This window comes from Delphinapterus leucas, chromosome 13 (assembly GCF_059928025.1).
Source record: "Delphinapterus leucas isolate spDelLeu-1000000601 "Yukka" chromosome 13, BTC_Dleu_Yukka2, whole genome shotgun sequence".
Lineage (NCBI taxonomy): Eukaryota > Metazoa > Chordata > Mammalia > Artiodactyla > Monodontidae > Delphinapterus > Delphinapterus leucas.
Genome location: NC_143141.1, coordinates 21,628,339 through 21,700,427, shown reverse-complemented (window position 1 = coordinate 21,700,427; position 72,089 = coordinate 21,628,339).

The window sequence follows — 72,089 nt, the reverse complement described above, 5'->3', positions numbered from 1 at the left end:
TCTGTTCCAGGGCACAATCCACTTTGAGAAGGTAGATTCTCTTGAATGGACATGACCTAATCAGGAGATCCCTTAAAGGGACCAGGATCTTCCTGAAGAAAGATATTCAAATCACGTGAGATACTTGGCATAAGAGATTATCCACTGCTGGCTTTGAAGATGGAAGAGTCCATACGCATTGCCTAGAATGTGGGCTGAGAGAGGCCCCAGTTTACAGCCAGCAAAAAAAAAACACAAAAAAATCCATGATCCCCTTTTTCCTCCAGCTGTAAGGCATTGAATCAACCATATGAGTCTGGAAAAGAATCCTAACTCGGATGAGAATGCAGCCTACTGCTGCCTTGATTTAGTCTTATGAGACCCTGGGCAGAGAACCTAGTCCTGTCACGTCTGGATTTCTGACTTACCAAATGGTGACCTAATAAGTGGTTGTTGTTCTAAGCTACTGAATTTTTGGTAATTATGCAGCAATACAGAACTAATATGCTCCCATAGGGTCCTGTACTTACCTTTCAGAAACTTATCTAAGCTCTGTGAAGGCAGGGACCCTATCTTTTATTCACTCTTCTGTCCCTAGCACCCAGCCTAGTGCCCAGAATATACTAAATGCTCAATGAATACTTGTTAATGAATAATTGCATACATTAACCCATCCTTTTAAATCACAGTATTTTCAATTAAATAAATCAAAGTATTTCTATCATGAAGTTTGAGAGGGATGCTGTTTTAATTTACATTAAATTATATTATTTCCATCGCTTTTTGTGATCTAATGTGTTTTATTGATTACTTTCATTCATTTAAACAAGACAACAAGACTGAGAACATTCACATGCAGAGTCAAGAGGCATAGCCATCATCTGTGGAATTCATCCTGCCCACTCCTTGTTTACCAGCCCCTGAGTTCTGCCCTCAAGTTTTGAACAGCATACTGCATGCATGAAAAATGAGTTTCCATGGGTGCTCCAGGGCACTTGAAGCAAAATGATATATGATGTTTCCCTTAAGAAGCCTTTTATTTTCTCTCCCTTTCCCTCCCTAACATTCCTTTCTCATCTGCCCTGTGATTGTTAACTCAACCACACCAATGTATATCTACCTTCATACCCTCAGCCCTGCCACTGCCCAAACCTACTCTACATTGTCTCTGATGGTGGGATTGTCCTCTGTGTGACCTATGACATGTTCGCTGCATGAAAAAATGTCATTTCATCCAAGATCCACGTTAAATGCTGACTCTACTTTAAAACTCTCCTAGGACTTCCTTCATCTTTATTTTATATATGGTACTTCTGTTTCAGTGATGCCTATTCTATAAGAGAGCTAACTGTTTACACACATATGAAATCCCCTCTGGACCATGAGTCCTTCAGGGTTGGGAACAAGCCCCCATACCCAGCCGAGTGCCAGTTCCAATTGTTTCTATATTCACCTATCTTTTTACCTTTGAAAATGATTTAAGGCTAGACCTTCAAAGAGCATTGATGTGTTAAATAGGGAACCTTGAAAACAGTAAGACTTACTCTCTGTTTTAAGGGGAAAACTGTTTTGTGACACTGAGACCTTTACCCACTTTTGAAGGAGGCAAAAGAATGGACATTGGTGAGTCTTGTCTGATTTCATTCATGAGACTTGGGTCCCGTCAAAACTTCCAACAAAAGCTTATTAGCCTCAGGAATATATTTTAAACGTCAAAAAATATAGTGAGGGCTTCCCTGGTGGCGCAGAGGTTGAGAGTCCGCCTGCCGATGCAGGGGACGCGGGTTCGTGCCCCGGTCTGGGAAGATCCCACATGCCGCGGAGCGGCTAGGCCCGTGAGCCATGGCCGCTGAGCCTGCGCGTCCGGAGCCTGTGCTCCGCAACGGGAGAGGCCACAACAGTGAGAGGCCCACATATCGCAAAAAAAAAAAAAAAAAAAAAGTATATATATATATATATATATATATATATATATATATATATAGTGACATTGCAATATTGCTATGTTATATACCTGATGGGGATCAGGCAGTGAAATATAGAGACCAGGGAGATAATCATGACTTGATACAGATGGACATCAATGTATTTGGGCATGCAACGTGGAACAAAGGTTTAATTTTATGTTTTTCTAAATAGAAAAAGCAATTTTATTGAAAAAAAACTATATAATTTTAACAGGAACTTACCATGTGTCAAGTGCATTTCAGGCTTTATTTAATTTAAACTTCATGGCACATCTGAGGTAGGTAAATGATATTACTTCCATTTTATAGGTTAAGCCAGTGAGGCTTGGAAAGTTATAATTAGTCCAAGGTCACATGGCTAGTCAATGTCAGAGCTGGCACTCAAACCCCAGGCTGACTATGCTATCTACCCATGGGAGGTGAAAAAGATATAACTCTACACTGATGCAGTGGGGTTCCCTGGATTCCTAAGTCACCTGGTAAAAGACAAAGGACAAGGGAATCCCAGCTGGAGTGCTGCTTTATGGAATCAGATGCTTAATAAATTGTACCCCTCACCCAGTAAAGAGAACTTGGATTAGCCTCTCTGGGCTAAAAATTGTCAGAGAATAAATACTCCATTCTCCTTCCACTGTTCCAGTACAGGGTTTCTCAACTTAGCTTTATTTACATTTTGTTGTGGGAAACTGTCCTGCACACTGTACTCAACTGAAATTTAGCAGCATCCAGTGCCTCTACACACTAGAAGCCAGTAGCACAAGTAATGACAGTAATGACAACGAAATTGTCTCCAGATATTGCCATATATCCCTGACTAGGGTGGGATCAGGGTGGCAAAATCACCTTAGGTTGAGAGCCACAGTCCAAGTAGAACAAGCACTGAAACAGGAATCAAAAGATTTGGGTTCAAGTTCTCCTGCAAATCCTATCTTTCTGAACCTTGGTCTCCACATCCAAAAAATATTGTATGTGTTCTCTCTAGATCCTAGGACTCCTGTAACAGCAAAATACAAAATTAAAATAAGATAATGTCTGTTAAAAGAGCAGCAGTATGAATAGTATTATTTTAGCTCGCTCCAAGAATTATATAGAGTTTAGAAAGAGCTGTAATACGGGAAATGCACTGGACTGGATGTTGGAAAAACTGGCTTCTGTTCCTTGCTCTGCCTCTAGCTGTGTTTCTTGGAAAGGTCACTTCACGTCACCTTCCTGAGACTATAGTTAAAATGTGTATTATTATTGTCATTATTGATATTATTATTAATTTGCCTTGAAACTTTCCTTCTTCACGCAGCAGTGCCACGTTTCTTTCGGAAAATTATTTTTCCCTCACTAGATGTAGTCACAGTGGGATGGTAAACCCAGGTGCTGCCCCCTATCACAGAAACCCAACAGGCAGATCCTTCCTCTCATCACCTCTGCATGGTCATGGGGCCAACATGTGACCCAGGCTCAACCTATGTGCTGCTCCTGTCCAGAGCTTTGTTTCCTGATCAGGGGAGACATGGATGGAAGTCTTGCTTGAATCCCACTGCACCCTTCCTAGGAGGCTGTTCCTATGGTTTTGCCTTCTTGCCTTCCGCAGTTGCCTTCTTCCATGCCTGCTTCTCCAGTTTTCCTCTCAATTCCATGAACTCCTCATATCTTTCTGGATCAGAGCATGCTGATTGACCCTGATTATGTGTTCTCCCCTTCTTCCATAGGAATAGTACCCCAATTTTTAGTTTGGCACATTGCCAGCAAGAATAAAACTTTTATATCTCAGGTTCTTTAGGCAGGTAGGTTGAGCTGTATGATTCAGTTTTGGTTAATGGAGTGTAAGCAGAAGTGATGTGTGCAAATTCTGAAAAGTGTCCTCAAGAGGAAAGGCCATGCTATCTTTTTTCCTTCTTTTTTCCCACTGACTGGAAGGTAGCCATAATGACGGGAGCTCCAACAATCATCTTGGACCACAAGGTAATCTTGGGAATGTGGAAAATTTTCATGGTAGAAGGATCTTGATTCCCTGACCAGAGCACTATGCCAGACCTGGATTGATTATTTCTAAAATTTTTGAACTTGAAGGAAAGAAACCTTTGTCTTGGTTACTAGGGTTAGTACCTCTGTTCCTTGCACTGATCCTAATGAACTCACACTTTTGCTTCAGTTAACCCTGGTTATTGTCTATTGCTTATGCCTCTTTCAGGTGACAGTGATCGAAAATTCAATTCAAGCTGGCTTAAACAATAAGAAAAAAAAAAAACATCTGCTTACAAAACTGCAAAGTTGTGAGGTAGCCCAGGCTTCAGGCAAAATTCAATCAACATTTCATACAGTGTCACTGGAGATCAAGTTTCTCTCCCATGCTCCTCCCCAGGATTTCAACTTCACTTTCAATTCCCATATGTTGCTTCCTTTGCAGCTTCAGCAACTCTTCGTGAACTGGTGAGAAAGGTTGAAGCAGTTTAATACCTTACATTTTCACTCCTCCTCATTGGGGAATAACAAAGAGTCTCCTGCACAATAGTCCCTCCAAAAAATGAAAGAGGCTTGCCTTCAAAAAAAAAAAAAAAAAAAGGAAGAAACCTCAGGAATATATCTTCTCATTTGAATGGCTCTCACTAGCTTAGGAGCCCATCCCTGAGCCAGTCACTGTCGACAGGGGATTAGAGATATTGATTGGCTTCTATTAATCAGGCCCCAGTCCCAAGACTGGAAAGTGGGTCATTCCTGTAGAAACCGTACAGCTTAGAAGAGGTGAGGTGGTTCCCAAAGCAAAAGATACACTTACTTATCTATAAAACAGGAATAGCAATATATATCCTGCCTACCTGAAAAGTTTAAGATGATTAAATCCAATAATTCAGGTGAATTTTTGAAAATTATGAATTACTACATAAATAGGAGTTATTATTATTGGTATTAGACTGCATTGGTCTCTCTTATATGTTTTTTTCCATTAAATTTTCTCAGAGTTTATGGCACTACAGTTGACCCTTGAACAATGCAGGAGTTAGGGGCACAGGCCCTCCATGCAGCTGAAAATCCACGTATAACTTAGAGTCAGCCCTCTGTATCCATTGTTCCTCCATATACAGGATTCTACATCTGCAGATTCAGCCATCTGCGGGTCGCATAGGACTGTAATATTTACTATTGAAAATAATCCATGTATAAGTGGACCCACACAGTTCAAACTCGTGTCGTTCAAGGGTCAACTGTACTTTTAGAGTAACAGCAATCTACAGTTTTATAGACTTCCTCACTTTTTGAGGGAAAACATTTATAATATTATAATTTAATCCTTTCAACTACAAATTGAAAACATCTCCTCCATTTCCTCCTATTGTAGCCTTATAGCTACAGCAGTGGCATGGTCTTTATTTCCTTTAAAACTTTAGATGTGAGTCACTAACTCAAAGTTTTTGAGATAAGAATATAACCAGAAAATAAGGATGAGAAGGTGCTACTGCCCTCTACTCTTTTCCCCTTTTTTAAGCCCAGACTGTTCATTTAAGATACAATTACAACCACATTACACATGGAAATAAAAGTCTTCAATGACTTCCCACAGCTTTGGGGTAAATGCTAGCGTGGCTCGTGTGACCCTGCATCAAGTGACCCTGGCTACCCCTCCACAACATCTCACTCTCTCCCCTTACCCTGTCCTCTGTGGTCAGTCATATTGAGCCCCTCTAGGCTCCTCACTTGTGCCTCAGTCTCCCTTGACCCAGAACTCAATGTTCCCCATGCCTGTGACACCCTTGCCAATCACAGAGCACCTACCAGCACCACCAACAGGCCCACTAATTTGTTACTCCTACTTCCAGACTTAGCTTAGATATCATTTTCTCAGGGCAGCCCCCACTTTGGAGCCATGCGACCTAAGAGGGTCTGCCATTACTTGGCTCATTATCATATTATGCTTCTACTTTAAAAATCCTGGTCATTAATTTTTTAATGCCTGTGTTTCCTAATATTTCCCCAAAACCTCTGAGTTCAGGGGTTATTTATTTTTCAACACTGTATCCTCAAAGTTTGCATAGTATTCAAAACATAATGGTACTAAGAAAATATGTATTGAATCGGTTAATCAACGAATCCACAAAGGCTCATAGAGTTTGTTTCTAGAACTCAGAACTGTAGTAAACTACATAAGAAAATGATATATCACAAATGGCCACCTACTAACAGTTGGAAAAATGAATAGGCACTTTGAGAAAGCCTTCAGAGGATGAAGAATAGTTGAGCATTAAGTTATATTTATGACAACTTCAGTTTGATGTGCTGTGTGTACATCTGTGACCCTTACCTTTTAGAATTTGAACCTGTTACAATTTGTTTGATTTCACAATGATCTCATCTTTAAAAGTGATTTTTTTTTCTTATACAAGGGATTAAGGATTATTTCTTCTTTTGTTAACATTTATCAGCATTTCCTGAGATAACTTGATAACTGCCTGGGCTCAAAGTCTCAGTGCCTACACTCACTCAGTGAAATCTTAAAATACCTACAATTCAGCAAACCAAATCTAGCCCTGGGAGGTGAGGATCCATGTCTTGGTTCTTCTCTCTCAGGCCTCTATGGAATGGGGGGTGGGCGGGTTGGAGAAACACAGCAATGAGACAAAGGTGGGAGGTAGGAACAAGCAGCCCAGAACAGATCATAAAGCAACTCTGGGATGTTAAAAGATATTGAAGTTGCCATCAATTTCAGTTCAATATAAGATAGTTTTTCTTTGTCAAAGCTCTGCCTCTAAAATGGGACATAAGAGTTTCCTAACACTAGGACAGGAATTTAACAATGATGGATGGATGTTCCTAAAAAACAATAAAGAGACAATCTGAATAATAAGGTTGACTCTCAGACTGATTCTTCAGAAGTCTCTTGTGAGCCTTTAAATCTACTTTAAAAGAGTAGCATTTTAAGTTGATTTAGTGAGACGGCTAAAACTTAGTTATCAAATAATTACCTAATGGACCTTTTTTGAGGTATAAGGTTGAGCTACATCTCTAGCTGCAATGCAATTAATTTAAAATGTTATAAGCCATGAAAGGTAATCACATCCTTATGAATCAACTAAGGTAGGAAGATAATATTTAGATGCTGCACTGACACCAAGACACCTAAAGCAGGTTAATTGGGTGGCAATTAGTAAGAAGAGTGCTAATCACCATATTAGTCTTCTATTATGCAAATGAAATTACATTTCAATTAACAGTTAAGAAACCAAACAATTCAAAATGTATGGGCAATAACAGCAATTGGCATGTTTCATAGAAGCCAAAGAAAAACTCTCCGGAATGAGATAGTTTAATCTTGCTCTCAATTCAACAAGATTGGTATCATTTTCCCACTTTTTGCATGAATTTAGAAGTACAGCCCAATATTTTAGAATTGACACCTGCCATACCAAAGGTAATTTATAATAGTATATTCCAGAATTATATGTGAAAGAAGAAACTCATTTAGTTGTGTTCTCTCCTTTATTAAGAGGAAACTAGGACTAAGAAAGCATGAATGACTTGACTAAGTTCAAATGGTTAGTGACAAATCCAGATCGAGATTTCAGAGTACTGTTACATGAACACTATATGACTGCCAAGAGTAAAACATTAATTATCATCAATAATAGAGTACAAATTTTAAGAGTCTGGCATTTGGAGACATACCTATCTGGGTCTTTCACTTACTAGCTGTGTGACTTTGTGCAAGTTACTTAACCTCTCTAAGCTTAAATTTCCTAACCTGTAAAGTGAGGATAAGAGTACCCACTTCATTCTATTGGAGGTGTTTATTGAAATAAATCAAGCAGAGTTTGGCTCAATGACTAGCATATAGTAAGCACCCTCAAAATATTACCTATTATTATTAGCCCTGGTTTTATAAGAGAATGCACTGATATAATTTGAGGGCCTTAGAAAAGTAATCCTTTCCCTCCTAGGAAGTCATATTGCTTAAAATCTTCTCATTAAAGATTTTTTTTGATTATTAATTAAGTGAAAATGTCTTTGGAAGCAATAACGCTGCACTCTATTTTCAGCTCACACCTTAGCAGAAATCAAGGTGCTAATGGTAACTAAAGACAAGGGTCCAGTGACTTCAGACTTCTGGGATAGAATGCATGAGTGACTCAACAGGCAAGTAAAATGGGGTACAGAGATGTTGAAAAGGGAAATAGAAGCATACAAAGTAAATGTTACTGTCTTTCTCATTTTGCCAAGGATGTCTCACTGGGAAAATCTAGATCAAAAACTTGCCTCTAGGAGTACAACCACTGACATGGGAAATATCAGGTTTGGTGGTTTTGTTTTCAAGCTGTGTAAATATAAGTAAAGATAAAGAGTGATTTTAGTTATTTTGACCAATATAAATTACTTGGCTAAAATCACACACATTTGAGGCAAAGGAAATCGGGTTGGTCATGCTTCTGTTTTTGCCTGAATTATCAGTATAAATACAATTTCCATTGTTGGCAGGGATCTGATGTATTATAAAGAACTCTGCCCATGAGTGAAAGTGACAGAGGAGAAATAAGCAGCTGAGGCTTTGCAGTATTTTCTCTGCACGTGTAGGAAAGCAGCCATTTGAAAATCTTGTAAAAACCATGGCTTACATGATTGTAACAATGGATCAGATTCAAGAAGGGAAGAGGGAAGTTGGCTCAAAAACTCCTTAAAGAAAGTAGCACATTTTGAATAATGCATCTATAACTACATTTTCACTCAACATTTACATTGCTCAAGGCCAAATAAAACTGGAAGTTTTAAATGTAGTGTCAGTAGGATTCACTGGTGTTTACTTCCCTGACTTTATTCTACTTTTTCAGCTTTCTTCAGATCCCACCTCTCACCCTCAGTTATTCTTCAGATTCATTCAGTTTGCCTTATGCCAACTTCATCTCTAGAAATACACCATATCAGATACTCTGCACAACTTGATTTAGTTGATTGAAACAACTAAAAAGACCCTAGGGTGGCCCCCATGATTTCTGCTTCCTGATACTTATACCCTTGTGTAATCTCCTCACCTTTAGTGTGGACAGGATCAGTGATTTGCTTCTCACCAAAAATCACTTCTGTGATTATGCTACATAAGATTGTAACATTCATGTTGCTAGGAAACAATTTCCCTTGCTGACTTTGATTAAGTAAATAGCCATGTCGAGGAGATCCATGAGGTAAGGAACTGAGGACTGTCTGTAGGCAATGACCAGCTAGGAAGTTAGGGCAGCCTGTGCTTGAAAACCAGCAGGAAACTGAAGCCCTCAGTTCAGTATCACTCAAGGACCTGAGTCCTGCTAATGACCACAGGAGCTTAGAAGTGGGCCCTGCTCCAGTTGAGTCTTCAGATGAGAACTTTGTTGACAACTTGATTGCAACCTTGTAGAGAATTCATCTAAGCTAAGTTTCTCATGACCTACAGAAACTGTGAGATAATAAATGTGTGTTGTTTTAATCCACAGATAACTGATATAGTCTATTGAATAAATTATTATAAAAATTATTTTTTAATGTGTTGCTGAGTGTTAAAAAGTAAGGAAGCCACAGACCTGAAAAACAAAGTAAAAATAAAAACCTTAGGAGATAAACTAGCCTTAAAGCCAGATTTCACTGTGAGGATTTCATACCCTCAAAATGTTGAGTTTTGCTTTGACTATTGCATGGGGCACTGAGGGAAAAAACAAAAAACGAAAAAACTCTACGGATTTGTCAAATAGGGAAATATAATTTTCCTTAACAAAAGCTAGCTATGTCTGCATGTAAGGAAAAATAATAAATAAGCAGCCAAAAAACAAAGAAAGAATACAATAAGGAAAACTGTTTTTCTCAAATTTGACACTTAGTGGAATAAATAAAACAAATAATCACTCCTGGCAATTCATAACTTCAAGCCAGTATTACGTGGGTTTGGGGCCTAAATTTATCTTACTTGTGTAGTCCAAAAAATCTCAATTTGGTTTAAGGTAATCAGGATAGGTTAGTCAACCAGAAGATAGAACTGAATGTTAATCCTATTAAGTGAAACTGAACTTGAACCTAGGCACTAAGGAATTGCAGTAGATAAAATTCTGAGGAAAATAAGCAGTACACAATAAAAAATTTTACAATAATACATAAGGAAATAAAGTACAATGAGGGAGAACCAGCAGAAACAATATCAGTGCAAATAGAAACACAAAAACTGCAGACATAAGTATTTTCAGTTATAGAAATTAGATAATAATGTTTAATAAATTTTAAAAGACTATAAAAACTTGAAAATATAAACAGAGAACAAAAAAGTATACAAGCTATTGGAGAAATAAGAAAATAGATTTTATAGAAATGAATCACATTAAACATATTAGATGAAGAGAGAATTAGTGAACTAAAAAATAACTCTGAATAAATATGCACATTGCAACCCAGTGAAGAGAAGACAATGGAATTAGTGACATAGAAAATAGAGTGAGTCAATCTAACCTATTATCATGTTATAAAGAAATTAGTGGGATGCAATTAAAGCAGAACTTTAGAAAAATGTATGGCCTTAAACTCTTAAATTACAGAATAAAAATGTTTCAAAATTTATGAACCTAGCATCTAGTATGCGAAGTTATAAAAATTACTTCAAGGTAAACCCAAAGAAAGTAGAAAGAAAGATCAAACACAAATTCAGTGAAATTAAAAAAATAAACATATACTAAAAGGATCATTAAATCCAAAATAAGTTCTTTTTAAGAGATAATAAGCTTGATAAAAATCCTGGAAGTTGATCAAGGAAAAAGAACAATACTAGGAATAAGAAAGGGCACATAACTATAGATGTTGCCAGTGCTACACATGTAAAGAATATGTAACTCTCACATTTTTCCAGGTGATAGAAATGGAAGAAATGCTTCTCTGTTCACTGTTATGAGACTAAAATAATTTTTATACCAAAACCAAATAAGAGCACAACAAAGAAAATTATAGGCCAGTCTAACTCATGAAGTTGCAAAATTCCTTTGAAAAATATTGAAGCATTGAAGATAATACATCATTAACAAGTTAGATTAATTTTAGGAATCCAGGAATGATTTAATATCAAAAAACTGAAGAAGCTAGTTCAACATATTAATATATTAAATGAGAATAAATATGTAAAAACCTCAGATTTTGTGAAATAAACTATATAAAATTCAAAATCCACACATGACAAAAATCCCTGAAAACTGGATGGAAGAGCATTTTCTTAATCAGATGAAAAGCATTTCCAAAAGCAAGCACATAGAGTTACAGAAAACACTGTGGTTACTAGCATGGGGGGAGGGGCAGGATAGGAGTAGAAGATTAAGAGGTATAAACTACTGTGTATAAAATAAATATGCTACAGTGATATATTGTACAGCCCACGACATATATCCAATATTTTATATTAACTTTAAATAGAGTATAATCTATAAAAATTTTGAATCTCTATGTTGCACACCTAAAACTAATATAATATTGTAAATCAACTATATATTCTTCAATAAAAAATAGTCATTCATAGCAAACACACCACAATGAGATACATTTTACACCCACCAGACTAACAAAAAATTACAAAATCAACAATCCAAGTGTTGGCAAAGATGTGGAGAAATGAGAAAACACACAATACTGATAAATGTACAAATTATAATTATTCCAGAAAACATTTTGACATTACCCACTGAAGCTGAGTATGTTCATACTATAAAAGCCAGTAATTCCACTCAGATATATTCCTTAGGAAAAAAAAAAATACTGCATCTAATAAGTATATATCTTAGGAGAAAATTTTGCATGCATGTATCAAGTGATATACACAAGAATGTCCATAGCAGCAATGTTCATAAAAACAAAAACTTGAAATGATTAAAATGACCACCAATATTAGAATCAATAATTATCTTGAATATTTATTCAATGGAAAAAGTGAATCAACTGCTAGTACATGCATCAACTTGGCTTAACCTTAAAAAGATGTTCAGACATAATTTTTTTTTTTTTTTTTTTTTTCCGGTACGCGGGCCTCTCACTGTGGTGGCCTCTCCCATTGCGGAGCACAGGCTCCGGACGCGCAGGCTCAGCGGCCATGGCTCACGGGCCCAGCTGCTCCGTGGCATGCGGGATCCTCCCGGACTGGGGCACGAACCCGTGTCCCCTGCATCGGCAGGCGGACTCTCAATCACTGTGCCACCAGGGAGGCCCTAGCCATAAATTTTAGACACTGTTGAACAAAACAAGCCTATAATACATACAGTAATAGATTTTAAAACAAGCAAAACCAAACAATTATTGTTTAAAGAGCCTACATAAGTGTTAAAACTTGTAAAAAGGAGTGTGAAAATGGTTAACACAAAATCCATAATTGTGGTCAAAACTCCAGGAGATGGGGTGAGAGAGTTACACAGGAAGCTGTAGATACAAATAATGTTCTGGCTCTTAATCTGAATAATCAATACTAGACAGTCAATTTGGAATTAGTTTTAAAATAATAAAGACATATTTAAACCTCTTTTATAAGTTCAATATATTTTAAAATTTTAGAAAGTTGTTCTAAAGTTGAATCCACCACCCTTTGGGACAAGTTGCACTCTTCCTTCCCTGACCTTCCTCTTGGGTTATGTTTGTTTCTAGGTGCTCAGCTCTCTGAGAATGTAACTGGAGAGAAGACTTGACATGATTCCAGATGTTCCAATAACCTGCCTGTCTGTGGGCATCATGGCCATTTCCCAGGCACTGTTGAGGTGGATGAACACCAAAGCTGCCCTCTGGACTCTGGTGACTTCCTCACTCATGGCAATGGTGTGCCCTGAACAAAATTCAAAGAATGTCTTTGTCCCCTGTGTACCTATACTCTGCCCCTTGGGATATCAACAGTGTTGCTTTGCCCAGTGAGTTTTAGTGCAAATAACACCTGCATTTTGTGCTAACATCCCTTCCTTAGAGTTCTACTCAGAATCCATGGGGTGCCTCAGGGGAACTATCTGAATCCAAAGAACTGAATATACTGATTCCCTTGACATTTATCAGATTAACTCCCTTTTTCCCTGGGATACATTTTCTTCTCTGACAACACTCTCTTCTTCCATCAAAAATGCCCAGAGCTTTCTAAATATTGGAACAGAATAAGTCTTTTATTAAAAATAGAAACTTGAAATATATGCAAAATACCCTGATCCATTATTTTCACTAATAGAACATCAAAAATGTTCCAAACTTCAAAGAATATGGAATTATTGAACTTAATTATGGTATATCCATATAATAGAATTTTTCCACATCAGTATTAGGTAGGAGAGTTTAAATAAATTAAAAGTTGTCAATCATACAGTTTTAAGTATAAGTGCAGTTTATACAGTATGAAATCCTGTTTGTATGGCTGTGTGTGTGTGTGTGTATGTGTGTACATGCAAGTGTGTGCATGTTTGGAAGAATGCACACAAAGATATTAACAGTAGTTATTTCTGGGTAGTGAGATTATGGGTGATATTTACTTTCTATATAAAATATATAATTAGTTATTTGATTTTTAAGTTCTCTTATGACTGTAACATTTCTTAAAGCTATGCAAGTCGAGCTGCAATTCATACAATCTGATTTATATATTTGGCCTTAATAAACACATAAAAATTAATGTTGGACATGCAGGCTCAGCGGCCATGGCTCACGGGCCTAGCCGCTCCACGGCATGTGGGATCTTCCCAGACTGGGGCATGAACCCGTGTCCCCTGCATCGGCAGGCGGACTCTCAACCACTGCGCCACCAGGGAAGCCCTATCTGACCATTTTTATTAAATAGATGAAAATAGTTGAAAGAAAAACTGATAACATAAAATTCTAAATTGTCAATCATATTCACCTAAAGGCTTACAAAAACCTAATTTTACTGTTGCTGTATAAAAAACCTGATATTGTTCACTATTTACTTAAAAGACAAGAGACAATCAGTGAAAACACTGAGATTAGAATGAAAGCATTGTTTCTACTTTTTCTTATTTAAAAAGAACAGTTATTCATAGCACAAAAAATATTTTATTGATTGTGTTAACATTGATAATCAGGTGTTTTGCCATTATCAAACATACAGAAAAAAAGAAGAAGAATGGTAAAGTGGAATTAAGCATATCTCCTGTATAACAGTCTTGCCTAGCCAAGACAATTTATGTCATTAATATTGCTTTTTATAATTTTTCTTTATTCTTCCTATTTTTTTGTTTCATTCTAGCAAGATCTTAATCAAGTCAAATATAGAACTCAAAAGATTCTAAAGAAAAAACATAATTGCAAACATTCAAATACATCGTTCTCAGGTCAGGTAGTTCCAAGGATAAACTGAAAAACTTGCAGCTACACATGGACATGTTTGAAATTGTATAAGAATAAAAGGTGCTGATGAACCTAGTGGCAGGGCAGGAATAAAGACGCAGACAGACGGTAGAGAATGGACTTGAGACACAGAGGGGGAAGGGGAAGCTGCGACGAAGTGAGAGAGTAGCATTGACATATATACGCTACCAAATGTAAAATGGATGGTTAAGTGGGAAGCTGCTGCCTAGCATAGGGAGATCAGCTCAATGCTTTGTGACGACCTAGAGGAGTAGGATAGGGAGGATGGGAGGGAATCTCAAGAGGAAGGAGATATGGGGATGTATGTATACATGTAGCTGATTCACTTTGTTGTACAGCAGAAACTAACACAATATTGTAAAGCAATTATCCTCCAATAAAGATATTAGAAAAAAAGAATAAAAGGTGCCAAGTTAAAGTAGAAAGAGAGAAAAATGAAATAAACTAAACCAAAATAAAATAAAGGAATTGTGGATCTTTGCCCATTGATGTGTGTTTAAGTAAATACATACATTTTGTACTAGTATATTAGATGTTTGAGCCAAGCAGGTGACAATCGTCCATGATCCACTGAAAGCCCTGCCAGAATTTCCCATTAAACTCTCAGTCACCATACACCAAGTATCAAAAAGGATGAAGCTGTACATTTTGTTTCCTAACTTGTTATTCCCCCAAAACACAGCACACAATGTGCACCAAACATGAATGTCTAGTAATCGTAATAAAAAATGACCTAATTTGTCAACATATGGGTAAACTTATCAGAGAAATATGTATAATTAGGGAAATAAAACTTTTGCTCCACTGATTATAAACATATAAGCATTAAAGTATAAATTAATAAAAATAAATAATACTGTTCTCAGTGTCTCCTGACAGCTACAAAACATAAACTGAAACTAATTTAGATATAGGATATGTACTCCTATAGTTTTAATTTCCAGTTTTAAGGAAACATGTTTTTAAAAAATAAAACAAGCTATAAGATGTTCAGCTTGGATCATAGTCAATACTTATACAGAAAAATCATTCCATATTTACTAAACCACTCAACAAAGTCTTATTGTCATACAGAGGGTTTTTTTCCTCTAGTACAGTGAGGAAGGCAGATTGTTGCAAATATACAGATTGAAGTCTGTGACATGTATAGCAGGATGAATTTTTTCTTGCTAACTTGACTCCTTTTTTTTCACTTTTCCACCTCCATTGCTCTCCCACTCAGTCATTTTTGTCTGTTTGTGAGAAACTATATTTGATAAGATAGAAAAAGAACATAGAAAGTTATGGTATAAATAGTGGCTAATATTAGGGAGAGAAGCATTGTTTCTCTTGCAAATAATTCTGCTGCTCTCTTATCTCCCTGGTGACTGGAGCACGGAGAAGGGCAGGGGTTTATAAAAGATTATATTTTGACAAGATGGAAGCAAAGGAAGAGAGATCTTAGAATGGAACTCAGAGGTACCTAGCTAAGATGTAGGCATGAAATAATGCAATATTTTTCCTAGTTTTGGATCAAATATTGCAGACATGATTGAAGACATCAAAAGCCTAATCAGAAATAAATAGCCAAGACAAAAATTAATGGGGAATAGGCAGAGAAGTCAGGGAGGGTCCCTTGAGGAAGGAGTGTTTCAGCTAAGACCTGAAAGATGAGAAGATCTCATTAGATAAATAAGACAAAATGCTCTTTTGCAAAAGTTAGACATGATTTAGTGAAAGACAAATTCTGAAACTAAAAAAATGCTGGGAGTTAGGGAGACAGGCAAAAGATGAGGTCACTGAGTAGGCAGGGGTAAGCCCATACAGTGCCCTGAGGACTACATGAAAGACTTTATTCTTCACCTTGAGAGCAATGGGAAGATTTTGAAGATGGTAAGAAGGGATGTGACAAGATCATTTAGATAATGGTTCAATATGATCATGCCACCAGAGATGAAGAGTACTACAGATGGATCTATGAGTAGAGGCAGGTAGGCAAAGTGGAAGGCTATCGTGTTGTCCAAGAAAGGTAATGGCCACTTAACACTAAACGTGTTAGCAATAGAGATGAAAAAATATAGACTCAACAAGTATTTGGAGGTTAATTTGATCAGAACAGGTAGTGAATTGGGGATATGTTGTAAGAGAAAAGGGAGACAAGAATTTAGATGAATGCTGATGCCAGTGGATAAGATGGGGAAAACTAGGCCAGAGTAGGTTTGTCAAGGAAATTTTCAGGACAAACTTGAATACACTGAGTTAAGATGCCTTTGACATAAGATATCCAAGTAGAAATGCAAGAGAAATCTAAATAGAAATTCTGGGGAAGAATATGCTGGTCAAGATTTGGTGGTACAAGTCAAGAGTGGAAGCAGTTAAACTGGGAAATGTTTGAGATCTGGGACATGGACACTGTCCAGGTGGCACCTGCAGAGCCTGATGTTCAGACACCAAGTAAGAGGTCAATGGGAGAAGAATACAAGAGTCTCAACACAGGTTCTACCTTCTCTCCTTATCCCTCCTTCCTCCCTACAATGTCCAGAAGATCCTGCCTGATCACTATGTCTGAGACTTCCAAGGCATTATTGAAAAACTAAGTCATCATTTAATTCACCTAAAGTTAGAGGTAGGACTCATTTACTAAATCAAAAATTTGAACCAAAACTGTACAAGAAATTCAGTTAAGGACTGTGGGTGATAAAAAGATGTAATAAAAGCAAACATTTGATGAATTGGGCGATTGGGATTGACATGTATACACTGATGTGTATAAAATTAATGACTAATAAGAACTCTGCTGTATAAAAAAATAAATAAAATAAAATTCAAAAATTAAAAAAAAATGCAAACATTTGGTGAGTTCCTCTATGAGACCCACTATTCTGAGTAGTTCATGTATTAACTCATTTAATCATCCAAACAACCCCATGAGGTAAGTAAAATTGTTCTGTCCATTTTACAGATGAGAAAATGGAGGAATAGGGTGACTCCATATCTTGCCCAGCTAGTGAGTAACAGATCTATGATGTGAAACCACACAGATTGGCTTTGGACCCATACTTTTTAATTACTACACTATCATGTAAAATAAGACCTAATAGGTCTTATAATCTAGCTAAGAATATAATAAATAAAAAATGTAAAGTGTAAAATAAAATTGCAAAGCACCTAGTTACTCAGATCTAGGAAGCTCTAGAGATTTGTTACAGGTACTGAAATTTAATTTCTCAAATGACTACAGATATGTCAGTCAGGTTAGGCTAGGAAAAGCCACAATAACAATCAACTCCAAAATATCAGTCATTTAACAAAGCAAATGTTCATTTATTATTAACACTACATCTCCAACATGAGTCTGAAGGGGAGCTGTCCTCATGATTATCACTCAGAGACCCAGGCAGTCAGAGGCTACATCTTGAATTGGACTTCCACACTCTCTCAGAAGGATAATAAAAAGTGGAAACACATACACAGACTTTTAAAATATCCACCTAGAACAGACAAACAGATCACTATAAATCTTGATCATTTCATTGGCCAAAGCCAGTTATTTACATGGCCATACCTAAATTTAAGGGGATGGAGAAGTGGAAGTGAAGTATTTTTCAATATCCCTACAGACTACCTTACTGGACTCACCCTAAACCCTCATGGTAGTGCCTCCCATTGCTAGACCACCCACCACTGAAGAAGAAGATGATGATTCCCATGCAGAGTATTCTATTTCACTTCCAGCCACAACTCGAACAGAAGATGTCAGAGAACCATCATCTGGTTAGGTGTCACTGGAGGTCAGGGAAGTTCATCACAAAAGAAAAAAAGAACTCAAGGCTTAATACTGAATATCAATTCAAAGACAAGAAGAGAAAGACAGGGACAGAAATGAAAACGAATTATTAAGATGCCAAAAGCAATAATAAATGCATCTAAAAGGTGTTTTTCAGTGACAATGATAAAACATATTTTACTGTTGCCAGGGTCCTGAGGAAGTACTGAAGTAGATTTAAAGGAAAGAGGAACCCAGACTGCCTGATACTAAACTTTATGAGGGAGAAATTGCATTCTAACATACCATTTCTCAAACTTTAAAAATCAGAGATATTTGAAGAAAAGAGTCCTTTCAACTTCTTATTATCTTGGGACACATTGTCCACAAGTACACAAGGATCAGAGCTTTACTGAACATTACGGCCTGTGGTTCCTTCTACCATCTAGTACCAGGAGGTCAGCAAATAATCATGATGTAACATAAATGCTAATTTGTGACTAGGAGAAAAGTTGAATTAGACTGAGCAAGTGCAGGCTATAATTTAAAAATTTAAAGTTTTGTCTTATAATAAACTTCAAAAAAGCAATGTTAGAGCTCAAAACCATTGTGACAGAAATAAAGAATATATTTTATGGACTTATTTGTAGGCTGGGTATGGCTGAGTTAAGAACCTCTGAGCTTGAGTACATCTCAATAGAACCCTCCAAATCTGAAAATCAAAGAGAATAAAAGGCTGAAAAAAAAAAAGAAGAGAATATATAAATCTTGCAGAACATCTACAAAAGGTATAACACACATACAATGAAAGTACCAGAAGGAGAAGAAAGGAACAGAAGAAATATTTTTAATATAATATAATAGTTATATTTATTATATATAATTGATATCTATGGACTACTTCATGCAATGACAGCAGAATATGTATTCTTCTCAAGCTCACAATATAGACCAAATATTGGGCCATAAAATACACCTTAACAAGTTTAAAAAGTAGAAAACATACAATGCCTATGCTCAGACCACAATGGAATTAAACTAGAAACAGAAAGATTAACTGGAAATTCCAAAATACATGGAGATTAAGCAATACCTGTATTAGAAAAGAAGAAGAATCTAAAATCAGTCATCTAGTATTCCATCTTAGGAGACATGATTAAGAAGAGCAAATTAAATTCAAAGTAGGTAAAAGAAAAGAAATAATAAAAATCAAAGCAGAAATCAATGCAATTGAAAACAGGAAATTAACAGAGAAAGTCAATGAAACCAAAAGCTGGTTAAATGAAAAGATAAGTAAAATTGACTAGCCTCTAGCCAGGCTAACCTAAGAGAAAAAAAGAGAGAGGACACAAATTACTAATATCAGAAGTAAAAGAAGGGATATCATTACAGATCCCACGGAAATTAAAAGGATAATAAAGGAATGTGAGTACTCTATGCTCACAAATTTGATGAAATAAACCAATTTCTCTGTTAAATTTAACAAAATATGTACAAAATCTATTGGAAGAAAACTAAAAACTCTCATGAAAGAAATCAGAGAACTAAGTAAATGAAGAAGTATTCCAAGTCCATGGATTAAAAACTCTCAAAATTTTCAAGATGTCAGTTCTTTCCAAATTGATCTATAGATTGAATACAAGCCCAATCAAACTCCCAGAAAGTTATTTTGTGGGTATTGACAAGCTGATTCTAAAGTGTATCTGGAGTGGCAAAAGACCCAGAATACCTAACACAACATTGACTGGGAAGAACAAAATTGGAGAATGGACACTACCCATCAAAACCTACTATTAAGTACAGTAATAAAAAGTACACTCCTGAAAGATAATGTGATAGAAAGCCAAATGACCTTGGCTATGACAGTAACTTTTCAGATACAATACCAAAGGCAGTATCCGTGAAAGAAAGAATTGCTGAGCTGGGCTTCATCAAAATTAAAAATTGCTCTGTGAAATACAATGCCAAGAGAATGAGAAGATAAATTAAATACTAGGAAAATTATTTGCAAAACACATATCTCATAAAAGACTTATCCTAAATATAATGAGAATTCTTAAAACTCAACAATAAGAAAATGAACAACCAAATTAAAAAATGAGGAAAAGACAGACACTTCAGTAAAGAAGAAATAAAGATAAAATGAACTAGTGAATATAACAAAAAAGAAACAGACTCACAGATATAGAAAACAAACTAGTGGCTACCAGTGGGGAGAAGGAAGGGGGGAGAGGCAAGATAGGTGTAGGGGATTAAGAGGTACAAACTATTATGCACAAAATAAATAGGCTACAAAAATATATTGTACAACACAGGGAATATAGCCAATGTTTTATCATAATTATAAATGGAGTATAAACTTTAAAAATTGTGAATCATTATGTTGTATACCTGTAATTTATATACTATTGTACAGCAACTATACTTCAATTAAAAAATCAAAGAGAAGATATATGATATAAGGATGAAAAATAGACATATGAGGACAGACTCTACATTATATGACATTAGGAAAATGGAAATTAAAATAACAATAAGGTACAACTACACATATATTAAATGGCCAAAATCCAGAACACTGACTACTCAAAATGCTGGCAAGATGTGGACAAATAGGAAGTCTCATTCATTGCTGGTGGGAAGGCAAAATGGTACAAGGATGTTCACTGTCATCACTTTTATTCAACATAGTACTAGAGGTCTCAGACAGAAAAACTAGACAAGAAAATTAAATAAATAAAATGCATCCAAACTGAAAAAATAATCTTTATTCACAGATGACATGATCTTAAAAGTGAAAAGTCCTAAAGATTATGCACACACACACACGTTACAACTAATAAACGATTAAAGCAAATTTGCAGCAGCAAAATTAATGCACCAAAATCAGTTCTGCTTCTGTACACTAAAATGACCAAATTGAAAAAGGAATTAAGAAAATACCATTTATTATAACATGAAAAAAATAAAACACTTAGGAATAAATTTATCCAAGAAGGAGAAAGAGCTATACCTTGAAAATTATAAAACATTGCTAAATCAAAGACAATACAAATAAATAGAAAGAAATCCCATGTTTGTGGATAAGAAGACATAATATTGTTTAAATGTCCATATTATCCAAAGTGATGTGTAGATACAATGTAATCCCTATGAAAATCTCAATGGCATTTTTTGTAAAAATAGAAAAAAAAATTCTAAAATTTGCATGGACTGTCAAAGGAGTCAAAATAGACAAAATGATCTTAAAAGAATAAAAACAAAGAAGTTGGAGGCATCATATTTCCCGACTTCAAAACAGACTACAATGCAACAGTAATTAAGATGGTGTTGTACTGTCATAAAGGCATATATATATATATATATATATATATATATATATATATATATATGAAACAGAATAGAGAGCCCAGAAATAAACTCTCATAATTATGGTAAAATGATCTTCAACAAAGGTGCCAGGAATACGCAATGTGGAAAGGACAATCTCTTCAACAAATGGCTTTGGGAAAACTGGAAAAGAAATAAGTCAGACCCTTTTGTGACATCATATACAAAAATTAATTCAAAATAGATTAAAGACATAAAGTAAGACCTAAAACTATAAAACTCCCAGATGAAAACATAGCAGGAAACCTTCAAAATATTGAATTTGGCAATGATTTCTAGCATATGACACCAAAAGCAAAGCCAATAAAATGAAGAACTAGAAAAACGTGACCACATCAAATTTTAAAACTTATGCACTTCAAAGGAATTAATCAACAGAGTGACAGGCAGCATACAGAATGCGAGAAAATAATTGCAAATCTTATATATGATAAGGGGTTAATATCCAGAATATATAAGTAACTCCACAATGACAACAAAAATAATCTGATTAAAACTTACCAGAGGACTTGAATAGATTTTTCCAAAGAAGATATTAAAATGGCCAATAACCACATGAAAAGATACTCAACTTCACTAATTACTAAGGGAATGCAATTCAAAATCACAACAAGATGTTGCCTCTCATCCATCAGTAGGGCCACTATCAAAAGAACTGAAAATAACATGAGTTGTCAAGGATATGGAAAAGTTGGAATCTGTGCGCACTGTAGTTGGAGGTGTATAATGGTGCATGGAGGTGTAAAATGATATGGAAAACAAAATGGAGGTTCCTCAAAAAATTTTTCTAAATAATTCAAAGCAGTTTCTCAAAGAGAAATTTACACATCCACAATAGCCAAGAGGCAGAAGCAATCCAAGCATACACTGGCAGATAAATGGATATAGAAAAGGTGGTATATATATATAATGGAATATTACATAGCTTTAAAAATGAAGAAAATTCTGATGCATACTACAACATGGATGAGCCATGAGGGCATTATGCTAAGTGAAATAAGCCAGTTACAAAAGGACAAATACTGTATGGTTCCACTCATAGTAACTATTTAAAGTAGTCAAAATCATAGTTACAGAAAGTAGAAAGGTGGTTTTTAAGGGCTAAAGGGGAAGGAAAATTAGTGTTCAGTAGGTATAGAGCTTCTGCGTTGAAAGATCAAAAAGTTGTAGCGACCTGTTGTACAATAATGTGAATATACTTAACACTACTGAACTACACAATTAAAAATGGCTAAAGTGGCAAACTTAGTATTATGTATTAAGATGACAGATGAGAAATGAAAACATAATAAAGACATACTATTTGCAATTCAAGAAAAATAAGTTTGAAAAAGATGAAAAAATTACATTTCCATCTATGTATGTCTATATAGAAAAAATAAGTATATATGCTATATATACATATATATTTATATAGATATACATAAAGTATTAAAACAGACTCAAAAGAGGTAAATGTTCTGAATTAACCAGCTATCTGGAAAGATATTGAAACGTTATCATTTTAAAAATATGTAAGAAAATCTACTCCTATAAAGGGCTGAAGGCACACATAATTTAATGAGCAATTGCTTTTAAATAGTTATAGACCAACAAATTCCCATCATATATAAATTTATCCAAAGCACAAAAAGAAATAGAGCTTTTCCATTCATTTACTCAAGCTAGCTTAGTAAACCGGTTACAAAGCACAGTAAAAGAAAACTGTATACCAATCTCACATCCCAATGTAGAAGTTTTATTTGATATACCAGTAAATCAAATCTAGAAGAATACTAATGGAAAATATACATTATGAAGTGCAACTTATTTTTTAAAAAGAATATTTTAGCAAGAGAATATATATTGATATAATTCAGAGTCATTGTGATCCAGATCACATTGGATGATAGAAGATGAAACTTCCAACACTAGCTCCACCAATTACTGATTTTGTGATCTTGAGCAAATTACCTAATCATTCTGGGTCTCTGTTTTCTCACAGACAAAATGGAGATAAAATACCATCTGCCTCACAGGTCTGTTGTGAGGATTAAGTAAGATAATGTGTATAATGTACTTAACACAATGCCTGGAAAGTCCTCGGTAATTAGATATTAGTTTTGGACAGGTAGAAAATAATAAAAGGCATTTGATAAAATTTAACATCCATTCCTGATTTTTTTAAAGAAACTAGGAATAAAAGAATGATATCAGAACATGAGTAAAACTATGTTTATCTCAAACTACTACAATTACACTTAGCAACAAAACAAAAAATAAATTCCTGATACACTCAATAATAAAACAAAAGTGACACTTTTGATCCAGAGCTAGCCAAACTGCAAGGTTTAAGGCATAGAACTTCAGACTGCTAAGTCTGCCCAAGACTTATAACACCAACTACAAATAATTTGGGTCCAATACCAAAGTTTGTGGAAAGATTCCACACATGATCATTCTCAATTTTGACTACCCCAAGTTCAGCAGGCTCCTAAAACCACCCTTAGTTTCTATAATTTGCTAGATGGATTTACAGAACTCACCAAAAAGTACTACACACATAGCTATGGTTAATTACGGAGAGAGTAAGAAAATTAAAATCAGCCAAGGACACTCATAGGTCAGAATCTGGGAGGGTTCTAAATGGGAAGCTTCTGTTATCCTTAGGATGTGTACCCTCTCTTCATGATGTGTGATAATATACATAGATTATTGCCAACCTGGGAAGTTCATCTAAGCTTTGTGTCCAGGGATTTTATTGGGGTTTCATTATCTAAGCATGACTTATTGATTGACCATATTATTGAGCTCAGTATTTACTCTCCCCACACCCCAAAGGTCAGGCTGTTATTGTATGGACCAAAGGGCCCACCATGAGTCACCTCATTAGCATAAACCAGCAGTTGTGTCTAAGGTGCTCACCATAAACAACAGATACTATTTTCACTCAGGAAATTCCAAGGATTTGGAAGTTACCCCCCAGGAATCATAGACATAAGCCAGACCTCTCTTTAGGAAAAGCCTTATTCTTCACTACGCATTTGTTTTTGCTCTTAACTTTGTTCTGTACATTCCATCAATAAAATTATCAAGGTATAGTCTAAAATGTGCATTATTAGAAGAAAAGAGATAAATGTATTACTCATATATGAAATTATTTTCTACCTCAAAGCCCTAATAGATTCAACTGTAAAATTGAATCCATTTTTCAGATTCAGTTCCAAGAAGAAGTTGTAATAAGTAAACTGGGTTAAAGCAAACAAACAAAAACTCCTTAGGGTTATTATATCATTCTCATTAAACATATATATTAAGTAGAGAACTGACATCTTCAAATCCACATTCTATATCACCTTACTATGTAAGTTATCATGAATTTGGTAATTTTTATCATGCTCAGGGACTGTTTCTCTCTTAATTTACAAAGCAATTTATGAAGACAAATGTTGTTTTTTTAATAATATATATTTTGGTGACTATTGAAAAGATATGATTATTTTCATTTGTTGTGATGAATTTTATTAATAAATCTTCTAAATATAGTTTATCATTAGCTTCCTTGGGAGGAGAGAAACTAACATAGACATAATGTGCACTCAATATTTTCCTCTGTCTGCTTTTAAGATTTTTTCTTTAACCCTTGTTTTAAGCAGTTTGATTATCATGTGACTTGCTGTAGCTTTGTTCATGTTTCTTTTACTTGGGATTTATTAAGTTTCTTGGGTTTGTAGGTTTCCAGTTATTTTCTGTCAAATTTGAAATTTTTTCAAGCATGTCTTCTGTTCCCTCTTCTTTCCTTCAGGGACTTCAATTACACATAGTCTGTCTGAAGTTGTCTGGCAGTTAGCTAATGTTCTGTTCATTTTTTTAGTGTTTTTCTCAATGTATTTCATTTGGATAGTTTTTTATTCCATGTCTTCAAGTTCACTTATCAATACTGCTGAAGTATATAATCTGCTGTTAATCACAGACATTATAATTTCCATCTATAAAAGTTCAGTTTGGGCCTCTTTTATATCCTCTGTGTCTCTACTAAATGTGCTCAATCTGTCCTCTACCTTTCTGAATACGTTTTTCATACATTTTGTCCACTGTTTTACTTGTATCAGACAAGAGGGAAAATGAAGCCCTTGTTATTCTAAATCCTGAAGCAGAAGTTCTATATAATCAATTTTCATTTTTTTCTATAAAAAATCTTAGATCTCCATTTAGAAGTATAATTGGGTTGTAACTTCTTGCTACTTATGTTCATGTTAATATCATGAAATCAACTTGAAAACTTTACATTTTTAATATTCTAGAACAGTGAGGGTCAATGTTAGAGGAACATAATTTCTCCATAGATCAAAATGCCACTAAGTTATAGGGTGGTGCTGGAGGAAGATTTATCAAAATTATCCTAAAATATATTTGAAAAAAATGATATACAAAGAAATATTGAAAAGGAAAAGAGAAATAAGAGAGTTTACCCCTTAAACATTAAAGTCTGAAATAAGACGATAAAGATCAATCAAATAGGACAGAAAACCCAGAAACAGCCCCTAGTTAGGCAATAATTTAATGCAGGACAAAGATAATGTTATAAATAGGTGAACTTAAATGGCACTTAAGTGAAGAGTTAACAATAATAAAACTACTAGTGCCCTACCTCATACCACTAACCAAAATAAATACCGGAATGAATTATGTAGTTAAAATTTAATTGGGATGAATATGCACACTATTATATATAAGATAGATAACCAACAAGGACCTACTGTATAGTACAGGGAAATCTACCCAATATTCTGTGATAAGCTTTATGAGAAAATAATCCAAAAAAGAATGATTTTATGTATATGTATAACTGAGTCCCTTTGCTGTACACCTGAAACTAACACAACATTGTAAATCAATGCTACTCCAATAAAATTAAAATATTTAAAAAAATACAAAGTAAAATATAAGGAAACCAGTAAAAAATTCAGATGAATATCAGTTATTATAATGGGGAATAAATCTCTAACTATAAACTCAAAACATGCAAATAATAGAGGAAAAACTTAATAGGCTCTTGCACTGCTGGTGGGAATGTGAACTGGTACAGCCACTATGGAGAACAGTATGGAGGTTCCTTAGAAAACTACAAATAGAACTACAATATGACCCAGCAATCCCACTACTGGGCATGTACCCTGAGAAAATCATAATTCAGAAAGAGTCATGTACCACAATGTTCATTGCAGCTCTATTTACAATAGCCCGGAGATGGAAACAACCTAAGTGTCCATCATCAGATGAATGGATAAAGAAGATGTGGCACGTATATACAATGGAATATTACTCAGCCATAAAAAGAAATGAAATTGAGCTATTTGTAATAAGGTGGATATACCTAGAGTCTGTCATACAGAGCAAAGTAAGTCAGAAAGAGAAAGACAAATACTGTATGCTAACACATATATATGGAATTTAAGAAAAAAAAATGTCCTGAAGAACCTAGGGGTAAGACAGGAATAAAGACACAGACCTACTAGAGAATGGACTTGAGGATATGGGGAGGGGGAAGGGTAAGTTGTGACAAAGCAAGAGAGAGGCATGGACATATACACACTACCAAACATAAGGTAGATAGCTAGTGGGAAGCAGCCGCATAGCGCAGGGAGATCAGCTCGGTGCTTTATGATTGACTGGAGGGATGGGATAGGGAGGGTGGAAGGGAGGGAGAGGCAAGAGGGAAGAAATATGGGAACATATGTATATGTATAACTGATTCACTTTGTTATAAAGCAGAAACTAACACACCATTGTAAAGCAATTATACTCCAGTAAAGATGTAAAAAAATAAAAAATAGATTTGAAAACAAATAATGTTTCTTCGACTTGGAAGAACACATAAATAAAATTAAAAGATAGACTGGAAAATATTACAATATATGAAAGGAAAAAATAATTTCTATAATAAAAGCTCTTATAAATCAGTAATAAAATTACCAGAAACTCAGTATAAAAAAAGCAGGCAATGTGTGTTTTCAAAAATGCATAGAAGGATCAAAAATAATTAATAAACATATGAAGAATATTTCTTGTACTAGTAATAAAAATATCAAAATTATAAATAAATAAGTACATTACCACCTCAAAATCTGTAAAGCTTAAAAAAAATTTCCCCGAGTAGTGAAAGCTGTGGAAAAAGGCTATGCTGCTGATAGGGATAATTTAAAATTTGCGGGTAGTAACTTGGCAATATGTATATTAACAATGTTGTATCATTCAGCAGATTAAAATCATGTTCTCAAAGCCCAGTTAAGGAACTAGAACATTCATAATATAGTTTAAATAAAAAAGAATAAAAAATTCATGTATTATCTAATATACCAATTATTAAAGAAAATTTATCATAGTGTAGACAGAGGCTCTCTCCAGATTATGGAAGTACAGCTGATTTTTATGAAATGATATTACTTATATCATCATAAAATGATTCAACACTTGTTACTCTTTAATCTGTTATTTATTCACACTATAATGCAAGCAATTTACTGAAGTGGTAATGCAGGATTTTTTCTGTAAGAAAGTGAAATAAAGTATCCACTCCCCGGAATGCTGGCACCCATTTTAGAATGGCACAAACTCTCCAAGGAGCTCTAAGACCCAAAGAATTACTCTTTCTCTCTCTGTCTCTGTAAGTCTGTCACTGTGAAGTTTAATCCTTTTGCTGATAGTCAAGCAATTTCCTTACTGACTTCTTAAAGCTGGACAGAGGCAGGGGATAGAATACTTTTCTCTGGACCTACATTCTTCATTCTGTCAGTCTCTTAATAGCTACTACTTCAGGGTGACCTTGAAAGGAAACACCCTGCAGAGGCAGAATTTGGGTAGTGTTCACTAGAGAACGGTATTGCAGGGCTCAGTGTGTAAGGAGAAGTTACTTTATTTCTCAGAGGTGATTCAGCACCATCTCTGTGCCTATGAAATGAGTAGAGATGCTCATCTGTACGTACACCTTCAAAAGAAGTCCCACCACTGCAGAAAAGTGTACCAACTTCATGTGGTTCTCAAAAATAAATAGGTTAAATACTCAATAAATAGATGTATGAATAAATGGAGAATGAATGAGGTACTGCAGTTTCCTTTGCCTGGTGTCTATTTCAAAGCTTTTTATCATCCGTTCCTTCAGCATCACTTGGGGAGTTTTTTTTAACTACAGCTTCCCAGAAGACACCCCCAGAGATATAACTGTATCTGGTCTGGACAGGGCCTCCACAGAGAGTTGTATAGGTTGTTCACTGGACAAGCATGCCCAGGAATGGATACAAATGGAGTCTAAAGTCCAGCCTGGGCTTTTGGAATAGGCTAAGTTTGCCCAGAAGAAGGAATTCTTTTTTTCTAATTCACCCAAACGTGTGACTGATGGCCAAGTTATAAGGGCCCAGGGATGCATCTTCTCAGAAGTCACACCTTTTTCTAATCATGCAAAGATGCAGAGTAATACCTATAGCCCTGGGCCCAGGCATCAGAATTTTATTTAAAGTTCCCCCAGGAAAAATGAACAAACCATTACAGTTGATAACCACAGGGCAACATCAACTATTGCCAGAAATGATCTCAAATTCTTCCCTGCAGAATCTGGTTCCTATGTTTTCCCTGTTTATAACTGTCCCTGTCTAATATCTGAGCTTCCCTTCCACCTGCACTCCTGTCCCCATTCTCACATACATCCCATTCCCACTCTCTGCCCACATTGTTTTTATGAACTATAGGTTCTATATAATAACCAAGTTCAGAGTTTGGAATCACATGCTACAACTTGCAGGAGACTGGACCACCAAGCTGCAGGAAACATGTCAGTTGAGGTCTGGAGGGCCGTGGCTTCCCTCCAGCCCCACACTTGTCACGATGGCAATGCTGGTGAGTCTGGGGAAGGTGATGGGTGAAGAATCAGCTATACATGACTTTCAAAAGATATTTCATTGTCCATAAAATTTAGATAATGATATTTGTTTCAATACAACCAAATATAACATATTTTATAGCCTTCCATGTATTAGGAAATCTGGGTAATAAAAATAGGAATAAGACATAGCCCTTACCACCAAGATCCATACAATTTAGAGGTGCTCAAAAGGAAGTAAAGGGCAATGGGATACCTCTATTTAGGAGCTCCTCTCAGTTCCTCATCACCGTGCCAGGGAAGGCTCAGAAAAAAAAGACAGTATCAAAAACTGGGAGAAATATGAATATATATCAAATGTAAGATAGAAGGAAGAGCAAATCCTCATAGAAAACATCCAGAAGGAGGGTGGAAAGATAGTACAGAAAATTGTCATCTGAGTAATGTCAACTGGAGGAAAGAACAGAAACAGGAAGCATTGTGGTGGTTGTACACACTGGGTTCTGTAGATTTCCAAAACTCATTTTAATAAAAGTGAGGGAAAGAGAAAAGCAAAGAAAGTATCCTTCCATCAGACATGAGCATGCCAAATATGTTTCTTCACAACCACGGAACTTGAGCTAAAGGCTGTGCACATCTACCTCTGAGCTATATCTCTAAAGAGGATACTACATGCATACATGCATATTCTTGGAGATATCAGGTGTTTACCTGTATAACTCAGCAACTTGGCTTTCTGTCCAAGGAAAAGGAAGTGATCTAGAGGGACTTGTTTATAAATACATGCTCACTTTCTGAGATTTTGTCTGAAGCCATTTGAAGAAAGCCTCCCACATTGAAAATGAGCAAAATTAAGAACTGAAAAAGTCACTTCTAAATTCAAGATGAGCATGTGAAAAGTTTAAAAATAAATGAAAATGTGACAATAAACCCACAGGTAAATAATTTTAAAACAGTGTGAATCAGAGGAATGAAACCTTATCTTACAGCCAAAAAAGAAAATACTACCTCTGAATAAGTTTGATACAGGAAAGAGAAGAAAAACACTGCAGTGAGATACACTACCTACTAAAATTAAAAAGACTGACAATACCAACTGTTGATAAGAATGCGGCACAATTAGAACTCTCATCCATTATTAAGGAAGTGTAAAATGGTACAGCCACTTTGACAAAGATCTGGCAGGTTCTTGTCATTTTAAACATAAAAGTGCCATATGACTCAGCAATTCCACTCCTACATCTTTAATCCAGAGAAACGAGAACATGTTTCTTCAAAAAGACTTGCACTGGATTGTTTGTGGCAGTTTTGCTCATAGTGGCCAAAAACTGGAAACAACCCAAACATCTATCAATACGTTAATAGACTAATTGCAGTCATAGTGTGGGAAACTACTCAGCAACAAAAAGGAACAAACTGCTAATGAAAATAAATGGTGAATGAATATCACAAACAGTACACTGAATGAAAGAAGCCTTACAAAAACAGTACATGCTGTATGGTTCAATTTGTACCAATTTTTCTAACAGACAAAACTAATCTGGGATCAGAATAAAGGTTGTCTCTGGGCTGAGGTAGAAACTGACTAAACAGTGTTATGAGGAAACTTTTTAGGATGATGATAGATAGGGATTTGGGTTACTTGATATATGTATTAGACAAAACTCAATGAATGGCTTACTTAAGATTTTCACATTTCATTAGATGTAAGGTTAGCCTCACACGAAAAAGGAAAGAAATGTTAAATTCTATTTAATTTTCTAATTAGTTCTATGCATGTTGAAGTGTTTAAGGATAAAGTACTGAATTAGATATCTATTCCTCTGTAAAAATTATTGTAAAATGTGGTGCCTTAAAACAACAAATATTTATTTATTTTTAATTTTTTTTTACATCGTTATTGGAGTATAATTGCTTTACAATGGTGTGTTAGTTTCTGCTTTATAACAAAGTGAATCAGTTATACATATACATATGTTCTCATATCTCTTCCCTCTTGCATCCCCCTCCCTCCCACCAACCCTATCCCACCCCTCTAGGTGGTCACAAAGCACTGAGCTGATCTTCCTGTGCTATGTGGCTGCTTCCCACTAGCTATCTATTTTACATTTGGTAGTGTATATATGTCCATGCCACTCTCTCACTTTGCCACAGCTTACCCTTCCCCCTCCCCATAACCTCAAGTCCATTCTCTAGTAGGTCTGTGTCTTTATTCCCGTCTTACCCCTAGGTTCTTCATGACATTTTTTTTTCTTAAATTCCATATATATGTGTTAGCATATGGTATTTGTCTTTCTCTTTCTGACTTACTTCACTCTGTATGACAGACTCTAAGTCCATCCACCTCACTACAAATAACTCAATTTTGTTTTTTTTTATGGCTGAGTAATATTCCATTGTATATATATGCCACATCTTCTTTATCCATTCATCCAGTGATGGACACTTAGGTTGCTTCCATCTCTGGGCTATTTTAAATAGAGCTGCAATGAACATTTTGGTACATGACTCTTTTTGAATTATGATTTTCTCAGGGTATATGCCCAGTAGTGGGATTGCTGGGTCATATGGTAGTTCTATTTGTAGTTTTTTAAGGAACCTCCATACTGTTCTCCATAGTGGCTGTACCAGTTCACATTCCCACCAGCAGTGCAAGGGTGTTCCCTTTTCTCCACACCCTCTCCAGCATTTATTGTTTCTATATTTTTTGATGATGGCCATTCTGACTGGTGTGAGATGATATCTCACTGTAGTTTTGACTTGCATTTCTCTAATGATTAAAGATGTTGAGCATTCTTTCATGTGTTTGTTGGCAATATGTATATCTTCTTTGGAGAAATGTCTATTTAGGTCTTCTGCGCATTTTTGGGTTGGGTTGTTTGTTTTTTTTGATATTGAGCTGCATGTGCTGCTTGTAAATTTTGGAGATTAACCCTTTGTGAGTTGCTTCATTTGCAAATATCTTTTCCCATTCTGAGGGTTGTCTTTTGGTCTTGTTTATGGTTTCCTTTGCAGTGCAAAAGCTTTTAAGTTTCATTAGGTGCCATTTGTTTATTTCTGTTTTTATTTCCATTTCTCTAGCAGGTGGGTCAAAAAGGATCTTGCTCTCATGGAGAGATATACCATGTTCTTGGATTGGAAGAATCAACATTGTGAAAATGACTCTAGTCCCCAAAGCAATCTACAGATTCAATGCAATCCCTGTCAAACTACCACTGGCATTTTTTACAGAACTAGAAAAAAAAAAATCACAATTTGTATGGAAACATAAAAGACCCCGAATAGTCAAAGCAATCTTGAGAACAAAAAACGGAGCTGGAGAAATCGGGCTCTGTGACTTCAGACTATACTACAAAGCTACAGTAATCAAGACAGTATGGTACTGGCACAAAAGCAGAAATATAGATCAATGGAACAGGATAGAAAGCCCAAAGATAAAGCCATGCACATATGGTCACCTTATGTTTGATAAGGGAGGCAGGAATGTACAGTGGAGAAAGGACAGCCTCTTCAATAAGTGGTGCTGGGAAAACTGGACAGGTACATGTAAAAGTATGAGATTAGAACACTCCCTAACACCATACACAAAAATAAGCTCAAAATGGAGTAAAGACCTAAATGTAAGTCCAGAAAATATCAAACTCTTTGAGGAAAACATAGGCAGAACAAATACTTATTATATTACAACTTTTATAGGTGAATAATTTGAGAGTTACTTAGTCAGGTTGTTCTGGCTCCAGATCTCTTAGGAAGCTGCAATCAAAATAGTAGAAGAAGCTGTAGTCACCTGAAAGCTAGACAGATATTGGAGAATTCTATTATGAGCTCACTCACATGGCTGTTGGCAGGAGGCCTCAGATCCTCATCATGCAGGTCTCTCTATAGGGCCACTCATAACATGATAGCTGGCTTACCCTAGAGTGAACAGTCCAAAAAAGATTGCAAAGAGGAAGACTTGGTGCCTTTTGTGATCTAGCCTTAGAAGTCACACACCATTACTTCTGGTATATTCAATTCAACCAGTCACACAGACTACCCTGATACAGTGTAGGCAGGACTACACAAGGGTGAAAATATCAAGATGTGAGGATCATCTCAGAGGCTGGCTACCACAAGGGTAGTGATGTCTGCAACCCATGTTAAATGCATTCAGAGAAAGACAAATTGATAGATGGGTAGATGAATAAATAGATTGATAGACATGAGATAAAACATGTATAGCAAAATACTAACAATTGTGGAATCTATGTGTTAGTTGTATGTGCATTTGCTGTACACTTTCAATTTTCCATATGTTTGAATTTTTTATAATTAAGTAAAATTAGGAGAAAATCCCTTCATCCTAAGGAGATATGAGAAGACATGGACTCCTCTAAATAAAAAAGGTAATGTTTAAGAAGAGATAAGTCTTATTTGAAGGCAAAGATGTTGAAGAGTGATAGTTAAAATAAGACATAGATGCTGTTCTAAGGGATTGGATTGGAAGAAATGTTTACATTGGGTGACCAGCAGACAAGCCTGAGAAAGCCTCAGAGTGAACACCTCCATCTGCCCCCAAAATATCATGGTGGACAGCTAGTTACTTCCCATGTCTGTAGGTGACACAGATTGTGGCAAAATGGAAGCTGCTTTAGGATTGGGATTCAAGAGAAGACAGCAATGGCCTGTGTGTCACTGAAAACACATCTGAAGACAAGATGGGAATAAGAAGATTTCAGTGGATGCTGGTGCAGATTAATGACAAACACCTAAATTACATACAAACTCAAACTCACTTCTGGATCCAAGCACAATCCCAAGGAGAAAAGGGTTGGGAGTGATATCAAGGAAGGAACTGAGGAAGAATGGCTAAAAATATAGGAACTCATAATTAGTGGTTAGTGGTTTTCTCAGAACATTGGTGTCTTAAATACCTTTATGTGGCTTTCAAACTTTCAAAAGGAATAAGAAATATTTTTGGCATTGAAAATAATTAATGTAAGGGACATGATAGAAAAACTTGTACACAGAGGGAGTGCTCCTCACTTGGAAATTACTATCTGTGTTATTACAACCATAGATCTTTTTTTAAAAACTAATATGACTTTTCCTCAAAGAATATATTTCAAATGATTTTCTTAGGAATAAAACAGTTCATACATAAAATAAAACAATGAAGTGCAACTCCAAGGTCTATATTTGACTCTGAGTGTCTATTATTAAAAAAAAAGTAAAGTGAATCATTCCATATGATTAAACCATGTATTAATAGAGACAAACAGAAGCTCAAAAGCACATACACCCGCACACAGAGTCAGAGATTGAAATGGAAAGAAAACCAAGCCCAGAACTGCTGAGAAATGGGGAGGGAGCTACAGAGACACAAGCTAAAGATAGCACTTGGGCTTTCATTCTGGTTGTGTGTGCCCTGATCCCATGGCCTCTCCACAGAGTCTACACAAGAAATCTTGGGGACAGACAGCAGGAAAAAAACATATGCAGACAGAGCAATTCAGAACAATAGGTACAGGACACTGTGGAGACTTGGACAGCCCCTCCCCTCTAACTGTTAGGAACTTACATGAAACATCATGAGTCTGGGGTGATGGTAATTAGGGGAGGGAGGGGATGTCTCAGGATACCTCTAAGTGGCCAACCCAACCCTCAGAGGCCTGTCTGTCACTCCTCAAGGGATTCAGGAGGATTTGGTTACCTCAGTCCAATGCACTTTCGGGAAAGTATAAACATCAAAGGAAACACAACAATCATTGAGTCTGTGCTACTTTTTGGATAGCTATTTACTTTTTAAATTTTGTTTATAAAATACTTTACTTCTCTTTCTGCTTTCACTTCTTTCTTGTAAAGAGACCTGCATTGTCTCTTTCTGAGCAAGTAGTGGAACCTCAGAGGCTATCCTTTCCCTACTGTACCTTTGATAAAGTGCAGAGCAAGATGAGTTGGGGGGGAGAAGGTCAGCCTGGTACTGACCAGAGGGCAGTGTGCCCACGCAGCTGTGAGAAAATTCAATCTCCAACTGGATCTTTTGTTCTTCTCATAAGCCATAGTCCCGAGAGGATGGCATTACCCAGGTGTGGCAGGATTTATCAGAGCCCAGTGAGCATGTCCCTGGAATAACTGAGAGAAAAACAAGTCCTTACCAATTAAGTTAGTCTGTGGAAACAGAAAGACATGAACTAGTTTAGAATCTCTTTTTTTGTCGTTAAAAAGTAGATTCTTGTTGTAACACAACATTCTGGCTTTCATGTGATGGGATTTCTTAAAGCAGGGCCTGCCTGTAGTTAATGATGCCAGTTGCTACAGGCAAATCCCACTTTCTCAAACCAAGACAAAAACAAGATCTCCCAAGGAGCATCCCAGCTATGAACTCCAGTGTCTGAGGACACATTAAGGCAGCTGTCTGTTCAGAAGACAAGCAACAAAATATTCTATAAAGACACCCAGTTAAATTTCCAATTAAAATGATTTAGTGCCTTCAGTTTTTAAGTTTTCCCAATGTTTCCTGATGACTAAAATTATGTAATGAAGCTTCCAAGGTTTTAAATCTGCTAATTAATCTCTGCACCTTTACAATAACCCAAAGTAATAAAAGGCACAATGAAAAGGAGCAGATTCATGTCTGAGTGGATTAACCCTTAGGAGGCTGGTCTTTTTCAGGCTTGCCAGCTGAAGGGTTGAAGCGGGTCAGACTATTGTTTGGCTCTGCCGGGAGGGAGCAGAGTCATGAGCAGTCTCTCCTATGGCAGAGGTGTCAGAACTGATTCTGCTTCTACCAAAATCCCTACCATTACGCCTGCTGTGATTCAGGTGGGAGAGAAGGCAAAAGCACTGTGGAGTCCTGAAAGGTAGAACTTTCAGAAACAGAGTTCAGTAAAGGATTGAAATAATTCTGAAAAAGTCCACGGGATGAAACTCTCTAAGGGGGAATTCAGGAAACCCTAGTCTGTGTGAAGAACTAATGCAGATGTAAAGTGGAAAGCCACTGTTAACTAGCCAAACAGGTCTTCGGAGTAGAGAAAGATACTTCAGGCAAAAGAACATTCAATGTTTGTGACATGAAGCTGAGTTATACCCCAAGGGAATGTTTATTATCCTGGATTAGAGTTAACAAAGGACTCAGGTATATTTGCTCAACCGTGTTACTGTGGTTCACAATGGGTATTTACATTGAGTATGTTATTTACCTATTTACCTACTTGCCCGTTATTTACCTATTGACTCTCAGCTTTGAGACCAGCTTCTATGTTGCTCTGGGATGCTGAGGCTGGAGCCTGCAATCTGTATTTCTCAAATTATCTTGCTAGAAACTACTGGCTTCTGCTTAGGGTCTGCTAATGGAAGCTACTGAAGGGAGACTGAAAAGGGGAAGTAATGTAGGAAGAGCTCCTTTGCATTTTCCAGTTTCCATCCACACCACGCAAGCAGCAGACACAAGGTACTTATGAATTAGTCTTGATAAGAGCCAGAGCTAGGACTGAGACGTGGTTCTGTTTGACTACAAATGTTGTATGCTTCCTTTGATCCTACTTTGGCTCTCTGGTAGGAAAACTGAGAGAGAGCAATATCAGAAAACCCTAAGAAGGATCAAAAGAGTGGTTAGCAGTGCTTTGTGCCACAGAGAGTGTGAGAACTCAGAAAAGGCTGCTGGACTTGGCAATTAGGAGGGCGACAATGGCCCCAGATCTTTGTCCCATGGTGTTACAATCTTGGTTGCTTGTTAGAACCTGTAATTTGCTTCTGACCAATACAACATGGCAAAGGTGGAGAGACTTTGAAGATGTAATTAAGGCCTTAGTTGGATTTGAGTTAATCAAGGAGGTTATTCTGAATGGCCTGACCAAGTTAGGTGAGGCCTTTAAAAGAGAACAAAGCATCAGAGATGCTGATGCCTGCTGGCCTGGAGGAAGAAGCAAAACTGCCATGTTGTGAACTGCCTTTGAAGAGGCATGGCCTCTAGGAACTGAATGTCTCAGTCCTACAATAGAAGGAACTGAATTTTGCCAACAAACATGTGAGTTTGAAATAGCTAAAAACCTCAAATGCGATGACAGCTCTGGACGACAGCTTGATTTCAGCCTGATGAAATGCTGGGCAAAACACCCAGCTAACTTGTGCCCAAAACTCCTGACCCATAGAAACTAAGATTTAATAAATTTACATTTAAAGTCCCTAAATTTGTGGTAATTTGTTATGCAGTGATAGAACACTAACACAGGGACAGAAGCCAGACTTCAGGCAAACACCCACATACCCACACTGTTCCTCCAGTCACTGGCAGAACAGAACCTTGATACCAAACAGATCCATTATTTGGAATTGTGCTGACATTGCCCACCTGCCTAAAACAGCCTACCACTAAAACCCAGCCAGCAGACTGGGTCCCATTAGATAGCAATCTTATCCCAGGTCATGCCTAGGTTTATATGCCCTTTTGGAAGTTTGTGTTGAATTTCTGGCTCAACCCTCTGTGTTCCAGGCCCATGTTCTTATTACAGTATCTTAAAAAAAAAAAGGCAGTGTGGTCTGGTTATTTTATTGCTGTTGTTATTTTACTATAAACAAAAGAAAGACTAAGGGAGTTTTTAAATTCAGTCATGGTATAAAGACTCTCACTGAACAATAACAAAATAAAGCCTGTGAAAAGAGAGGCAGCAATAGCAATATGGAAATAAAAGGTCACCATTATGATTCTGAAGTCTCAGCAATTGAAATGGAAATGAATGTTATTCATGAAGCTTTCCTAGGTGACTGGTTATTTTGCTTTCCCCACCAGGCAGTACTTCCCCATGCTAGACATGATGACAAAAGCATCTATGACAAATTCACAAAGGGATACATAGCTACCTCTATAATAAACAAGCTGAAATAGAAACTGGTAGCATCATTATGTACAGCTGAGCTGAAACACCTTTAAGAAAGCAAACTGAATAACCTTGTCACATCCATTCTCCACACTTTTCCTTTGTCAAGTGCTCAATGTCCCTGTGAAGCCTCATTTCCCAATCTATTGCCAAAGGCTACCATTTCATATCACACATCAAAGTGTGAGAAATGTCAAGGTAATGAAAACTGACACCGTGGCAAGGAGAAGGTGAGCCACAGCCATTGTGGGGAGAGCTGGGTCAAGGTCCTTATCAGAGAGCACTGCATTATCCAGGCTCTCCTGCAGCTGTGCTCGCCCAAGAGCTGGACTCTGCAACAGGAATACGTCTGTTGAATAACAGCCACAAAATGTAAGCTTGGGATTCACAATTAATTCAATGGCAAGATAGCCAAAATGACTTTTATGTTCAAAACCAAAATCACTCTTGACCTTGAAAGGTTTGTTATGCCTCTGAAATATCCCCGGCTTATCTTAATAAACTGACTACTGAGTTTTTTATCCACGCACCTGGCCAAACATATTTAAATCTTTCTCAAAGAAAATTATATGTTAAATCATGAATTTGGCTTACAAGCCACCTCTTGCAGAAGCAGATCCATATAAGTAAAGACTTTGGGAGTCTGAAGGATTTGGTTCTTGTACAGATCAAACACTGATGTACCCTGGATCGTTGGCCAAGTCACAGAATTTCTTTCTTCAGTTTTCAACTTCAGAGAGTGAACTCTATTTCAGACCTTGAACTTATTACTAGCCCGACTGCCAGGGATCCTCTTTTGCAAAGAGAAATGTTGTCACTGAGTCCCAAAATGACACCAGGACTAGTGATGTAGTCGAGGTAATATAGTCATTTGGAATTTATTTCAACAGTGAATTCACACACAGCTACAAAGCCTTCCAAGGCTGCACAAGCTCTCAAAACCACTGGTTAGATACTTTTGTTTGCTTAGAGTCAAAAATAACACTGAAAGAAAGATAATTTTAAGACTAAGAAGGTTAGTATTTTTATCTGGAGTGAGAAATGCCTCCTGACGGAATATGTAGAGGTTATATCTGGATAAAATAGCATGCAGTAGCAGTAGTATAGATAGAAAACTAACCTGCCAAGGAGTATGTGGTTTTTAAGAGAGGGTCCGCTGCCATCCTTTTCATTAGTCTTTTCTTGCAATATGTTATTGGTACTCTATTTGGATTGTAAATAGTACCAAACTCCCTGTCTTGATGCATCCCCTTGTTCTGACCTGGGTTAAGTTGAGACCCACAGTCCTATATCCTTAGTACTGGATGTAGAACAAGGCACTGGAGAATGCTCCATCCCTTATCATCTATACCAGTTCACCGTTTCTCTGCATGGTCTATGACTTCAACACTGCCATGCAGACACGTTCATCACATCCCTTCCAATTCTGAATTAGTCCCTTTCACCAAACACTAAGTTCTTTTTATTAAATTAAGAGTTTATTTTTAGAGCATTTTTACATTTACAGCAAACTTGAAGGGAAAGTATAGAGGTCTCCCATATACTCTCTGCCCCCACACATGCACAGTCACATTATCAACATCCTCCACCAGATAAGTATATTTGTTACAATCAACAAACCTACATTGGCACATCAGAAACACCCGAAGTCCACAGTTTACATTACAGTTTACTTTTGGGATTGTGCATTCTATGAGTTAGGACAAATGCATGACATGTATCCATCGTTAAGATCTCATAACAGAGTATTTTCACTGTTCGAAAAATCCTCTGTCCTCTGACAATTCATCTCCTCTCTGATAACCTCTAGCAACCACTTATCTTTTACTGTTTGCATAGTTTTGCCTTTTTCAGAATATCATATAGAGGTACTCATACAGTGTGTGGTCTTTTCTGATTGGCTTCTTTCACTTAGTAATATGCATTTAAGCTTCTTCCATGTCTTTTTAGGACTAGATAGATCATTTCTTTTCACTGTAGAATAATTTTCCATTGTCTAGATGTACCATGGCGAACTCATCCATTCACCTACTAAAGAATATCTTAGTTGCTTCCAAATTTTGACAATTATAAATAAGGTTTCTATAAACACCTATGTATAGACTTTTGTGTGGATTTAAGTTTTCTAGTCCTTTGGGTAAATAACAAGGAGCACAATTGCTGGATCATATGGTAAGGTTTTGTTTCATTTTATAAGTAATCATCAAATTGTCCTCCAAAGCGGTTGCTCTATTTCTCATTCTTACCAGCAATGAATGAGAGTTCCTGTTGCCCCCTTCCTTACCATCATTTAGAGTAGTCAGTATTATGGATTTTGGCCACTCTAATAGATGTATAGTGATATCTTATTGTTGTTTTAATTTTTATTTCCCTGATGTCATATAATGTCAAGCATCTCTTCACATGCTTATTTGCCACATATGTATATCTCCTTTGGTGAGGTGTATGTTAAGGTCTTTGGCTCATTTTTTTAATTGGGTTTTTCTGCTTTTTATTGTTGAATTTTAAGTGTTGCTTGTAGATTTTGGATAACAGTTCTATATCAGATGTGTTTTTTGCAAATATTTCTCCCAGACTGTGGCTTGTCTTTTCATTCTCATGACATTGTTATTCACAGAGAGTAGATGGTTGTAAGTTAATGAAGCCCAGCTTATCAATTATTTCTCTCATGGATCATGTCTTTGGTGTCATATCTAAAAAGTCATCACAAACCCAAGGTTATATAAATTTTCTTCAGTGTTATCTTCTAGGAGTTTTATAGTTTTGTGTTTTACATTTAGGTCTGTGATCCATTTTGAGTTAATCTTTGAATTTTTATGAAGGATGTAAAGTCTGTGTTTAGATTATTATTTTTTTTTTTGGCATGTGGATGTCGAATTGTTTGAGCATGATATTTTGAAAAGACTGTCTTTGCTTCATTGCATTGCCTTTGTTCCTTTGTCAAAAATCAGGTGACATATATATGGGTCTATTTCTGGGTTCTCTATTCTATTCCATTGATCTCTTTGTCTATTCTTTGACTAATACCACACTTTCTTGAATACTGTAGCTTTATAGTGAGTCTTAAAGTTGGATGGGTCAGTCCTCCAACTTTGTTCTTCTCCTTCAATACTGTGTGTGCTATTCTGGGTCTTTTGTCTCTCCATCTAAACTTCGTAATCAATTTGTCAATAGCCATAAAATGAATTGCTGGGATTTTGCTTGGGATTACAATTAATTTACATATCGAGTTTTGAAAAACTGATATCTCAACAATATTGAGTATTCCTACCCATGAATATGGAATAGCTCTCCATTAATTTAGTTCTTATTTGAGTTCATTCATCAGAGTTTTATAATTTTCCTCAAATAATATTTATATCTTGTTAGGTTTATGCTTAAATATTTCATTTTGGGGATGCTAATGTAAATGGTATCATGTGTTCAATTTCAAATTCCATTTGTTCATTGCTGTTATTTGGAAAGTGATTTTTTTTTTGTATATTTACCTTGTATCTTATACTTTACTATAATTACTCATTAGTTCCAAGAGTTTTTTGGTTGGTTCTTTTGAATTTTCTAAAGATGACCATCATGTCATCTGAGAGCAAAGAGTTTCATTTCTTGCTTCCCAATCAGTATACCATTTATTTTCTCTTCTTTTATTATTAAATTAGCTAATACTTCCAGTACAAAGGTTGGAAAGAGGTGGCAAGAGAGGGCACTATGAATTCTTGATCAAATGATCAGGTGTTCCACCATAACTTACAGAAATTACTACTCTGATCCATCTGGCCTATGAGTGTGCTTGCTTCTTGGGTTCTCAAGTATTCCTTCTGCACTTGCTAGTGTTGTTCTTTCTCCATGGCCATAATATCACATGGCTGCTGAATGGCCCTCTCCCCCTACCATCCACAGCAATTCTCTTGCTGCCAAAACGACTATATCTTTTACTACATCAGTTCACTATTTGCTCTTTTATCTCTTGGCTCACTGAACTTCCTATGTCTCACCCACATGATCATATGGGGTTTCTGGTACTCTTTATTCAGCATTGGACAGAAAAAATACTCATCCTAAACATTTTTTCTTTAAATGAGACCAAATAGGTAGTCTCAGATGCTCACATAAATGGCAGAGGAGTAAGTTGAAGATAACAGAGATAATGGAGAACAGAAGAATGATACTAAGGATAAGTGTTTTCATAAGGTGCATATAGGAATGACCACTACCCAAGTAAACTTTGTAAAGAGTGGAGGCCACGCAATTGAAGGAAAGAAAAGTGAAGCCTGGGGGCCAAAGCAAGACAGAGGTTACATAAGCTGTTAATGACTACCTTGGCTAAAATTCTCTACTAGAGATTGTTTTATTAATTTTTCCAATCAATGAACACAGAATCTCTTTTCATTTATTGGTGTCTTCTTTAGTTGCTTTCAGCAAGGCTTTTAGTTTTTAGTGTACAAGTCTTTTTTCCTTTTTAGTTAGGTTTATCCCTGAGTATTTTTTTCTTTTTAAAAATTTATTCTTTTTGGTGCTATTATAAGTAGAATTGTTTTCTTAATTTCCTTAATTGTTTTCTTACTTTGGATTGTTCATTGTTAATGTATAGTAACAACTGTTTTTTTGTGTGTTGATTTTGCATCATGTAACATTGCTGAATTCATTAATTTCTTTATTATTTCTAACAGTTTTTATGTGAAATATTTAGGCTTTATACATGCAAGATCATGTCATCTGTGAACAGAGATAATTTTACTTCTTCTTTTCCAGTTTTCTTTTCTGATTGCTCCAGCTAGGACTTTTATTACCATATTGAATGGAGGTATCAAAAGCTGGCATTATTGTGCTGTTTCTAATATTAGAAGAAAAGCTTTCAGTCTTTTACTGTTGAGTATGATGTTAGCTATTAGGTTTTTTTTTATGTGGTTTTATTTTATTATGTTGAGATACTTTTATTCTATTCCTAGTTTATTGAGAGTTTTTTTCATGAAAGGGTAGTGAATTTTACCAAATGCCTTTTCTAAATCATTTGAAATAGTCATATAGTTCCCCCCTCTTTTTTTGTTAGTGTAATATATTACACTGATTTTTGTATGTTGATCCATCTTTGCATTTCAGAATAGATCCAGCTTGGCCATGATGTGTAATCCTCTTAATATGCTATTGAACTCAGCTTGCTAGTATTTTGTTGGATATTTCTGCATCAGTATTCATGAGACATAGTGGTGTGTAGTTTCCTTTACTTGTAGTGTCTTAGTCTAGCTTTGGTATCATAGTACTAATAGCCTAATAGAATAAGTTAGAAAGTGTTCCCTCATCTTCAATTCTTGGGAAAAGTTTGAGAAGGACTTATGTTAATTCTTCTTTAAATATCTGGTAGAATTCACCAGTGAAGCCATTTGGCCCTGGGCTTTTCTTTGTTGGGAGGTTTCTGATTACTGATTTCATCTACTTACTACTCATAGTTGTAATCAGATCGTTTGTGTCTTCATATTCAGTCTGAGTCGGTTGTATTTTTCTCGAAATTTGTCCATTTCATCTAGCTTATCTAATTTGTTGGTGTTCATAGTACTCTCGTGTAATGACTTTTATTTCTATAAAATTGGTAGTACTGCCTTTCTTTCATTTTTTAATTTTAGTTGCTTGAGTCTTCCCTCTATTTTCTAGTCGTTCTAGCTAAATACTTGTCAATTTTGTTGATCTTTTCAAAGAACCAAGTCTTGATTTCTTTGATTTTCACTATTATTTTTCTATTCTTTATTTATCTTGGCTCTAATCTTTATTATTTCCAGATAGGTTTATTTTATTGTATGAAATTATATCTTGGTAAAGTTTATTTTAGAATAGAAAAAAAATCACCATATCACTATTCACTAGCTGTATCTAGCTCAGGTCCAGTATACTATTTTCTGTGATTGAGTAAGTGAATGAGCAATCAAGTGAGCAAGTAGCTTGTATTAGTTAACAAGTCTTTGTCCTTCTCTGTTCTCAATGGCAAAAGCATTTTCAAGTGTCCCTTGCCCCGCTGGTTGATAAAACTGGCATTGTTTTATATTAAGCAGCTGTTAAATGGTATGTATTGTTCTAGACGCTTTACGCACATTATCTCATTCAATCCCCTCTGAAGCAAATGTTACTGTTCTCACTTTGCTCACAGGCAGATAAAATAGGTCTGAGATGATACGTGATCGCAAAAAACTTACGTATGACAGAGGCAGGAATCAAATTTATTTTTATCTGTTCTTCTCCATTCTACCTTTTCTGATTTTGTTGTTTCAGGAAATAAAATATCTAGCTATGTGACTCGGTCTCAGAATTTTGAGAGAGAAAGAGAAAGATTACCATTAGTGATGCAGATTTATAACAGGATACCCAGAAATGTGGTTATAGCATACAAGTGCGATCTCACCAACAGCAAGGTCACCTTGGTTCTACTATCAACCCAGGTTGGGAACTAAAAAACCTTTCAGTGTCACTCAGCATAATAAATTGAGCCCAAATAGCCTATTTTTCTTTGTTTACCTAGCAAACACACTTCCTCAAAACAATGCTCCAACGGGGCAGGATGATGACTGCTATTCAACATGGAATTCCTTTTCGGGAGGAGTTATCTGTAAGGCACACCACAAGTGACTGAACTCTCTAATCTCAGACCACATATGGCCCCCTCCACAATCTAAATTACTCTGGCTTTGATATCCCAGAATTCACCTTATGCACAAAATACATTGCTTAAATTACAGCAACTAGAGCCTTGGAAAACTGCTTGTTGCTTCATTTCTAAGGGGCTGTATGCCCTCAGTAGTCAAGGCTACCCAAACCAGTACACTAGTTGCTAGTTCAATGCTTCCAGAGACCTGGCGGCAGTGATCCCTGTTTTAAGAAATTCCAAACTCACAGAACTAAAAAAAAAAAAAAAAAAAAAAGAATCTAAGAGAGTAGTATTAATGTTCCCTTAAGGGATGTGTCCTATTTTTGTAAAGTCCAATAACTACTTAAAGATTTAATTCATTAGTCCGTCAAAACATTTAGTAAACACCTATCGTCAAGCTGGAAGAAAATACTTTTTATTCATGAAGAGATAACTAGCTCTTAAAAGCAATAAATGATATGTGCTTGGTGAGGGAAACCAACCATAAATAATACATTTGTTCAGAAGATTAAGCACTTTGAGTTGGAGTGTTCAGAGAGTGGGAGGATTCGAGTATAAAAAGAGGACTGGGGAAAGCACTCCATGAAAAGCAGAGTGGTATTTGCAAAGACAAAGGATGAGTCAATTTGGCCATGGATCCTCTACTAATCTTTCTCATGCTTTCCTCCCTGCTTAGCATTTAACAGCTTCTAAAAACAAATCCTTGCTTCTGTTTGTAGGTAGGAGAAACAAATCAACCACCACTTACTAGCTTCGTGACCTTGGGCAAGTCATTTAATCCCTCTGAGCTTCGGGTGATGAATTTATAAATTGAGGGTAACATCAGCTAGCAGTTTGTTCTGGGGGTTAAAGGACTGCATGTGTACAAAAGAAACAAGTACAGTCAAAAAAACATGATGTCATTTGCTTTTGCCTTTTCACCTATTGCCAAGGCATTGTAAATGTAAGGGAAAAAGAGTACCTGAGTGGGAGGAAGACCGCATAACCCGCGGTGTGGTCCAGGGTGAATAATGGTGGTTTGTTTCAGTTGCTTTCTCTGTGAAACAAGGGCACTGGCCATGAACTCTACGGTTCCTTTCCAGCTCAGTGATTCACGACTTCACATTGCTGAGCAAAAGCCAGGGGATGTCTTATCTAAAGAAAGAAGAAAGATGGGCGGCACTGTGGGAAGCCTTGTGTTCCCCAATCAAACTTTTCATTACCCGTAGAGAGCTTGGAAGATACTGCTTCTCTGGAGAGTACACACTTCAGACTGGAATGGCTCTGACTCAGGCGTCAGACTAGTAGTCTCAGGCAGGGCTTCCCCAAATTGGCCCCGTAAGACTGCAAGGACACCAGCCTTCCCACCCCGCCCCAAAACAAAGGACTCTGGTTGTAGGTGCTTCGCCAGTCCTCTGCAGCTGTGTGGAGAAAAGAACATGGTTGATGCATTTCCACCCTTCACAGAGCAAAGAAACATTTTCCTGTTACTTGTTTGTAGCCTGCATCGGGGTTTTTCTTGAAGAGGAAGGCTCCCCTCACAGGTGGGGACACACTGCCACCTACTGGCTCTCTGCCTCTTTTACACCAAGGAACGCTTTCCAAGGCCAAAGCAATGGAGACTTTCCAGACAGCCTCTTCAGACAAATCCGAAAATACCAATAGTCTCTAACCTATTAATCCTATGAATGTATGATCAAATCTTGAGAGCTTTATGGAGAAAAAGTTCAAAATAATTCCTCTGTGGATATTCAAGGTCACACACCTGTGACGAAAATTAGTAGCCAAGGATATGTGAGAATTCCTTCAACAATTTCAATTTATTTATGTGTACTAACCATTATTTAACGTGGAGGAGTATTGTCAGTACTTTATGCCATGTGATATTGCTGAAAGAACTTTCTCTTTTATATTTACAAATTCAACAAGATACAATTAAACTACATTCTTTTTAAATACTTCTGGCATTAGTACTATCAGTCATTCAGATTTGCCCTCATTAATTTACACTATTAGGCTCTGTGATTCATCTTCTACTATTGGAATGGTGCGGAGGTTAAAAGTTTATGCAGATATAAATGGAACAAGCTGTGTAATTTTATCAGGAAAGTGGTTTGTGGCTGGGTTCAGGAGCATTTTATTTGAAATGGCTTTTGTGTTTCTCCATCACAGACAGTGTTCTTTGAGTCTGGGACAGCTAATTGGTTCTATCTCCCCCATCCCCCAAGTTATTCAGTATGTGTGTCTACCCTAATGCATAATAGTAGTGAAGTGGCCATCTTCCCTTTTCACCTTGACATTTGGTCCACGATAGAAATATTTAGATTTTTATATAGGCAAACTATTTAGTTCCACATTGTCTTGAATTTCTCCATTTTGAAGCTAGATTTTGGCTTTGCATTTTCATAACCAAAAGGTCCTTTAAAGTGTTATGTTTGGCTCTGTTGTTTGCTTCATCCCTAGAGTAACAAGAAGGAAAAAAAAGAACTTCTTGGCATTTCCAGCCAGCAAGGCTTTTAAAAATATTGATGTCCAGTCTCAGATCTCCCCATTTCATAAGCCTAATGGGGCAAGAAATGAACACAGCCACCTCTAACTCACCCTCCCTTTGGTGTGCCCTCTACCTCTTTTACACCAAGGAACGCTTGGTGTAGCCCTCTCTTTCAAGACACAGTATTCTCCAAAGTTATTGAAACATAAAAAAGGCAGAGAGATAGATACTCCTGCCAAGGATGAAGAGGAGGCCAGTGGCGTGAGACCCCACTTTCTCCATGGCAGCGCCTCCTCTGTGTGTTCCAAGAAGATGAGAACACTCTCCGAGGAGGTCAAGCCACCCACTGGACTCATTTCCTATCCACTGCCTTGTACCTGTCTCCTCTTATTTGTCAGACTAGGCTGCATGCTCTCTAGTTTTGGGAGGGGAGGCTGTGAAATGGAAGGGACATAGCCCCAGATTTTGAAGACCTGCACACTGGTAGGTACTCCTTTCTGCCAACTACTGGCTCCACAGTCCTGGGGAAGTCACTTAACCCTTTTATAAAGTGGGGATAACAGTACCCACCTTGTACAATTATTCAAGGCACAAAGATAACGTAATAGTAACACATCCCATCTACGAGACCTCTGTGTGCAAAGCACTGAGCTAAAAACCTGTTAGTTTAACCAACAGTCACAATGACCTCTTTACAGATAATATGACCATATTACAGATAAGGGACTGAGTCAGAGGACAGGTTAAGTCATTTCCCTAAGGTCACAAAGCACAGATATGGGAGGGCCTCACACTGCATCAGATCTGACTCCAGAGGTGGAGCTCAGTTTGTGATGTGAACTCCTCACCCGGGAAGTGCCTGGCAAATAGTAAAGGAGAAGTAAATCATGAGCCTTATGCTGGCCAGGCACAGAGCCCGAGCTTCAGAGATCTCAATTTCTCATCACTCTTGATGTTGTGCTCTATGCGGAGTAGTCTTTAGGGGCTATGTGTGCCTTGCTTTAATAGATATACCAATAATACACACACATGTACACACATACCTAAGCACTTAACCCAAGAGTTTCCTAGGTTGACTCTCACAAAGTACCACAAACTGGAGAGCTTAAAACCACAGAAACGTATTGTCTCATAGCTCTGAAGGCACAAAGTCTAAAATCCAGGTGTTGACAGAGCCATGATCTCTCTGAAACTTAGTGGTTTGTGGGCAATTTTTGGCTTTCCTTGGCTTACATGATATATCACTCCAATCTTCTACCTTCACACAGCGTTCTCCTTGTGTCTGTCTTCACGAGGCCATCTTCTTGTAAGGACACCATTCGTATTGGATTTGTGGTCCACCCTACTCCAGTATGACCTCATCTTAATTAGCTAATTACCTCTGCAATGACCCTATTTCCAAAGAAGTTTACATTCTGAGGTACTGGGGGTTAGGGCTTTAACATATCTATTTGGAGGGGGATACAATTCAACCCATAACAACAACCATCTCGCCTTACCCAAACCTGGATGATCTCAGCTGACCAAGTGAGCCCTGAGAACCGAAAATCAGATAGACCTCCGTTCAAATTAGGTGTGTCCTTGGCAAAGTTACGTACGTTTTTTTTTATCTGTAAAGTGAGGCAATTAACAGCACCTGCCACGGAGAGTTGCTGCTATCTTTAAATAAGATGCATAGAACCTTGAGCACTACACCTGGCACACGGTAATTCTTCAATCCCACTAGTAGGAGTGGGTGCATTATGCCCAAGGTCTCCAGGAGGAAGCGCCACTACTGAAATGGCTCCAATCCCCTGTGTAGACGACACACACAGGTCTCATATTCCAGCCCTTCCTGCAGTTTCCTCTGCTCTCTTTTGGAATGCAGCAAATGACACTCACCCACACATAACACAGAGTCAGAATAATCACTCTGATTTAAAAGTTAGAAGTTTCACTAGCTTGGCATTATCCTTGGAGATTTAGCAGCCCAGACTAAGTCGACTTTGCATCTCATCATTGTCACATCTGGCTTCTGAGCACCTCACCGTGTGACACAGGAACTGGCTGCAGCATGAAGGCATCACTGGAGCAACTGCGAGGCAAGTGAAGTGAAAAAAAGTGGCTTCAGATATGCCTGCTGCAGAAGCCAGCTGGTGAACGTTAACCCACCTCTTTAAGCACAATTCTGCATCCCAGAATCTTCAGCTGACAGAAATGATAATCATTTGGTTCATTGATTCTGGGATTAATCACTGAAGTTAATCTTGGCATGTATTGATTCCATTTCCACTGGCTATAACTAAAGTCTTCAAATTACTTATTCCAACTCTGACAGCAATGGCTTCCCAAAACAAAGGAAGTCAAAGATGAGCTAGTACACCTGACAGCTCTGCACAGAGCCTAGTGACAGCGCTGACTACCCCATCCCTCAGCAAGAGGAGCCCCTAATAGGGAAGGATCAAGCATCTGTTCTTGCTATTAGACACTGGTATTTTATAAAGTTGATCCATCAGTGTCTAGAAGAATTGAAGGCAATTTTACCTCAAAGAATCTGAACTCAAATTTGACTGCAAAGGCACGCAAGCCATGTAGGCAACCTACTAAAATAAGTCCATTTCACCAACCTGACTTCTATCATGAAACACCAGCATCTATTACCTTGAAGCCCTCCAGAGTATCATGGCTCTGACCATTAGCCAATACAGGCTTCATTGCAAAAGTTCAGTTTGCAAAATGACAACACACTGTACTCACCCTTTCCTTAAACTGTCATGTGAACTTCTGGTCTGATGGAAGCAATGGACTGTCAATTATTAAGCATTCTTTTGCATGGTTTTCTGACAGAGATACAAGGAGACTTCCACCCTGGTGCTAGGGGTTCAAATAACCCTTCCACTACAGTACAACTAAAGCCTAGAAAAGATACAGTATTTGTGGCATTCCTGGTTTCACAAAAGGTAAAGAAAGTGTCAAACCTAGTAAGAATAAACAAGGGCCAGAGTGATAAAAATGACGGGGGTCAAAGTGGATAATTCTTTGCTGTAAAGGGCTGTCCTTTGTGTTGATTTTTACCACCATCTCGGTCCTCTAGCCATAAATGCAAGTAGCAAATATCCCACCCCATTTTAGCACAGAAAATGTTTCCAGACATTGCAGAATATCCTCAGGGGGGTGGGGAGGGGTGTGTGAAGGGGAATTACCTCCAGTTGAGAATCACTATTTAACTTTATACTTTTTTAAAGTTAAACATATATGGTAAAATTTCAAGGATAAATACCAAGTACCCAAATACACTGTATAAATTCCAAACAAATTGAGAGAAAACAATCAAGTAAGAAACTATTTTTAAACTCAAAATAAAGAAAAACATGTAGGGCTTCCCTGGTGGCGCAGTGGTTGGGAGTCCGCCTGCCGATGCAGAGGACACGGGTTCGTGCCCCGGTCCAGGAAGATACCACATGACGCGGAGCGGCTGGCCGGTGAGACATGGCCGCTGAGCCTGTGGGTCCGGAGCCTGTGCTCCGCAACGGGAGAGGTCACAGCGGTGAGAGGCCCGCATACTGCAAAAAAAAAAAAAAGAAAAACATGTATAAAAATTGGACAAATATACAATTTTAAAAATGATGACAGAAAACAAGTCCAAATAGGCCCCTTATAATATAGAGTTCCACTTCCACAAAGGTTGCATGAGGAGCTCTTTTCTGCAGTAAAACAGCCATAACTGGTGAAGCTTATTTGAAAAAAAGTAAAAGGAAACATTCAAAGTCTCTGAAAAGCATTTTAAGAGCATACAGCAAATAAGAAATACTTATTTGATAAAATCTACTAAACCTCGGTGAAAACAGTGAGAGTCTGTGGCACGTTAGCCATCAGATGCTTCGTCCTTCCCCCTCGCCCCCAACTCAGAAGATGGAGTCAGGGAATTGGAGAGCAAGTTAAATAATACCTGGGGATGCAATCAGCCAAGTCCAAAATGTTAGAAATATATAGGACAAATGGCATTATTTCTCCAACTTACACATGGAAAGTAAAAAAAGAGGAAGACTACTGCCTAATTTCCCTGCCTGATACATATCAGTTCAAGGAATTTGAATCCATTCTCAACTGACAGGATAGAGTCTCCAACTTTGGCTAAGCCAATGCCCCCAGTCCTTTCCTCTGGTCCCTGTGGGTGGTTCACAAATGATCATGTAATCCAAGGATCCTAAACAAACAGAGCCAAAAAATTTGGAGACTTCTGCTGGGAGCTATGTCAATGGCACACTCTGTTCACCTGGATACTTCATTATGCACACGTAAGATTTGCAATTGCTGCAGAATTTTGACCCATAATAGAGACAGATCTGAGGAATAAGCTAATAAGTATAGAAACAACAACAGAGCTGAGAGCATCACAAAAGAAAGGAGCTGGAACCTTGAATAAACCACCTTGAAATTCTTCAGCATATCTCTTTTCAGTTACGCTAGCTAATACATTCCCTTTATTTCACAAGATGGTTTGACAAGAGAGGCCCAATTCATTGCTGAAATCTGGCCACTGGAATTTGAACATAGGTAGTCTCTGAAAGCAGAAAGAGACTGTTCTCGAAACTGCTAGGCAATACCACCTTTCCAAGGAATAGATCAAGTATGCCATTTATCAGATACTTGTTTTCCTAACTAGTCATTCATTAATTTTAAGGAGGAAGAGAAGAACACGCATTCAAAGGCATGAAAAATATAGCTAAGTAATCAGCCGTTAGAGTCGTTGTTTTATTTGTTTTTAATTAAGGCATGTGTTTGATAACTTTTACGTCCTTGGTACTCTTATGATTATGTTCAGTTACCGTATCCATTTTTTCTGGTAGTTTTGTTCGTTTTGTTTTATTTTTTTAACATCTTTATTGAAGCATAATTGCTTTACAATGGTGTGTGAGTTTTTTCATTGCTGTTTTCAGATTAATTCAACTGTGCAGGGCAGTTAATGTGGATGGCTTTCCTACAGTGAGGAAGTCAGTAATATTCAAAGTGCTCATGGCTCAAAGGCAAATATGACTGGGCTCTTCCCTAAAGGAACACATGGTCTAAAAGAGTACAGAGACACCACCACATCCAAAAAAATTCCTCAAACTGTATCCTTTCATGAAAGAGTTACACACAGGGGAGAGGAGGCAGGGATCCTGACAAGTGTGCATCACTCAAGCCTCATAGTCCATGCCAATATTTTCCCACAAATTGGACCGTCAGCTGATCCCAACAAAAGGCACTAGGATAAAAATATAACACATATTACATGTCACTTTTTCATTCAGATGAGAGTAGCCTGCACTACTCACATTAGACACAATCTAATTAAGCAAAATAAACTTCTGCATTTAAAGAAGGCAGGAAAAAGGAGAGGCAAAGGTATAAAAATTTGGCATTAATTTCCAAGTTTTCTTTGGTATCAATATCCTCTCTGACCATTTGGACTAAATTTTTGTGCTTTGCCCTAAACCTTGTTATAGTTTCAGTTTCTGAGTCTTAGTTTTGGCTTTTAGTCCCCTGAGATCAGAAGAAATGTATTTCTTATATTTTTATTCAATCTAGTAATAATGCTAAACTTCACCCCATCTTCTGAAAAAGAAGGGCCCAAGTGGATAGCTATCCCCACTCCTCTATGTTTGTCTATTCTTGAAATTCCTCAATCATCACATAATAATCTGTTTTGCAGAGGTTGATCAATTGATTCACTGGTTAACATTTTCTAATAATTCAATTTTATAGTGTCCTATTCTTTTGTTCCCTCTCTCTAATATATTCTAAATTATTTCTCAAATATTTGAAAGCTACAATAGGATATTAATTTTACATCACAACCCTATATAAATGCACACACACAGAGACAAAATCAAAGTGTCATAGAACATTTTCTCTTACTGCTTCTGATGTGTGCTGTCTTATTCAATGTTTTTAAATTCTGGTTGCAAGAAAACCAAACTGATTTATCTACCCATGATGTTTTGATAACAGAGCTTTAAATAATCTAATGAACTACATAACTGTAGATTACTTCCAAGATTTTAGTTTTCAATATCAACTTTGTCATTACTCTTCTCTAATTCCTTCTATTATCACCAAGGTGGTATGCAGGGAATTCCTCAAATAGTATCTAAAATATCCATCAAATAAAAAGATGAGTTTGTAATACTGAGTGCTCCCTACCCTGAAATATTTGGATATACTCTCTCTGTATATATAAAATAGTTGATTCTAATAATTTTCTACAATGTTTCTACTGATTTCCAGTTACATGTTACTCCCAGTTGTCAACAATAAGAATTTGCTGTCCCTTGTTATTTAATCATTTTACATTGTTAGTTTTCTGCATGCTTTTCCCCAGTGTCCACATGTCATTAGTGACATGGGCAAGGAACCCAGAGGGTGATTTTCACTTTAATAATCATTGCCTACACTTGCAAAGCATTGCTGTCATAAATTTAACTTACAAATATTTCAGAGACTCTCCAATCCACAAAGTGGCTGCCCTTTTCTTTTTAATTTCATCTAGCTAGATGTATATATAGTGCATAAATCTGACAAAGTGCACAGAATGAAATATGCATTAGAAACCCAAGGAGTGTGCCAAACTTTGGTTTTCAGCCATATGGTCCAAGAACTCTAACTTCTTTAACATTCTAATCTTCATGTAAATTCTAATATTCTATCCAAAGAAATATACCAGTCTATTTCTAAATTAAATTTAAAAATAAATCAAAAGCTGTCTCTTAATTCCTAGTCCGGCAGAGTGAACAACAGTCAAGCCGACTTGCAGGTGATTGGCTAATCAATGGTTCAAAACGTTCTTATAACCACTAAGAGTCTAATAGATCCCAAGACTCAGGTCCCTAGAGGAGGCCAGGGATCAGGTAGCGTCCAAAAGCAGGTTGAGATGGGACCCCTGCCCCATCCAGAACACATTCCTGGAGGAATTGCTTTTCTGTTCTCAATAGCATCTTTTTAAAATTTTACCTTTTCCTTCCAGCCCCAACTATCTTTTATCAATAACTCTCAGCAAACGATCTAGTCTTAGATCTTAGCACCAGTGCTTCTAATGGCAGCTAACATGTATTGAAGGCTTACTATGGCTAGGCTCAATTTTAATTAACTTGCAGGTATTAATTCACTGAATACTCCTGACAACCCTAGGAGGTAGAAACTCTCATATCTTCCTTTTATTGTTTTTTGTTTTGTTTTATTTTGTTTTGTTTTGAACTTTTTTATTTTATATTGGAATATAGTTGATTAACAATGTTGTGATAGTTTCAGGTGTACAGCAAAGTGATTCAGTTATACATATACATGTATCTATTATTTTTAAAATTATTTTGTCATTTAGGTTGTTACATAATATTGAGCAGAGTTTCCTGTGTTATATAGTTGGTAGCCTGTTGGTAATCCATTTTAAATATAGCATTGTGTACATGTCAGTCCCAAACTCCCTAACTATCCCTTCTCCCCACCCTTCTCCCCAGTAACCATAAATTCATTCTCTAAGGCTGTGAGTCTATTTCTGTTTTGTAAGTTCATTTGTATCATTTCTTTTTAGATTCTGATTATAAGCAATATCATACAACATCTCTCTTTCTCTGTCTGACTTACTTCACTCGGTATGACAATCTCTAAAAATGAGGAAACTAAAGCACCTTAAAGTTAAGCTAATTACCCAAGATCATATAACCACTATGTGGAAGAACAGAGATGTAAATCAGAAAATGTGTTTCCAAAGGTAGCATTCTGGACAATGACATTAACATAAATTCTCCAGTCAAGAGTTTGCTCAATCTTTATCCTATTTATATGTACATATATCTAAACTGTACCAATTATTACATCCCACCTATACCTGGTTAAGATCACCCTCCAACTTCTGTTCTAAAATTGACCCCCTCCTACAGCCTCTTGTCCTCCTTTCTAACCATTCCCAACGCTTTCTTAACAGCCCTTCAGTGTAAAAGGTAAAGCTATCATTTTGTTAATATGGTATATTGCATTGATTGATTTGGGTATGTTGAACCATTCTAGCATCCCAGGGATAAATCTCACTTGATTATGGTGTATGATCCTTTTAGTGCATTGTAGAATTTGGTTTGCTAGTATTTTATTAAACATATTTGCACCTATGTTCATCAAGGATTTTGGCCTGTAGTTTTCTTGTGTTTATTTCTCTGGTTTTGGTATGAATGTGATAACATTAGAAAGAAAAATAAGACATGATCATCTTAATAGACATGGAAAAAGCATTTGACAAAGTTCAACATCCACTTATGATTAAAATTCCCAACAAAATAAGTATTGAAGGAACTTACCTCAACACAATAAAGGCCATATATAAAAAGCCCACAGCTAATATCATAATCAATGTGACAAAGCTGAAAGCTTTTTTCCTAAGATACAGTACAAGGAAAAGATGCCCAATGTCACCACTTCTATTCAATACAGTATTGGAAATCCTAGCCAGAGTGGTTAGACAAGAAAAAGAAATAAAAGGAATCCAAATCAAAAAGAAAAAATTAAAATCATGTCTGTTTGCAGATGACATAATCATATATTTAGAAAACTCTAAAGACTCAACAACAACAACAAAACCTGTTAGAACTAATAACCAAATTCAGTAAAGTTACAAGATGCAAAATTAACATACCCAAAACAATTGCATTTTTATTCACAGACAACAAACTATCTGAAATGGAAATTGAGAAAACAATCCTTTTCACAATAGCAACAAAATAATAAAATATTTAGGAATGAACTTAACCAAAAAGATGAAAGACCTGTACACTTTTAAAATTATAAAACACTGAAAAAGGAACTAAAAGAGACACAAATAAATGGAAAGATATCCAGTGCTCATGGATTGGAAGACTTAACATTGTTAAAATCCCAATACTAGAAAGCTATCCATAGATTCAATGCAATCCCTCCCAAAATCCCAATGGTATTCTTTACAGAAATAGAAAAAAAATCCTAAATTTTTAATGAAATTCATAAAGATACCAAATAACCAAAACAATCTTGAGGAAGAATAAAGCCGGAGGCATCACCTTTTTATATTTCAAAATATACTACAAGGCAACAGTAATCAAAATAGTATGGTACTGGCATAAAATCAGACATATATACCAAAGAAATAGAATAGAGAACCCAGAAATAAATCCACACATCTATGATAAAATGATATTTGACCAGGGTGCCAAGAACACACAATGGGGAAAGGATAGTCTCTTCAATAAATGATGCTGGGAAAACTAGATATCCAAATGTGGAAGAATGAAACTGGACCCTTATCTCAACCCATATACAAAAAACAACTCAAAGTGAATTGAAGACAAGTATAAAAGTGGAAAGTATAAAACAATTAGAGGAAAGCATAGGGAAAAAGCTTATTGGCATTGGTCTGTGCAATGATTTCTAGGGTATGACCCCCAAAATACAGGTAATGATAGCAAAAATAGACAAGTGGGATTGAATCAAACTGAAAAGCTTCTGCACAGCAAACAAAGCAACCTACAGAATAGGAGGAAATATTTGCACACCATCTATCTGATAAGGGGTTAAAATACGTAAGGGACTCAAACAACTAATACCTATATATATATATATATATATATATATATATATAATAGCAATATGTATATATATATATATATACACATTAAAAATGGGAAAAGGATCTGAATAGTTATTTATCAAAAGAAGACATGAAAACAGCCAACAGCTATATGAAACAACATCACTAACCACCAGGGAAATGCAAATCAAAACCACAATGAGATATCATTTCATACATGTCAGAATCGCTATTATCTAAAAGAGAAGAGATAACCAGTGTTGATGAAGATGTAGAGAAAAGGGAACCCCTTTACATTATTTGTGGGAATGTAAATTGGTATAACCATATGGAAAACAGTATGAAGTTTCCTCAAAAATTAAAAATGGAACTCCCACTTCTGGGTATGACACACACACACACAGACACAGACACACACAGACACACACACACACACACACACACACACATGAAAATTATTCACCCTTAAAACAGAAGGAAATCTTGCCATTTGTAACAACATGGAAGGACCTTGAGGATATTATGCTAAATAAAATAAGACAGACACAGAAAGATAAATATTGCATGATCTCACTTATATGTGGGATCTAAAGAAGTCAAACTTATAAAATCAGAGAGTAGAACGGTAGTTGCCAGAGGCTGGGGGTTGTGGAAGGAGGAAATGTTGGCCAAAAGGTAAGAAGTTTTAGTTACATAGGATGAATAATTTCTGGAGATATAATATACAGGATGGAGACTATAGCTAATAATACTGTATTGTATACTGGAACTTTGATAACAATGTTGATCTTAAGTGTTCTCGCCACACTAATAAATAATTGTAACTATGTGAAGTGAGGGATATGTTAATAAACTTGACTGTGGTAATCACTGCACTACATATACATGTATCAAAACATCACATTGTACATCCGAAATACATACAATTTTTATCTGTCACCTGAACCTCAAAAAGATTGGGGAGAAAAAAATTACCTTCAACCCTAACTAATTCTAAACTTAGAGATACATCCTTCTTCCCTTCAAAACTGAACTTCTTGGGGAAGCAGTCTATTCCTCAGTCCTCATGCTTACATTTATTTGCCTCAAGTTTACTCCTAAATTTACTGGAGCCAATCTTAAAAAGGCATAAAGATCTCTTCCTTTCAAACCCAGTGTTCATTGTCCTGTTCTGAATTTTTAATACAGTATGCAGAGTCAGGCACAGTTGAATGTTCCCTCCTAAGAGTAACTCCTTTCATTTCCACGATTCTCTCTGGTTATTCCCTTTCTATTTACCAAAGAGTTCATTATTAACAGACTCCTTTTGCCATTTCACTCTGCTCATTCTTAATATGTGTGGCCTCAATGGCCTATACTCAGCCTCTTGTCTTTTCCACATGAATAATGACCCATAGTCTCAACTGCCATTTTCAAGCTGCTAACTCCAAAAATATGAATTTCCAGCCCTGATCATCTACCTCTGAAACAAACCCATGTGGATATTTTTCAAGAAACTTGAATCTCAAAGCTAAAAGCAAATTCTCCCTGCAGTGGCTGTTTCTCCTGAATTCTCCATTCGGCTAATGAAACCATCATGAATCACCGTCCATCTTAAGTCAGTAACCTCAGAGTTCTACTTCCTTCTCTCTCTTACTCTCTGTTCCCCTTTTCTAGACAGGCTTCATCTAACCTGTCTCTTGAATCAGCCTCCTTATCGCCAAGAAACCATCAAGTGAAGTAAGTGATGGAGCCAGGAACAGACACTAAGTTTCCAACTCCTACTCTTAACACCCTTTTCACAACTCTACATTCTAGCAATAGAGGCCCTTACCATGTGCCAAGCACCAGGTTGACCACTTTATACACTTTATCCAGTTGAAGCCTACAAACTGTTATTATAAAACAGAAAATTGAAGATAAGAGAAGTTAAACAAGTTGCCCCCAAATCACACGGAACTCGAATTTCAACCTGGGGCTTATCTGACACCAAAACCATTCTTTTGGTTACTGAATGATACTACCTCCCATGTGTTAAAGTTTTCACTATCTACCTAAACTATTGAAACAGCACCTCAAGTGGCCTCCCAAATGCCAGGCCCTGCTCCATTTCATCCCTAAATCCATTCTTCATAGTGCCCTAAGATTTCATAAAATAAATAAATAATAAAGCATAGTTAACTATGCCCTCCAAAACACTATTGGTTCCCCCTGCCTTTAAGAATAAAATCAAAACACAGCCACTTGTATCTTTTCAACATCATCTCCCCATCTTCCATTCCCGCCCTCTCTCTTGCATTCCAAGTTCTAGTTCTAATGAAATACATTCCATTATTTGTACCAAGTATATATATGTTCCTCTTATGTGTTATTCCCTTTCCTGGGAAATGCCTAGCATCAAACCTTTACCCTCATTTTATTTGTTTTATTCATCCATCCTTCAAAATCCAATTAAAAGTGTCACTGTATCACCAGGTCCAAGTCATACCTCCAAGGCAAATTAAACTATCCCCTCCTGGACACCTGGCTTCTTTTGTACATGTCTGTGCTGATTCATGTATTACACCTTACTTACTGCAATTAGTTTATACATCCATCTCCCTCACTAGTTTTCTGACCTTGGCCCCTAATTCACAGAGCCTCAATATTTTAAAAGTTAAAGAATAAATAAATGGAGTGACCCCATTTGAAGGAATTAAAATGTCAAGGGTCAGGATGTTAAGCATGCAAGAATGATTGCCATTTATCCTAAATTTGCAGAAAACAGTGAGAGAGAGGCTGAGATGCCTCAGGTAGCCTAGCACAACACTACCTCACCTCTGCAGAGTGAATATCTGGGTTTCCAGATTCTGCAGGGAGGACAGTAAAAAAGGCAATGGACTAAAATTCAGAAGAATTAGGAATCTAGTTCACAGAACATTACTGATAATTTTTGTCTCCTTAAGAGTCATTTAGTCCACCATCCTGTTTTTTTTTTTTTTTTCTTTTGTAATGTGGAGCTTTAGAGCCTACCCCATGTACATGAAGGGTCCAGGGGTAAATAGTAGGGGTGGGCAATGATGCTATGGCCTCAAGTCATTTTTACATGGCCCTCAGATAGCTACCAGGAGGAACAGCCTAGAGCTTCTCACCACTGACACACAAAGTGAGCAGAGAAAGGTAAATGACTGTTGGATCAACACTGCAAAGGAGGAAGTCACCCACCCCGCCTGGGCCCTCCTCCCAGGGCCGAGTTCCCCAGTCAGGGATGCCTCCTCATCTCAAAACTGTGTTCTCTTCGCAAACCATGGCCCAGAGAGAAACTTCTTTCTCAAACTATGCTAGAGGGAGGATGCAAGTTACCCCTAGCTTGAGCCCTGGACTGTATTTGGCCAAAAGTTATTTGAATAAAAGAAAGCCAGTTGGTTAACATCTGTAATTTAGTTACAGTGGCACTTTCGACAGAAATTTAAGTCCCCACTGACTTGCTTTACTGATATTACACTTTGGGTGTCCACTGGGGTCTTGGGAATGGGGTGGGTTTTGCAACACTCTCTAAGCTTTGGGCTATTTTTCAGAATAAGTACTTTGTTTTCTTTCTTAAATTTCTAATTCATTTTTTCTGTTCTGTGTACCAGTTACAGCTTGGAGCAACATATCCGAGTGTGTCCTTGCAGTTCTGCATGGGGGTGGGGGCGTGCTGTGTGGGATCGCTGACCCCCAACCTCTGTTTCATCCAGCCCAGCCCCCAGCCTATCAGCCTCGCAGTAAGGCAGGCTGGTCGCCTCCTTCGGCTTCAGAATAGCTCCTTCCTGCTATTTTCTCTCCTATTTACCTCCCAGACTTCTTTTCTCACTTCTTATTCCTTACTCTCCATCTCTCTTACCCTGTATTTGCCTTTAATGGGCGAATATTGGAAATGATTCTGCGCTCATCCAAACTGCCACGATGGGGCGCGCTACACCTCCGCGGTCCGGGCTCTGCGGCTCTGGGCGCCCTAAACCCACCGTGCTCACTGAGGCTCTAAGCACTTTCCCGATTTTCAGTTCCCTAGATTTCGTTCTCTCTCCGCCCCAAGAGCCTACTCTGCTGCTTCGCTAAGCCTCACCAGTATTCTGTCCCCCAGTTCCCCACCGAGAACCCCTTGTTTTCGGCTTCATGGAGCACCCGCCCTGCAGGACCCACGTCCCCTACTCTCTACTCTCCAGCCTCTGATTCCAGCTTTCCCGTCCCTACCACCACCTGCGCTAACTCGCCAAGACGATGTCCTTGACTGCCGTTAAAACCCACTTCGGCGGGCTCTGTTCTGTGGCGCTGAGACCCCGCCCCACATCCCTGTCCTTTGGGGGTCGCTCGACCTAAAAGCCGGGGCCTCTCCTCCCAGGGGAGGTGGCCGAGGACCACCCAGGACACACCTTGATCGACTGACTTTCCCTCTCTGCGCTGAACCCCCTCTACCGCCATGTGTCGCGGCCCACCCGTGGCTCCGACCTCGGCACCCGGGCCCCTCCGAGACCTCCGTATGCGCCCCTCTGCGCCTCGGGGCCTCGGGGGACCCTCCATCCCGCATGCTCCAGTCAGCCCCCCACGGTCTGCCGGACACCTCTCCGATCCCTCCTGACTTCCTAGCTGGCCCGGGCCCTAGTAACGGACGCCCTCCCACTCCAGCGGCAGCGGAAACCCGGACAGAGGCGTCTTTTCCGGTTGAGGGCTGCGGGGAGCCCTGAGGAGAGTTCCAGGTCCCAACCCCTGCCCTCCTCTCTCTCTGACCGCCGCCCCGACTCTCACTCTGTGGTCCCATTTCGCGCACCCTTTGATGCTGCACCCAACTCCCTGCTGATCGGTGATGCTGCAAGAACCCCGCTTCCCCCTGCTTCTCACACTCAGTCTTTCCGCCCAAAACCCGCCCAGGAGGCTCTAACATGCTCCTCCCTGGAGCTCCAGCCCCCGTCGGCGTCCGAGGGTTCCAGCCTCTTCCCCTATAGGGGTGGAACTGCGCTTTGCACCCTTCCGATTGTAATGCAAATAATCTTGTTTATAGATAGGACCCAAAATTCTGTTGGGACAAAACTTCTCCCCTAAATCATTTGTAAATACACCGGTTTTGCAACCATTTGCAAATTCGTTTCAGTGTTCTTAATCTATAAACAGCTCTTCTTTTTGACTTATTTAAAGTTTTTGTAATATCTTCTTGGTTCCCTCGCTTCATAATGAGTTAAATAAAATATTGCACATGTTCACTTTATGCCTGTAATCACGATTTTACCTGTTTTAAATACACTGTTTAACAAAACCTATAAGCCCATTACTATTAATTTTTCCTTTCAACGGAAGATAAAACAGAAATTATAATTCAGTCTGAGAGGAAACCTTAGTTGGCCGACCCTAACGGAGACTTTCCCCATGTGCTTCTGCACAAGACCAAGCCTTCCGCTCTTAGCACAGCTGCGTGTAAAGGAAGGGCCAGTGATGCCCAGGTGCCTTGCTGCCCTGGCTGCTTGCGAAGGCCAGCGGTTGCACAGGTACTCTGTGCCCCACCCAACCGCGCAGAGGCTTCCGCATAACCTGAACCTCAACCTAACTTTCCCCAAGGCAGCCTTGCATCCTGGGTTGCTAGAAGAAGCCTGCTCTCATTCAACTGGGCGGTTTCAGCCCCAATCCGCCCACCTCCTGCCATCAAAAGACTGTGTGGATCTGGGCCCCCAGCAGAGGGCGCCCGAGACCTCTGCTATGAGAGGCCGCAAGCCAGCTACAAAGCACCTTCTCCGCCTTTCGCGGTTTATGGTTCTAGAGCCGCTCCTTTTCAGTTGCTGTGGCACCCACTCCACCTCCTGCTCACTGACTCCTGTGTTCCAGACCAGCACCCCGACCCAGACATTACATCCCGTGCTGTCTCCTTAAACCCCATCGCATTCTCTCCAATCCACTCCTGCCTCCGGTTTGAAACCCAGGTCTGACTCCTGTTCCTGTGCTCTTTTCTACTTTCTGACGTCTAAAAGCTGGGGACTGTTAGGGTTTGGTGAGTGGACCCTCTAAGATAGTAAATGATAATGATAATAGTAATAGAAGAGCAGAGCTTCACCCTGTCCTGGAGGGTGTAATTGGATAAGATCAGACAATCCCAATTTTATGACTTTTACCAGCATCCAAAAATGTTGTGCCTGTCTCACACCAGTGGGTAGAAGTGGGCATTTCTCCTCAATATTAAAAGAAGTAGTGAATACAGTATTTTTGAAAATACAAAGAATTTATTCAGGAGTTATTCATATTTGGAAATATATTCTTATAAAACAGATTCTCTCTTCTCCCCACCCTTAGTCTTCAGCTGCCAACAGTAATAGAAACAAAGCCAACTCTCCTTTAAATACTTTAATATAGAGGGAAAAAAAAGCAAGCCAATTAAATAAATAGGTAAAATAAACAAGTACATTTGACATATTCGATTTTAGCAAATTGACTGGGTGAATTGCTTTCGCCGGCCACAGGAAGGTGCTGAGCAAGAGTTGGCTCTGAGCTAAATTGAAGGGAGTGCTGTGTATGAGTATTTTAAGGGCTATGGAGGTTCAAAGTTTGGTGGTTTCTCATTTTGAGTTCTTACATCTACATGCCTCATTGATTTGGGGGCTGTGGAGCAGGTTGCATTATTTTGCTATGAAACAAAAGAATCAAAACATCTTAAATTTTGGAGGCTCTCTAAGAAGCAGTGAGTTTAGCTGCACATCCTGGTGAGAGCCTTATCGCAAAGTCTCCTCTAGTGGTCATCTGGTCATCCAAACTCTGAAGACCCAGGGTCAGGGAGTTCTCTCTCTGGACACCGACAGTCTCAGATGTAAAGAATACGTGGCTAAGCCTATATCCATGTCAGACCCTGGGCTAAGCGTGGACTATAATTCTTAGAAAACCATTTCTGGTAAATCAATAAAACCAATAGTAAATGTAGAGCAAAGATTTACTATTAGATTAAAAAACATAGATATGTGAGAGGAAGTTAAAGGCCTGAAGAGACAAGTCAATAAAACCATCCCCTTCCTCCTTAGCCTGGTCCTTCCTTTGGATAACAAGGACGTTATTATCTTCAGCACCGTCCCAGACATGGCCAGAATCCCATCCAAACAGTGAACAATGTCACTGTAATTAATCTGAATTACAAGCCTTTGGCCTGCTGTGCCTTACTTGGGTAATTAAAGAAATAGAAGATAATTTGCATGAGCTCAGACCAGCACTGCAGTCAATCCCAGTCACAGCAGCTCCCTGGCAGCTGTCATATCTGTTTACTTCCAGCTTGACCCTGTCACATCTCTGAGAATCACTTTCCTCATCCTAAAACAGATGGGTCAGACTAGACCAGGAATTAGCTCACTTTTCTGTGAAGGGCCAGATATTAATTTTTCTTTTTTTTTTGGCTGCACCATGCAGCTTGCAGGATCTTAGTTCCCCAACCAGGGATTGAACCCGGGGACCTCCTCCAATGGAAGTGAGGAGTCCTAACCACTGGACCACCAGGGAATTCCCAGATATTAATATTTTAGACTCTATGGGCCATACAGTCCCTGTTGCAATTCTGCCTTGATAGCATTAAACAGCAGCCACAACAATACAGAAGTGAGGGAGGCTGTGTTTGATGGCCATAGTTTGCCCAGGCCTGGACTAGATAATCTCTTAGCTTTTATATCCCAGAGTTCAAATTAACAAAGCCCAGCAGACCTTGGTGGTCTCCAGTTCTGAGACCCTATGTTGACTCCCCCACTTCCTGCTCTGACAGCCTGTCTGGACCCAGCATCTCACAGAGACTCACAGCTTACTCCTCTCCCACTGTGTCTCCTGCCCAACCAGAGGCAGGAGCACTGATACTCATCCAATGCCATACATGTATACCTGATCCCATCAGGAAATAAAACTGGTAGCCACATACTCTGGTCACCCTGGAATCAGCTCTACCCTGAACACTGGTCCCCCTTGCTCCTACACCCACCCAGGGCTGCTGGGACCATTTGCATCTGGGTCTCTCTGCTTGGAATGAAGGTGTCCCCTACACTCCCAGCCTCAGCTCCAATAGCCAAACAGGACCATCTCTCAATACCTCAGTTGTTCTATCTCCCTCCCCTGACCTGTCCCAGAAAGTGCTTGTTCTAGATCTTAGATCCTTATTCTCCTTGCCCCATCCACATGAACACAGGCCACCCTGCCAGGGTGCCTGTGGGGCTGTGGCTTGAATCCCAGGCCACAGGCTTTGGAAGGCAGAAAAGGAGGATGGGCAGTCAGTCCAGTTCAAATGGACAAGTGCTGGTGAGGTGGGGGAAGGTCACCAGACCTTGCCCAGCCAAGTCTTAAGATGTGTCAACTATCAGGACAGAGATTCAGATACATGAAACAAGATAAGGATTTTGGTTCTAGAACCAGAGAGAAAGAGGAGTTCTTTACACAAGGCAAAAGACCGCTTATTAGAATTATTTTGCACAAGGTCAGAATCGGACTAAGAGACAAGCCGACATACTCCTGATAAGCTGCCCCATTTTAACCCCTACATGGAGAATGTCAGTGAAGCTGAATGGCACAGAAACTGAAATCAGGTATTGAAATCAAAAGATTCCTTAGCATGGATATATGGCGCCCTCTAATGTTTGCTTCTGAGAAGTGCAGGCTTCTGTCTGAACTGGGTTATTTTTTCAGATCTTTTTACATTTCCTCCTCCTTTGATTTTTTTGTTTTTAATTTAAACTGTCTGATTCATTCCCAGTGGAAATTGTGAAGAAGGAAAAAATTTGTAACAGCGCATCTAAATACCACATCAGTCTGAAATGTATATATTATCTCACTGTATTTTCAAAATGTCTATCTGAAGAAGGAGGCCATGAATGTATTGACTCCATCAGAAACAGTGGAGGCAAAGGGCCTTGACTGAGGTCACAAAGCTAATCTGTGACAGAGGAGCCAGGACAACACCCAGGGCTCCTGGCTGCACCAGGCCTCATACGTTTCACTGGTTAGTTCTCAAGACTTTTCAGGTTGACCACAAACATCCACAGTTCCCATCTCTTCTGGGGTCAGGACAACACCAAAGCATCCAAGAGTCAGTGGTTTCACAGAGTGTGGAGCTTCAAGTAGAAAAGTGCATGAGCTTTGGACAAGGCACACCTGAATTCAGATCTGGACCTAAGCCCCTGGGGTAGTCATTTAAACTCTCTATGGTCAAGTCTCATGTCTGTAAAATGTGATAACAACACCTTCAGGAAGGTTGTTAGGAAAACTAAGTGAAAAAATATACCTAAAGCCCTGATACACAGAAAGCATTAGCTTTAGTATCTTTCAGTCCATATCATTCACTTAATATCATTCAGTTCAATCTCTTTGTTATAACAATAAAGAAATAAATCTAGAGAGGGGAAGTGACTTGCTCAAGGTCACATAGAACTTCTAGGACCTGAACCCAGGGCATCTGATTCCCAGGTCACCACCTTTTAAACAAACTAAAGTCCTGTTCATCTCATTTACTATTCTGATTCCAATAACAAATAAAATTGATGCCAACACACTCCATGTGTGGTTACACCTTATCTTAGTCTATTTGGGCTGCTATAGCAAAATACCACAGACTGGGTGCCTTAAAAACAACAAAAGTTTATTTCTCACAGTTCTGGAGGCTGGAAGTCTAAGACCAAGGCGCCAGCATGGTCAGTTCTGGTGAAGGCCCTCTTCCTGGTTCACAAGCAGCACCTTTCTGCTGTGACCTCACACAGTGGCAGGGGTGAGGGATCTCTTGGAGCCTCTTTTCTAAGGCACTCATCCCATTCATGAAGTTCCCCACTCATAAAATAAGCATCTCCTAAAGGCCCCACCTGCTAATACCATCACATCAGGCATTAGGAGTTCAACATACGGGGGGACACAAACATTCTGACCAGAGCAAACTCTACACTAGATCTCTGCCTATTGTCACTTTCTTCTTTCAGATAAAGTCGAGTTTTCCAAAATCAGAGACTGGCTATCCTCTCCGTGGCATGGCCTGACACAGGAGGAGGCCCCTGGTAGGAATTGAAACACACTTGCAAAACTGGGACGTAACCCGAGCTTCTGCAGTTTCCTCAGCTTCAGTATCTATGCCATCATCCTCTCCTAACCAACCCTATATTCCCCATGCTCCCCAAATCCTTTTCTCTCTCCTCATTCTTGTGGGCAGTATCTGAGTTCATGCCATTCACTTCTCACCTGCACCCGTTTGATCCCCTGGAGGTGACAGTGTGGCAGCAGAGATACTTGGGGTGGATCCCTAGGACAGGGCAGGACACAGGAGGTACTGTTGTAAGTGGCCAAGGGTTGGGCCATTTTCTAAGGCCAGGTCTGGGGGCTAATGACATGGCTCAGAAAGAAGAGCAAAGTCCATTAGGTTTAGAAGCCAAGGTGACACAGACAGAATAAAGCGAGTGGAAGGCAATTGGTACAGATGAGTCTAGGGAGACAGAAATCCCCTTGGTTTTGTTTTTGTTTTTGTTTTTTTGCTGCTGTCCAGTTGGCAAATGAGTGAACTGGCTTAAAAGTTGCACAGAAATGTCTCTGTTCTAAACATTGACAGCAGACTCCAAGCACTACACTGTCGGAAGACGTGGGCTTCCAAACAAAAAGTCCTCCACCTTCCTTTGGTCGTTAGAGCAGAAATTACCCCAGGTCCAGCTTCCTTATCACTTCAGCTCCTTTCTTTTCTTTCCTTAAATTTATTTATTTATTTATTTGTTTATTTTTGGCTGCGTTGGGTCTTTGTTGCTGCGCGCAGGCTTTCTCTAGTTGCAGCGGGCGGGGGCTACTCTTTGTTTGCAGTGCACCGGCTTCTCATTGTGGTGGCTTTTCTTTGTTGCAGAGCACAGGCTCTAGGTGCGCGGTCTTCAGTAGTTGTGGCACACAGGCTCAGTAGTTGTGACTTGTGGGCTCTAGAGCACAGGCTCAGTAGTTGTGGCACACGGGCTTAGTTGCTCTGTGGCATGTGGGATCTTCCCAGACCTGGGGTCGAATCTGTATCCCCTGCATTGGCAGGTGGATTCTTAACCACTGCCTCACCAGGGAAGTCCCACTTCTGCTCCTTTCTGAGTCAGAGCTCTGGGGCTACACCTTACTGGCAATGCAGCTGGACCACTGTTTCCAACCACTTTTCTCAGTGTTTGTGGCTTATGAGACACGAATGTTCCTAAAGAGGGCTACTGTTCGGCCACCTCTCTGGACATAACCCAATACAAGCAGTTAGGTTGGTCCCTAAGCCCAGGCCTGACCTTGCAGCCAGAATTCCATCCATGGACCAGGCTCAGAAAGTGAGCCTCTTTATGCCTAAAGTAAAATTCCTGCATCCTGCAACATCCAGGATGGAAAGATGGCAGGTAAGTGGCGACCTGTGGCAACTTCCATAGCTGGATACCACCTCCCTGCTGCAGAAGTTCAGTGTGCATCTCCCATAAGTGGATGTGGCAGGGCCTCACCATGGCAACTGGGAGCCCTGGTTCCAGACGTGTGAAATCCCCTCATTGCCATGAGCACCTGGTTTGCTGTTGTCAGTCTCTCCAAGCCTGGCCTCCTCTAGCCCCTGAGACGGCCAAGTCTGTGACCTAATTAAAAAGTGAGGTCCTAGAGGAGAGATCAAGATGGCAGAGTAGTAAGACACTGGGCTCAGATACCTTAATGAACACATCAAAACTACAGCTACATATAGACTGACTCTTGGTGAAATCTACCTGGAGGCTAGCAGGACAGCTTTTCTACAACCAAGGCTGTAAATAATGATCCATGTGGAGTCTAGTAGGAAGGGAAGAGAAACAATCTAGTCAGGACCACACCTCTAGCAAGGGACACAGAAGAGGAGGTGTTATCACAGGCTAGTGGATCTTCCCCAGGGAGCGTGGGGTTCAAGCCACATATTAGGCACCCCAGCCCTAGAGTCTAATATTGGGAAGATGAGGTGCCTTAGCTGGTTTGAAAACCAGTGGGGCTTACCCAAGGCCTATAAGAAACCAAAAATTCCACTCTTAAAGAGTGCATGCACAGTCTTGCTTTGCTTACTCCCAGCTGTAGCACAGAGGCAGCACATTGAAACTGTTGGGGGCTTTGGCTAGCTTTGCAAGAGCACCCCAGAGCACCCCCAAGCCTGCACCAGACTCCTGTTCCAGACGCTCTTGCCCCCACTAAGGCAGAGGCTGCTGTTGACAATGGGAATGCATAAGCTTGGAGGGAACAGAGGCAGCTCAGACCCTGGCCCTGCCTCTGACCAGGGTGGAGGCAGCCATGGCCAGCATCCTACAAACACTCTGGAGGGAGTAAAATTGTTCCAGGGTGGAGACCGTGATCACAAGCGTGCACATCCCTGTACACACTTGGCAGGGGGTGGGGCTAGCTCAGTGGTGTGCCACCAACCCCTCTGGCCCAGCCAGCCTCTAACCAAGGCATGCACACTGGGGAGAAAGTGAAAGAAGTACAGCAGTACAGCCACAAGTCCTTAGGCCCTGGCCACAACCCAAAACAAGGTGGAAACTGCCGTCACATAGGGGAAAAGCCCAATACTCTCAGGCCTCCTCCTCCAGCCCCTTAACCCATTGCCAATAGGGTAGTGATGGCCATTGAGCATAGGAGAGGCCCCGGCTTATGCCTGGCTCTGGCTCTAGCCCCTCCATCTCCAGCCCTACTTCACACCAAGGTGATGGCTGTCAGCACACCCTGAGGGAAAACACAGCCCATGCTCACTTCAAATCCAGCTGTTTCACCAAAGCCACTGGGCACAAGCAGACTGCATAGGGATGATCCCACACAAGGATATGCACTCAAGACTGAGATAAGTAACTGTTTCACCTGAATTCAGATACACAGAAAGTTAAACAAAAATGAGAAGACAGAGGAATATGTTTCAAATGGAAGAACAAGAAAAAATGCTGAAAGAAACCCTGATGAAACACAGATAAATAATTCACCTCATAAAGAATTCAATGCAATAATAATAAGAATGCTAACTGAACTTGGGATGAACACAGTGAGAATTTTTAAAAAGAACTAGAAAACTTAAAAAAGAACCAGTCAGACCTGAAAAATACAATAACAAATAAAATACATTAGAGGGAATTAACATATTAGTAGATTAGGTGATACAGAAGAATGCATAAGCAATCTGGAAGACAGATTAATAGAAATCACCAGAAAAGCAAAAAGAAAAACAGATTTTAAAAAATGAGAATAGCTTAAGGGACCTCTCAGGCAATATAAAGCATACTAACATTCACATTATAGGGATCCCAGAAAGAGAAGAGAGAGAGAAAAGGGCACAAAATATATCTGAGAAAATTATGGTTGAAAACTTCCTGAACCTGAAGAAGGAAACAGATATCCAGGTACAGGAATCACAGAGTCTCAAATAAGATGAAGCCAAAGAGACCCACAACAAGATGTATCATAATTAAATTGGCAAAAGTTAAAGAGAAAAAGAGAATTCTAAAAATAACAAGAGAAAAACAAAGAATCATGTACAAGGGAACCCCCATTAGGCTATCAGCTGATTTTTCTGCAGAAACTTTGCAGACCAGAATGGAGTGGTATGATATATTTAAAGTGTTGAATGGAAAAATTCTACAGCCTAGGATACTTTACTCAGCAAGGTTATCATTCAGAATTGAAGGAGAAATAAGAGCTTTTCACACAAGCAAAAATCAGAAGAGTTCTTCAATACTAAACGAACCTTACAAGAAGTGTTAAAGGGTCTTCTTTAGGTGAAAAATAAAAGGCTACAATAAGAAATCATAGGAAGGGAAAATATCTCACTAGTAAAAGCAAATAAGTACTAAAGGCTGTGGAACAACCACATAAATAAGCTAGTAAGAATGTTAAAAGGTAATAAAATTGTAAAGTTAACTAGAACTACAATAAACACTTAAGGAACATACATGAAGATATAAAATATGACATCAAAAACACAAAACGTTGGAGTGGGCAGTAGAAAATGTAGTTCTTTTAGAATGTGTTTAAACTTAAATGACTATCAGTTTAAATCAGTTAGATATATTTATAGGTCAACATATATGAACTCCATGGTAACCACAAATAAAAAACCTACAATAGATGTACAAAAACTAAAGTGAAAAGAAACACAGGTATAACACTAAATAAAATCATCAAGCCACAAGAAAAGAGCCTAAAAGAAGAAGAAAAGAACTACAAAGACAACCAGAAAACAAATACCGAAATGATAATAAGTGCATACCTATCAATAATCACTTTAAATGTCAATGAACTGAATGCTCCAATCAAAAGATATAGGGTGGCTGATTGTATTTAAAAAACAAGACTCATCTATATGTTGCCTACAGGAGACTCACTTCAGAGCTAAAGACACACACAGACTGAAAGTGAGGGGATGGAAAAAGATAGTCTATGCAAATTGAAACAAAAAGAAAGTTGGGGTAGCCTTACTCATAGCAGATGAAGTAGATTTTAAAACAAAGTCTATAGTAAAGGACAAAGACAGGCATTATGTAATCATAAAAGAATCAATAAAAGGACAGGATATAGTGTTCCTAAACATATATACACCCAGTATAGGACTACCTAAATATATAAAGCAAATATTAACAAACATAAATGGAGAATCTGACAATAATAATAATAATAGTAGGGAAATTTAACACCCCACTTGTATCAATGGACATGCTATCTGCTCCTGCAAACATATCTTGACTTTCTCAGAACATACACCCAGAATATTTTGTAGAGTTTGTTCTTAGAATAGTTCACAAGTAATAGGAATTCAGAACTTAAATGACAGGACTCTGGTGTGGCATCCCCTGACATCCACTGAGGGGGGCACAGGAGGTCATGAGAGAGCAAAATACTGGAACTGGAGGCCAGTCATCACTCCAGCATCTTGTCCAACTTGAGAAGTGTTAACTAGAACAGCAGAAATCTTGCTCATCCAGGCCCTGCACTTGAAACCTGACTTTTGAAGAATGCCAAAGAGATGAAGACAGTTTTTGCAATAGTAACAGCAATAAGCATGTATTGAAGGTTTACTGTGAACCACGCACACTCTATTAAAATACTATCTTATTGAAGATCATGCTGAGCCTGTGAGGTACATATCCTTTCCCTTTGTTACTAAAAGGCAGAGATAGTATGCAAACATCAACCTGACAGCTTGAAAAATTCATGCTTTTAAACAAAGTGCTATATTGTCTCTCATATAATAGTATTTATATAAGAAAGGACTAAGCCAGCATGAAACCAAATACACACACACTTAGACTCATCAACTCCCTAGATCATTAGATGGATCCATGATGATAGATAGATAGATAGATGATAGATAGATAGATGGATATCATTACCTA